This window comes from Hyalella azteca, unplaced genomic scaffold (genome assembly GCF_000764305.2).
Source record: "Hyalella azteca isolate HAZT.00-mixed unplaced genomic scaffold, Hazt_2.0.2 contig7125, whole genome shotgun sequence".
NCBI classification, from domain to species: domain Eukaryota; kingdom Metazoa; phylum Arthropoda; class Malacostraca; order Amphipoda; family Hyalellidae; genus Hyalella; species Hyalella azteca.
The window spans coordinates 1-58,942 of record NW_025937256.1 but is presented as its reverse complement, the minus strand read 5'-3'; the positions used below and the strand labels follow the sequence as shown (position 1 = coordinate 58,942).

General features: G+C 38.0%; 1 protein-coding gene and 1 long non-coding RNA gene across 2 annotated transcripts; both read left to right on the top strand.

Moving 5' to 3' along the window:
- The first annotated feature begins 19,803 nt into the window (after nt 1-19,803).
- On the top strand, nt 19,804-20,970 carry LOC125178104. Its single transcript, XR_007156792.1, has 2 exons — nt 19,804-20,116; nt 20,220-20,970. It is a non-coding gene; the product is annotated as an uncharacterized LOC125178104 (long non-coding RNA).
- Nucleotides 20,971-31,435: 10,465 nt separating this feature from the next.
- On the top strand, nt 31,436-58,939 carry LOC108674563 (bromodomain-containing protein DDB_G0280777; the record flags this gene model as incomplete). The annotated part of the gene is made up of 2 exons (XM_047881133.1): nt 31,436-32,135; nt 57,500-58,939. Coding segments are annotated over exons 1-2 (1,890 nt in total), but the record flags the coding sequence as incomplete, so codon positions are not given.
- Between the last annotated feature and the right edge of the window lie 3 nt (nt 58,940-58,942).

Sequence of the window (58,942 nt, the reverse complement as noted above, 5' to 3'; positions counted from 1 at the left end):
AAACATCATCCCTCACATGAGGTCACGCCTCACACAAACATCAACCCTCACATGAGGTCACGCCTCACAAACATCATCCCTCACATGAGGTCAGGCCTCACAACATCATCCCTCACATGAGGTCACGCCTCACAAAAACATCAACCCTCACATGAGGTCACGCCTCACAAACATCATCCCTCACATGAGGTCACGCCTCACACAAACATCAACCCTCACATGAGGTCACGCCTCACAAACATCATCCCTCACATGAGGTCAGGCCTCACAACATCATCCCTCACATGAGGTCACGCCTCACACAAACATCATCCCTCACATGAGGTCACGCCTCACACAACATCAACCCTCACATGAGGTCAGGCCTGAATGCGTGTATGAGGGCACAGAAGGCGAGACCGCTCCTCCAGGAGGTGGTCATGTTCGTGATCCTGACGCCCTTGTGGCCCGCCACGGCGCGCTGGCACCACGCCACCAGGTCCTGCCCTGGGGTCGCGGGGGGCATAGCGCCCCCTACACCACTTTCACCCTCACCGACCTGAAAAAAATTATACACTTAATACACTTTCACCGTCACCGCACTGAAAAAATAATAGTTAATAAAGATATAACTACACCATTTTCACCGTCACCACACTGAAAAAATAATACAATTAATAAAAAACGTACATTACAGTTAAAAATACACGAAAAATAGCTCGAGGTTAATGATGTTTGAGAAGTCAATAAAATCTTAAGTATTATTTTTGTGAGTTCTAAACAAGTCTAAGAGTTGGCAAAGTCAAATTAATTAAGAAAAATTATACAGTATTAATGAAGAAAATGATACAGTTAATAAAAATATAACTCAGTACGCACTATAGTGAGTGACAGAGAGCGCATTTTCTCGTCGACGAAAACATAAAGTCACAGACGGACAGACGGACGAACAGACGGATGGACATGACGAGCACAATAGTGCCTTTTTTTCTATAAATGAGAAAATGCGCCAAAAACGTACGGTACAGTTAAAAAGACACGAAAAATGGCTCGAGGTTAACGATGTTCGAAACGTAATAAAATCTTAAGTAGTATTTTTGTGAGTTCTAAACTAAGTCTAAGAGTTGGCAAAATCATCCGTAATTAACAGAAAAAAAGCCACTGCAAATTCGTGAGTTTGGAAGCGAGCATTAATGACTTCACTTTTAGAAGTAAATAATTATTTATTCAAGAGAAATTAAATGTTGGACTCTTTTTTGCATGCGGAGGACTCACAGCAGAGCTGAGCTGCAGAGGCTGCAGAGCTTGTCTGTCCTGCAGAGTGCGGCGGCGGTCTCTGTCTCCTGCTGCAGCATCTCTGCAATATTCAAAACACAGCAAATGTTTTAATTCATGACTCAAGAAATGAATTAGTTCATTGCATTTGTTGGTTTCAAATATGCTGTCATGCTGACCGTTACAACAGAGTTTCATTAGCATCTTTTAATGATTCTGTTCTTTCTAATGATTCTGTTCTCTTGATGTCTTATTTGGTAAAGATCTTAATCAAAATTATGTTAAATTTTAACGTTGCCTGGGATACAAAATTCCTGTATTTTCCCGTCATCCAGAATAACGTTATTAATGAATGAAATTAACGTGCGTTAATGAGATAAAGACCTGTTCAAATCTACCAGTTACATTGAAGAAAGAACTCCTATTACTTATCGTTTCAAAAATTCGAAAAAAACTAATGTGCGTCTTCTAAATTCAATTTCCATACTCCAATTTAGAAAGTAAATTTAAATTTTTGATCCAATACTTTCCTCCTTTTCCTCCAATCCTTTCCTATTTTCCACTAAGAATACATTTTCAGATCTTTATGATTTGTAAGTGGAAAACTACTTTTCATGTTTCCTAGCCACAATAACAATAAGATGATAGTTTTATAAAATACCATAGCTAAAAACGCAACATTCCAGACCTAACTAAAACTTCCATCACATAACAACTAAGCATTCCTTAAACCTATTATGCTTTTAAACTTGATATACTGTTGTAGCCAGAAGCTTTAATAAATTTTACATGTTAAATAATGTTGTATCCAGGGGCCTTACTTTCAAAACTCGCTAAGTGAACGTAAGTACTTACGCTCTATTTTCTTGTCTATGATTGGTGGATTTTGCTCGAAAGGCCGTCAATTGGCTGATGAACTTACGATCTCTTAACTTTTTTTTGAAAGTATAGGCCCAGGGCCTTTAACCAATTTTACGTATTAAAGGATCAATACTAACCCGTTTTCGTCATCATTTTCAACGTCGAATTTGTCGTCGGATTTCATTAGAGCAGCGATTGCGTCGTCCGACGTGGTCGAAGGAACCTTGTCGGCTGCCGGACTCACGACGAAGGCCGTCGGTTTGTCGGGCGATAAAATTCCTGATTCTCTAACAACGTCGCCTTCCAGCGTCGCGTTGTCGCCGTCATCGTCTTTACAAACCGCTACGTCTGTTGACAAAAAGACTTTACAGAAACAATTTCAAATTAAAATGTCACTGATCATTGTCAGTGACAAATCCTGACATATTAACATCATCAAGATTATTGATGTTGTTATATCAGACATCAAGATTATTGATGTTGACATATCAGACATCAAGATTATTGATGTTGACATGTCAACATCAGTAATCTTGACATCAATTTTAATCAGCATGAAAATGTCAGTGACAAAGCTTGGCATATCAATGACAGTGTGGGCATTCCATCACCAGTAAGCACTTCCAATATACAGGTTTTAAAACCATACTCATGGTTTTAAAAGCATAATATAACGGTTTTTCATTGTTTTAAAACCATATTATAAGGGGTTTTTACATACGATTTACAAAAGTGTGGCAGTGAGTTACCTAAGTGGTGCGTGGGGGTGGCAGTGAGTTACCTGAGGGGTGCGTGGGGGTGGCAGAGAGTTACCTGAGTGGTGCGTGGGGGTGGCAGTGAGTTACCTGAGGGGTGCGTGGGGGTGGCAGTGAGTTACCTGAGTGGTGCGTGGGAGTGGCAGTGAGTTACCTGAGTGGTGCGTGGGAGTGGCAGTGAGTTACCTGAGTGGTGCGAGGGGGGGGCAGTGAGTTACCTGAGGGGTGAGTGGGAGTGAGAGTGGGGGTGAGGGAAGGGGAGCGTGCGGTGCAGGCAGAAGGGGAGACAGCAGCTTCCACCTGAGGGCTGCCAGCAGCACCTGAGGGAACACTTCCTGTCAGTGACATGAACGCGCGGTGCCAGCACGTGATGCGGTGAACACAACAGCAACACAGACGTGAGAGGGAAGTGAGACAGGTACAGAAGAGAAATAAAACAGAAAAGCCATGAAAAAGAAGTGAGAAAGACATGAAAAAGAAGTGAAAAAGACGTGTGAAACAGGTACAGAAGGTAAACAAAACAGAAAAGCCATGAAAAAGAAGTGAAAAAGACGTGAAAAAGACGTGAGAGAGAAGTGAAACGGACGTATACAGAAGTGGAACAGACATGAAACAGCCGTGAGATGTAAATCTAGCAATATTATTTAGGAGAACAATAGATGGATGTGAGGGATGCAGGTAGTGTGGGGAGGACGTGGAGGGAGGGACGTGAGAGGGACGTGAGAGGGACGTGAGAGGGACGTGAGAGGGGCGTGAGAGGGACGTGAGAGGGGCGTGAGAGGGACGTGAGAGGGACGTTAGAGGGGCGTGAGAGGGACGTGAGAGGGGCGTGAGACGGACGTGAGGGACGTGAGAGGGGCGTGAGAGGGACATGAGGGGCCATATATCCTCTTACCTGACGAGGGCAGTGCAGGGGACGTGTCCTGCAGGGAGGTCGTCAGCGACGAGATCTGCGCTGCCAGATCGCTGATCTCAGCGCACCGGCCTGACCACATCACGGTTATCAATTTAATTTAATTTATTATTCATTTAATATTCATTTAATATTTATTTAATATTTATTTAATATTTAATATTAATATAATATTTGTTATTAATTAAATATCAATTTATAATATTCATTAAAAATTAAATCATTACTTTTACCTTCAATATCGTAGTAACAATGAATAGATCGATCTGAGTATAATATTCAATTGAATTGTTTAACAGAGATACTATACAATTTATTTTTACAATCTTCCAATAAAATTGAAATCGATAGTTTAAATGAGTTAAGTCATCAGTTGAGATATGCAATATAAAAATCAACATTCACATAAGATCACAGTATATATGACAGTGTAAACAAATCCATTAAAAAAAAACACACATTACCTCATTATGTAATAAAAGGTCAAAACTCAAGCATTTACATTGAGTCATCTATTTTAATTGTTTAAATTACAGAAAATAAAGATCATTTTATGGAAAAATTTAAAATTGCAAGCCTATCGTGAATGGCACAAAGTTGTTACACTAATAATAGCAAATGAAAATATATCACAATTAACCGTGCAACTTGAGAAGCACACATAAAAATAAAGCCAGCAAAACGAGATACAATAGAACAAGCACGAATACAAAATAACAAACGCAGCTTCGAAATCGATCAGAACAGAATGCCGTTACAATTTTCATGTATCGCTAACAAATATTATTTAAATACAGATAAAAAGGCTAGCTACGAGTGATAAAAAATAAACCAAATAACAACACTGCTAAGATATGCAAGTAAGTATAAAATTAAAGTTCTAATTTGCAGTAACAACTCGTGAAGACTCCTGCATAATTTTGCAACAAAAAGATAGTGCAACACAGTGTAAAAGAATACATAAGGTGCAGCAGCAAGCGGGACACAATTGAAGTAGAGGCGGTTGTGTGGTAAAGCAACACAAATGTATAAAACGCAACACAATTAGCATAAACGCAACACAATTAGCATGATAACGCAACACAATTAGCATGATAACGCAACACAATTAGCATGATAACGCTATACAATTATCATGATACCGCAACACAATTAGCATGATAACACGAAACAGATAATCAAGACGTGTATCGCAAGCTCGCCGGGCGACAGGCATGATAACGCAACACAATTAGCATGATAACGCAACACAATTAGCATTATAACGCGACACAATTAGCATGATAACGCAACACAATTAGCATTATAACGCGACACAATTGCGACACAATTAGCATGATAACGCAACACAATTAGCATTATAACGCAACACAATTAGCATTATAACGCGACACAATTAGCATGATAACGCAACACGTACAATTAACACGATAACGCAACACAATGAGCATGATAAAACGAAACATTTAAACCATTTAAACAAGACGTGTATCGCAAGCTAGCCAGGCGACAGGCGGTCACCTCGCGGCAGCTGAGGCGTGGTACTGAGCAGGCGAGTCTTGCGTCGTAAAGTGCTCACTCGACTGCCGGTCTCGCTTTCGTATCCTGCAGTGTCAGCCAAGCATATCGTTCACGTTTGTTAGGGCGAGTCTATGTCATCTTACCGAAACTCGATAACCATGGTTATGTTTTTTAACACAATTCATTTAGATTGGCTCCCTTGCATCTTTATGAATGCTTCTAAAGGCAAGACATTGAATAGTAGTGGTTATCCTTCATTGCCTCAAGCCCGGCTTTGATCTTCCTTGAAGTGGAAATTGAATTTTTCTTCTTTTCCGATCAATTAATCATTCAGATTTATTCTATCACTTTTATTATTATTAATCTAAATCTATTCAGATTTAATCTATCAATATTATTATTATTATTATTAATCTAAATCTATTCAGATTTAATCTATCTTTAAGACCCACCGATGGGCCGTACCATCGTTATAAAATACGCCCTCTAAGTATACGACATAGCCGCACTCAACGTGTTAATCCACTTAGATTTCAGACAAATTTTTCTAGAATAATGCAATACGCAAATAAATAATCATTTCTTTGAGCATCATTGGGCCTCAAACCAAATTTCTCTAGACCATTAAACGTTAAATAACCAACATTGAAGCTCTTACAAGCAAATAAACTAAACACGACGCAGAGTATCGCAAAATAGGTATACAATTAAAATGTCGACCATATCATCACATGGCAGCGTCTTTTGAATTAAGACGCTGTCAATAATATAATCAGGCAAAAACATGTACAAATTGAACTGATTGCAGTAGAAATTATTCAATAATACTGCATCTGAATCTGCTTCATTATCGCAACTATCTTGATGGAAAAGCAGAGTTGTCTTAAGAAATGGAAGACAACTTTAAACGGATTTTGAGTTATTATTATCGTTATAAATCTACCATTTATCATTTACTATATTACATTATTATTTATTGCTTTACAAGCAGACAAAGACTACAGGTACTTTCATCAGGATTCCAAATCTATTAACTCACGCTGAGACTTTCTTCTCGTAATACTAATTCAAATATCATTGTTTATTATAACACGCAGCGAACATATAAGGGTATAACGAATAAAAATATTCATTAAATTAATATTAAATTAATTGGAATATTCATCGGTCTCAGAAATACTTTTAGGACGCGCATAATCATTCTTCATGGCGCGTAGTGAATACATAAGTTATTAATGAATGGCAGTATATAATATATAATGATTAAGAATGTTTATTAAACTAATATTAATTGAGTAATAATATTAAATGTTTGAGATATACCTTCTTCGTCATCCTCGTCGAGGTCGTCGAGAGGGGCGATGTCGTTAGGGGCGTTCATGGACATGAGCGACGCCAGGGACTGCATGTCCTCGTCTCTGTATACATACAATAACTTTATTATTATGAGTAATAGAAAAATATTTATTTTATATATATAATTTTCAGCACATACAGCATAGTCATCCTTGCGGCAGGAAGAAAAGGGAAAATATTTGCAACCAAATATTACATGAATATTAATGCTGTCCTTCATTGAGAATATTATTAAATAAATTATCAATCAATAGTATCGATTATATCGATTTATATATATAGAGGTATGAATATTTATCAACATATTAACTAGAGTGGGCTGCAGCACATACGTCATACATGGCTGTTCCCTCATTGACCAGCGAGTTTTTCCAACCAAACGTTATTAGAATATTAAATAATATATCGTTAATTAAAAACATTAATTAACACTTTAAACAGCATTCGTTGCAGCACATACGTACGCGGCTTTTCCCTCTCTAACCAGCCGGTTTTTCCAACTAAACGTTATTAGAATCTTAAATAATATATTAATCAAAAACATTAATTAACACAGTAAACAGCGTCGTTGCAGCGCCTACGTCGCTTTTCCCTCAGTGACCAGCGAGTTTTTCCAACCAAACGTTATTAGAATATTAAACAATATATTAATTGAAAACATTAATTAACATAGTATATTAATTGAAAACATTAATTAACACAGTATATTAATTGAAAACATTAATTAACACATTAAACAGCGTTCGTTGCACATACGTGGCTTTCCCCTCCCTGAGGAAGAGGCAAGACAGCGTGAGCTCGAGGGTAGCAGAGACCAGCTTCCTGCTCAGGGGTCTGAGGCTGATGCGTAGGTCGTGTTGACACATGCCTGCGTACTGCGTCATGTTGACGTGCGCTGTCGCCACCTGGCGACGCTTGCCGCTAGGCGACACCTGCAATATAACTCTTACTTATTCATAACGTAATTTCCTCAACATTTTTTTATTGTTCAACGCTAGGCGAAACCTGCAATACCTCTCTTAATTATTCATCCCATAATTTCATCAAAATCTTTTTTATTATTATCAAGTTCAACGCCAGGCGACACCTGCAATAAAACTCTTACTTATTCATACCGTAATTTCCTCAAAATCATTTTTTTATTATTATCAAAATCGAATACAGTTAAGTGTGTACCAGAGATAAAAGTAAGCACACATGAAATTGGTAATTTTTTTAAGCAATTCTCTCGCATTATGGATATATACTCGTAAATGTACAAATTTTTGATTACCACGTGACGACATTATCACCCGCATGACGGGATGATAATAATAAGAAAAAAAGTAGCTCTGAATCACTGTTACTCAACAGTACCAGAAGTAAATACAAAGTTGTAGCTAAACTGGTACCATAAACCGAAACATCAATGCATAAACAATAATTGTACCCAACCTGGTAACTACTAACACATTCATCAGCAGTTACATCATTACTGCAATTATTATTATTAATGCAATCCATTATTAATCCAATTATACATTATTAACCCACTTCCAACCAAAACCTTCCTGAACCTCATAAAATAACATACGTACATCCTCGAGGACGAAGGCCCAGTCCTTGTCCTCGTAGGCATGCGTGCGGTTGTCCCTGAAGAGCGTGACGGTGATGACGATGTTGCAGGGCACCGTCCACACACACACCCCCTCCAGGGGCTCCCTCATGCCAGGCTCCCACGCTCTGACCATTTGGGCGTGAGGTGCAGGGCGAGCTCATGGAAGGAAGCTGTGAACTGAAACTTGGCGGCCTTCTTGTTGATGCGCTGGAACCTCTTCCATACCGAGCTCATTCTGATCACTGAAAACAGTTCAATAGATATTATTACAGTACTGAACAATAGAAACGTGACAATGACTAAACCTCTTCCATACCGAGCTCATTCTGCTCACTGAAAACAGTTCAATAGATTTTATTACAATACTGAACAACACAAACGTGGCAATGACTAAACCTCTTCCATACCGAGCTCATTCTGATCACTGAAAACAGTTCAATAGATTTTATTACAATACTGAACAACACAAACGTGGCAATGACTAAACCTCTTCCATACCGAGCTCATTCTGTTCACTGAAAACAGTTCAATAGATATTATTACAATCCTGATTTACCGAAACGTTACCAGGGTAAAACCCTTCATAAAAAACGTCCATATACCTACGTAATCTACGATTGTTGAGAATAGAATCGCAAAATCGAGATCCTGCCTCATCGATGTAATTGTAAGGTTCATGAATTGCACCTCTTTCCTACGGAATCACATTGTCAGAGCAAAATGGGACAAGATTACTCAAAACTTCCGAACACGGAGGGAAAATTCTATCGAAGATGATCAATACTTTTCGAGTATATTGAAATTAAACTCCTTCCACGAAGGCGAAATTCTCAAAAAATGTATTGTAAAAGATATTGATAGGCCGCAAAGAGCAGTAGTATAAATAGAAATATGGTAATAATGGCATTGAACAAGAAAACAACAAACTAATTCAATATACCAATGAAACATATAAACGCTAAATATTTTTGAATTGTAACAACAGATTGTAGAATTCTAAGCTTTGAAAACAGTTTTTAAAAGCCATTATAGGACGTAGATCATTTTATGTAATTTATCTGCACATTATCAACTTCAAATTCTGCAATGAACACCCAGAAAAATAATTGAAACTTTGTACAAATAGCTATTTACTTTTTGCCCTCGCGTGGTTCATCATGACCCAGTTTCTCCCGGCAGAAGGGCGCATCATTATTTTATTTTCGTCATTATTAAAGAAACTTAGTCATTATTTAGACAATATAACTCATAGTATGGAAGTATTGAAAGTGAAAATAAGCGAGAAAAATATATAAAATAAATATAAATAAATAAATATTCAAAAATTCAAAGTGAAAATAAGCGAGATCAGCTGGCAGCGCACGCTGGTTCAACGTGACTAAACTCTCGTTAAAATCATCGAGGTGGAGGCTCTTGCCAAGACCTCAAGTCATGAGTAAGCACCTCGCTTGACATGCATCAATAGCGACCACTCACGAGATTGTGACAGGTGAAATTCAGTATGTGACAGTCAAATCGAGTCTAACAAATATTGTAGAAAAAAAATATTTCTTGTTCTTGCAAACATTAGAGGTAAATTTCTTTAAATATGGCGAATGGTTTGCTGTACATCTTTAAATGTAGGTAGATACCTTAAACTTGAATAAGCTTTATTTATCCTATGAGGAAGTCTCCTTCAAGCACTTCATACTTAAATTCCAAATTATAAGCCGTAGCCCAACAGCAGCATAAGGCGAAAATGAAAACTCTCATATTGAAAATGGAAGAAGCTTACAAACAACAGCTGAGTAGCGGAAACTATCGTAGCACGAGTATTTCAACTCAGTTATTTTTTCTTACAGCCATCTGCCCTGTGCTTTAAACACTTTGTGTATAAAAAGGGTAAGGCCAGGTGTGATAACGATAAACCTCTAAAATTACTGCAACATCGTCTACATAAACAAGACTATTTCAGACCCCAACTAGCGGCGCTAGTTATTTATAAACGCCGCCCAAAAGCGATCCAGCCCTTAACTCTATATGCAATGTAGTACCTCATTCTACACATTTAAGGCAATTAACCTACACATTTAAGGCAAGCAACTCCTAAAATAAAGAAATCGGAAATTCTGCGAAACTAAATTATGATGCCAACTGGTATAAATCAGGAAGACATTAGGCAACCTGAAATAAGAAGTTAATATTTTCTCGAACGATACTCAGTCGCGCTTCTTGACCCCAAACAGCACGCATCAGATACGACTCATCCATCGGCATCAAAGCAATTACCTTAAATATCTTATATAGTTGATAAGCCTTTACTCTCATACTTGGAAGCCTATGCAAAATTATGAAGAATATGGGCCACACTTTCTCGAATAGTGAGTCCGTGCATTAATTCATACTCAAACCGCAGTAAATGGTTGCACATCTGCCTCAATAAATGAATGATTCATGTGCCAACTAATTCGCACACACTACAACAGCTGTACACCCAGAGATGCGAATGGGTTATGCTGCCCAAATAGTGATTGTTTCTTAACTTAGCGCCGATAAGCCCTTATGCTGAGCAAAAGTCGATCAATACGACCCACAGTACAGAAAAAGTGCATCGCCATTAGGACAAAGTCTCTCTCATTCCTCCGAGTGTAGGAGTTGCCCGCATCACCCGCTTCTACCAATGGCCCCCAAATGGTGCAGAACTGGAGCTCAATGCAGCGTATTATAGCAACAATAAAGACGTTCATGCGTGCATGTAGTTACATACCAAACACTAGTCGGCTTATTTCAACTACTTCTGTAGCTTGCGTCTAGACGTTCGATAATTAATCGGGATTACGATATACTAATACCTGAGATTCGGATATACATACAAGATCAATCGAACGTTTTTTTTCAAAACGCTGTTTTTACAGACGATATTGATATGTATTTCGTAATGGTATTCCTTACGTAGTCTTTAGAGATGTCTTCAATTGATTTAATAGAGCATGCATCGTCCACTTGCAGGCTTTCAAGATAATATGCAGAGCATACGTAAGGAAGAATTCTAAGTGAATAAAATGCTTCTAAATTTTTAAATAATATTATATCTCACCCAATCACTGGAGCCGAACGTGGAGACGAAAGATTTGTTATCATTCACAATTCTTCGGGGTCGCGATGTCGTGGTCTCATACTTGCTTCATGTCCATGCCGGAGTCAACAAAGTTAAACAAATTTTCGGCTTTTTTTACGCACTGAAAGAGTTTCAATATTTTAAACTATTTTTAACTTAGTGTATTTTTGGTTTCAACTCGCTACGGATTTTTGGTTTAATGAACGAATACGGGCAGTCTTTAATCTAATCATACGACTCAATTCGTAAAATTTTTAGTACATCGACAAACAATTCAAGATTTTTAGGTTTCATTTACCATCACTCCACGTTTCCAGTCTGATTAATTACACTCAATCCTGTTCAAGCTTTCACAAGCAGGGACGAATATATGAACCCTCAGTCATGGAATTTGTTTAGGTAAGAAATTCACGATACCAACAAATATGAAGGCGATAAAATCAGTATTTATCTGAACAGTTACGTCATGAAGCGAGTAGTGTGTCTAAAGATAAAGAAATCCCTGTAAAAAAAGACATAAGTAATATATAAATACATTCACTCGGCACCACTGAAAATATACAAAATGAATTTATAATTTCAGTATTATTTAATACGAACCAGAATGTTCTATTCTCATATCGGGATCTGATATACAATAAGTGAGGCTGAAGTCAAAGTGCTATAACCTGCTTCTAGCACTCAAGTGAGGAGCGTATTAAATTACCAGAAAGTCTGATCAAGCAAGCAGAAGCTCGATGAGTGTCAAGTTACATTTGAGTAGGGCGAGTTTGTTACAAAATACAAATGTGTAAAATAGCCAGAAATTTTAGCAGCGGCATGCAAAAAAAAACTGTAGCTTGTAAGGCTCATTAAGAACTGTAATTTTGTTTTGATACCTTGTAGGTCATTTAATTCATACATTAGAAAATAATCGTGTACATTGAATGAGTTAGAGGGAAAATAGCGGGAGATTCGACGAAATAAATAAAAACTAATGCAGAACTTGATAGAAAAGAAGTGTACTGCGCTATGACAGGATTTAATAAAAAAAAACAGGTTAAGCCCACTCGCCGGCATATTAATAAACATAAATAGAGACACTTCTCTTTCATAAAATATATGCAGAGAACTAAATAAGATCCAAGGTGAAATAATCTCGATAACGTGACAGCAGCAGCTCGCAGAGGGCAGACGCTGCTGGGCACTGTGCGCTGATGCGCCACATCCGGGACTCTGTCAGCTGCCCTGCCAACTGCCGGCGCACTTTAATGTGGATAACAGAGAGTGCCATATGCCGTGTGCCACAATGCCATATGCCGTGTGCCACAATGCGGCATGCCAGGTGCCATAACGCCACGCAACCGGCCCTAAAGTAACGTCTCACGTAAAATGCTGCGTGGCACATCCCGTATGCCACAATGCGGCATGCCAGGTGCCATAACGCCACGCAACCGGCCCTAAAGTAACGCCTCACGTAAAATGCTGCGTGGCGCATCCCGTATGGCTTTACCGTGGGCTGAAATGCCGTGTAGCTGAGAGTTGTGTGGTGTAACTACGAACTAGAGAGCCACAATAGTATAAACCATGCTTGTTTTCCATATCAAAATACCGTATGACATAGACGCCATCAATCGCGTACGCCACAATACCACGAGTGCCACAACGTCCGAGGTGCAACAATGACGTGCGGAGTGTGGCGTCGCCGTGCAACCTTATCGTGTGCCAATATCCTGTGCGCCACAATGCCGTCTGTGTGCCAATACGCTGTGCGCCACAATGCCGTCCGTGTGCCAATATGCTGTGCGCCACAATGCCGTCTGTGTGCCAATATGCTGTGCGCCACAATGCCGTCAGCCAATATGCTGTGCGCCACAATGCCGTCAGCCAATATGCTGTGCGCCACAATGTCCCGTGACAGAACCGTGTGGCGCAGAGGCATGATGAGCTCGCCAAGAAAAGGTGCTTCGATCAAACTCTTCAATTTTTTTATACTTCTTCCGATCCATGTCAAAATCTTACAAAGGCATACATAACAAAAGTTAACAACAGGCAGGTATCATCATCAGCACTTGGCTTGGATTATAATATTGTGTACGAATATTACATCATTCAATTAAATGTTTTGCACACAAGATAAGAACAAATTAGGTCATGATACATGAACATTATTATATGACACAGAACATTCGTTACAGTCCTTCAGAATTTAAGTGATCACCCATTTCAATCCAATTAATCATTCTTTGAAGAAATATTATACAACTATAGCGAAACATTTAATTGAAATTAAGAACTTGACAGAAACTATAACCTGACGATAACATTCAACTATTGCGTATTCCCTCTTTGCAAAGACACCTCTAGGAACACAACTTGATCAAGGAAGTTTTAAGTCTACAACATTCTACATCATTCTATAACAGTCTTCACAGTCTACAACATTCTCCCCATTCTATAACAGTCTCCACAGTCTTCAGAGTCTTACAAGCAAGACAGGGAAGCCTTGTGACCACCACACGCGCACATCGATCGCTCCCTCGCACCACCACCCTAACACTGACTCAACTCTGAGTGCTCGCAGCACGTATCACAGCACCGAGACGAACGTGCGAGCTGCGCACCTTCCTATATGAACAGCATCGCACTTACATCCAATAACACTAAGACCTGGTATCAAATTTGTTAGAATTACGAACGCATTGTCAATTATCCAATATTATAACTAGGCTATAGTTACCTGCACGTGAGTGTAATTATTAACGCCTAACGTTAAATATCAACTATAGACTACATCAGTCTTCTGGCGAGCAGTGTTACGATGATTGATAGAGTCGGTTTCAAATTTTTATCTCATTTCTACGAAGCTTTCTTTGGACTACAAAGATAAACTAAATATAATATTGACGGATTGAGAATAAAAACAGATAGTCGCTTGTATTTATAAATAGAATGATGGCAGAGATTAATTGGTCACGTAGCGTTGTGGTGGTTAAAAGGGTCTGCAGTGAAGGGCATGCAAGGAATATGGCGACGTCAGCTGGTGCCAAGCAGTTCAGTTGGCGCGCTGCTCTCAGCTGGCTACAGAGCAAGACGCATGCAGAACTTGCAGCTTGCAGCAGCAGCAGCAGCTTGCAGCAACAACAACGCAGCTTACTTATGTGTTACGAAAGCACATTAGGGAAAAATAAAAATGCAAAGAATGGGCTAAGAAGGAGGAAGACGCAAGATAATTATAAACAATGGCAAACTGACGAAATTAACAGGAAGCAACAGATAAATTAAAAATTAATAAATATCTTTCCTGTACCTCCATTTAAAACGATTTACTGATAGATCAATGTATCCATGATGAGTGTGCCTCCCCCTAGTCACTTACATTGCTGTGAAGAACTGTGATTGATGTACAGTATAGATATTGATACCAATTTCACATACCTGCAACATTACATAAATTTTGCGTCGCATTGAATAATATTAAACAAATACATATTATTAAAATGAATAGTGGCACACAAGAGATTTTTTAGAATCAGTTAATTTCTAACTGACTGATCTAGTTAAAAATTTTTCTTTGGTATTCTATGGGAGTAAACGCTGAGGTGGAAACAAGGTACAGTGGAAGATCAACAAAAAAAGTCTCATTTGCCACTATGTTGAAATGTTACTAGAAGTATACCTACCTATTATTGAAAAATTAGCTCATAGCTCAAATTTCTTGGCAGCAGCACAATTTTTCAAACTCACAGCTCCAAAGATTGAGTTACATCTCAATGAATAGAAATTTTTGACACCAAGTCTAATATTGAGGTTATTGACATCTGAATATTTGGCACAGGACAAAGTTTGGACATATTAATTCTTATTTACAATTCAAGCTTATGGTTGGTCCAAACAAACATCTTTCACATAAAGGCTTTATTTCATAATGTTGTTTCTTATACTGTACTAATTATTTTGTGTTCATGGGGGCTGGCATAGATAGTGAAAGAAGTAGAGCCACCAGAACAAGCTTATAATATAGGAAATGGCATGAGGGGGCAAATAATAATTAAGCTTTCCTTCAAGCCATTGTAACATTATTAGGCTCTCACTTTTGGCTGCAGGTCCAATCACAAACAATTGATCAATCAACACATTACAAAGTGTGAATTGTTCCTCACTTCCTGTTTTGATTGTTAACATTGCCTTTATTGATTGTAAGTTGATATGAACCACTCTCCATTCTCCATACTGTTGTGAATTATCCTCTATGGAGAAAAGAATGATAACCATAATCAGTTAAAATCCTGTTGTGATCTAGGCCAAAAGCTTCCAAATTTGTTGAAAATATGTTACTTTGGAGCCACAATATTTTAGCCCCTATCATATATTTCAGCAGTATATATACTACAATGCTCCCAGTCCCGCCTCCTGCCAAAATAACATGCAAAATGTAATAACCTCAATGAGTCAACCTAAAAAGTTTCCTTGAATATTGCGTATTTGCAGTCACATCAGAGCACTCAGAGTGCATTATCACTTGTTTAGTTGCCGCTTAAGTGAAGGTAAATGTTAGTGACTATTTTTAGGGTAAAATTAGAGATGTGGGGTAACATGTGCATGGGACTTTGTAAATAATATATTTGCGGCTCATAAATGGCTTTTCACAGCTGAGATATGGAATTCATGGCTCAAAGAAATGGAATCATGGCTGGCAAACCCATAAAACCAAGGCTCAAAAAATCCAGTCTCTGCTCGGCATGCCAAGTAGATATATTCCATGCCTGGTAGGGTAAACGCGCCATATTCCGACATCGTGGGTAATTCCAACACTTCTCAACTTTTTCCTTTATATTAAGCTTTGTCTTAGTTCCATGCATGCGTAGATGGTTGAAATAGTGATGTCATACTATTGTGCGCCAGAAATGGCCAGATTCCCGCTAACCACTAGGTCTGGCGGGAAAATGTTAAGATCCTCAGAGCAAAAGTCCATGTCAACTAGTGAGAACATCGAAACGCGTGTCAAAGTTGATAGTTGACCTTGCTCTACCAAATAGTGATAAACTGTTTGTGTATAAAGAATATTATGGTTTGAGACTTTTAAACAAGTCTGTGAATATATTAGGAATCCTTCAAGTATACTTGCATTTGCTGATTTCAAGTGGTAAATAAATTAATAGATGATCAAGTTAAGAGATGGTTTTAGTTGAACATAAAAACTAATTCCGACACAGCTTGGAATTGGACACACACAGCTCGTTACGAGCTGTGTTCAAAAATTAAAATTTTATTAATTAGAAGCTTAATAGCTCTTAATTAAAAGCTTAATTGAAAAATTAAAATTTTTTACTAAGATTGTTCCCAGCTGTATCGTATTCCAACAGCTCACACAGGGCGTCAGAATTCCAACACAGGGCATCGGAATTACTAATTAGTAAGAGTTTGCAGCGCTGTTGGAATTAGTCTTACAATATGCCTAATTTAGTCACACACAGCATTGGAATTCAGGGATTTTGTAGATTTGAATTCTAAAGGCTTTCAAATAAATATGGCAACAGTTTGTGACGTTTCATCGACCATCGTTGCTGGCGCGTAGTGTGGTGTTTTGGGAGTGACGTAAACCATAGTGGCAAAGCAGAGAGTTTTTTAGACTCTCCCACAAGTTCAATAGGTATTGATTAATATAAGTAGACCAGTAAACTTGCGTAAAGTATCATGGATACCAGCATTATCATACATAAGAAATTGGTTTAAATATTGAGTAATTGAGGAAATTATAAATGCACTGATTCTAAAAAATCTCTGGTTTGCCACTATGACGTAAACATTGTAAAGAATTTGAAAGGTTCTGTAGTTATACAATGGACTATACTAGAAACAATTGATCTCAGTGTTCAGTAAAGCAATCAGAACTTGAGTTGTGCATACAGTAATCTTTTTATAGCCATTCATTTCTTGGTACGTCCTTAGTTAGTTAGTTAATGACAATAATGAGTAGGAATATGGTGTGTTTACCCTATAACCTTATTAAGTAGGCCCATAGTGGCAAAGCAGAGAGTTTTTTAGAATCTCCCTCAAGTTCATTTTTGAGTCCTATAACTTATAAGTAGAACAGTAAAGTATCCTGGATACTAGCATCATCATACTTAAGAAATTGGTTTAAATCTTGGGTAAATGAGGAAATTAAAAATGAACTGATTCTAAAAAAGCTGTGGTTTGCCACTATGAGTAGGCCTACTGTGAAAGTTGAAGTTTTTATGAAATAACATACCTATTTGTGGTTGTGAACCCCAATTTCTTTATTGGGGTAAGGGGTTCAATTTGTAGAGTCACTAGTAGAGTAGAGAGTAAAGTACTAGGAGTAGGAGTGTAGGACTAGGAGTAGTCTGAGTAGACTGAATAAGAAATGTTATTCTTGGTAAAATTTTTAATGTTAATCATAGACAAATAAATATATGCATGGTAATAAACTGTGGAGTTAAAAATAGAGGTTGTAATAATAATATACTAGTAAAAACGTGTTAATTAAAACGAATTATTAGGATTAACTGATTTAGGAATAATTTTAACTGGTGTGAATATTCAGATTCTTTCTCAAATTTCTCATTTCTTTTTATAGGAGCACTGGAAACTGATCCATGCAGCCCCTTGCCAAAACAGGGTTTAAGTCAGTGCCTCACAGTAACAGATCTGAATATCTTATAATCAGTAAATCGTGGTGCAGAGAAATCAGAAAAGTGAATATTCCGGATAACGAATATTCAGATCGATAGCGGACTTTGGCTCATTGTCAAATACGGGTTTGTTTACAATTTGGAGGCATGTAAACTTGAGATACCCGCTATTTTCTGCCAGGCCCTTTAAGTAGAAGGTTTTTCGCTAATTCTTTTAGAACGATTATACTTTTTTTCAAGGCTTTATAAAAATGAATTTGTCGTTTTATAATAAATCTGCAGCCCTACTTACTGCTTGCTTTCTTTAATACATAAATTAAAACAGTTTTTGAGAGGTTTTGGGTTATTTAGGCTATTATCAATCAAGTCAATTAAAAACGTTTGTGGCTTTATATATTTTTTAGATAGAAAACACAACAAAATTGAGCAGAATTGCTTGTCTGAGTTGAATTAATTTTTCTCAATCATAAATAAGTTGTGATGACGAAAATCTTTATTTCTTTCCGTTCTCCTGCGCTTTTAAACAAACATATTACAAGAGACCCGTGGGTAGGTTCTAACCCAAGAACAAGATCCTTATTTTCTTGGGGAGAAATAAGAGGACACCAATTAAGTATAACAAGAAATAAGAGAACACTCATTGAGCGCATCAATTTTCTTTCAGAATTCTACACGAATAGCCCTGTTGCTAGGTTCAAGCCCAGCGAAACGCTATTTTAAACTGGGAACGTCTGATCTCTGATGGAATATAGACATAAAGAACTAAAACTGTAGCTATGCTCTAGCCCAAATAAAAGTCCATTTTTAATGAGTGCATCCACTCGCGAGTGAAGGCATGTGGTCGTGGATTTGACCCTAGGAACGAACACATTTTTTCAGACGTGAGCGCTCGTTCTCATGTGAAGGTATCGTGCTGTATAAAAATAGATTTGTGAGACACTAATATTGAATAAAATAATAATAATATAGAAAAACATTGAAATATATTCTAAACACAGCCAACCAATCGAAATATTATGTCATACGCAGCGAGAAAATTTGAGTAAATGAATACTAGTGAAACAACTCCTGATACATTCCTCATGGTTCAACCATGACATTCCTATAACTGCACGAATAAATTGCGCTCTCGCCCTAAAATTTCTCGTGGTTTTAAAACAGACCAGGAAAGAATTTTGGTGGCGCTCGCATCGCCTTATAACGAATACCAACTCATGTTCATCACATCAGGTATTTTTTCGAAAACTACCTGATCTTAACGCACACTTACAACAAAAATAAATTATCCTTAAAAATGTTATTCTATATTAATTAGGAAGCAAATTAGTCATAAAATTATCTGATCTGTCTGAGTATTTTTTCTATCGATTAAAAAGTGAATTCGAGTACTTTAATTGTGATCCCTGAGATTTAGAACCATTTAAATAAATAATTGTTTCATTATCTGATCAGGTAAGGTTATTAAAATGTTGTAATGAAATTCACACTAAAGAGCTGTCAGAATTCGAAAGAAGATCCATGTATGCAAGGCCCATTTCCCCTTTAATGTGAAAATAATTGCAGGAATTATGCCGGTTTCAGCAATTGTTTTCACAAATATTCTTTTTCTAACAATTAATACCAGAAATATGAAATTTACTGAATGGATCAGTAAAACCATTTCATTTTTGCTCGTTGTTTATACTTATAAAGCAATATAAGTTAACAGATAGTGCCTCAATGATTTTTTAGTCGTAAGTTAAATCATGGGAGGAAGTATCGACGAAACTTCTCCGCAATCCGACTTTCATATCGCGCGAAGTCTGAAACAGAAATTTGCTCTTAGACATTCGGTCCTGTACTATATAGGAGCAATGCCCGTCGAAGACCCTTGCATCGTTTTTTTTCTTTGGTTTTTGTTAGTATCAAGTCTAAGTGTCATTAGGTTATGATTTTAAAATACATGCTATGGAAAGCAACTATTCTTGACAACTTGACTCTTAATCTCTGACAATTTGAGTGTGTAATTCTTTTAATCAAAGCTACCAAGATATTCGAGAAAGTTCCCGTTTGTCTAAAGGAAGAAACCTGATTGGCTGAGAAACAGGATCGTTTTTACCTCCGGACCAAGTAACTTGAAGACCGCAGGTAAGAGTCACTTTTTAAATTCTGTATTGCCTACCTTCCTGAATATTTATTTGGCTTCTAGTCTTATTGGATTTTTTTTTAATAATTACTTATGTATTTACAGGATACATATCCGCATGAAGACATTCATGACGATTGGGAAATCAATTAAAGTTTCGGATCTGAGAAGAACCCTCATTAAAAAGTAAGCAAGTTGTGCTGGCTGTTTTCTCAAATCCTTCCAAGAACTAAAATCTGAAAATGGAACCTGCCGCTGAACAAAATGGCTTCCAGCAAATGCGCCTACATGACAAGATGATAGATCTAATCTCCAATACACAGGAAAATTGCATTCATCAAACCGTTCACAATCACACAACGATTAGGCCTGAAACTTTAGATGAAATTCGACTCGATTGCGTTACGGAAAATCGAACGTCAGACCCTAAGCAGGCCACGTGTCTTGTCCAGACCCCATTTCAGTCTCAAGATGAACGGCCACCGCACGTTTGTGTCGAAATCGAGCCTACGCAACCCCATCGAACCCAGGATAAAAATGAACAAAGCAAGTCATTCTTCTCCGTTTACTGCAACTATTCACGGTTTTGGAAACGATGCTCCGATATTTTTAGCTTCAAGAAAGACGAAGTTTCGCCCATTGACCTGAACGAATCTTTTAATGAAGACGAAGATGACGAGTCGCTGGACTTGGACGAGTCCAGCGAATCGGACTATGACAAGTGGGAGCGTATCTTTGATACTTCCAATTCCAGACTAGAACTCTTGACTAGTGAAACTGACGGAAGCTGGTCGAGTGGACCATGGTATCCGTAAGTATTTACTTATGCCTCTTCAAATACAATGATTAATTTAAACCTTTTTCGTCAATCCCTTCATATATTTAGCTTTACCTAAGTAATATTTGATTTCAACTAATTTTGTATCTTCGATATGCTCTTGCAATTTTGGTGTCCAAAAGCATTGCGGTCAAGTTATATATTAAATTTTACTCGTTATTACTGAGTGTAAATAGATTAAATGCAAGGCCGGATTAGAATTCCCGATCGGTCGTAATGTTATTTAAGTGGCTTAAATTATTTTTCTGAAGTCGCAGCAGTAAATGTTGTGAAAACCGTCCGTGACAGAAAATTTTGCCTCAATATGGCGTTGTGCCATGCCCAACGTCAGGAATACATAAGGAAGACAGGCAGGCCGAGCTCCCAATATTTAGTTGAAGACTGGGAGGCCGAGCTCCCAATATTTAGTTGAAGACTGGGAGGCCGAGCTCCCAATATTAGTTGAAGACTGGGAGGCCGAGCTCCCAACATTAGTTGCATTTGTTTCTGCAGACTATGCAACGTTCAACATCTATGGAGATGTGGAGGCCGAGCTTCAGATAAGTTGTTTCTGTTGTTGCAGACGACGTAACTTACGCCATTTCGCTCTCCTGTTTTTGAACCAAACCTGTCGGAATAATAATGTTGGAGTATACCATTACGAGCCTTTATAGATTTTGTGTCCAGAAAACTTTAATTTAAAAAGACACGGATGATTAATTAATTTTGAAATTTTGATATCAGTTCGTTAATAGTACGTTATTACACTCAAGTGGTGAACGATCGAATAACATTTTGAGACGCGCTCCTATAATTTTACAGGTTAGGATTATGAAAATCATTTAACAGTCTCTCTCACTTAAGTTGGTTGTGTCTGGCACAGCCCTAATTTTTTGAGATCGTAAGAAAACTTTTTATGTTCTTACTTATTTGTGCGATCAACAAGTAAAAAGCATATAGGTTGCAATTGGCATATAACGATTTATTTTGCGTTTATAAAAATAAATTAAGTGTATTTTTGCTATTCTGCTGTTGAGAATTTATTCAAACACGTCACGATACTTTGTTACTTTATTTACGACGGAAGAAACGCGTTTGCAAACAACATTTAAAAGGAGTTTCATCACACCGAATTTCACTAAAAATTAAACATATAAAAGTAGCTTATTTCATTCCATAAATTTGTAAACGATTTAGTTTTCCTCCGTCTATTTCATGTGGGAAAAGGTCTCCACGTTACTCACATACACTTGCAGTTTGATTAGGAAATAAGATTAGAACAATTTCAACCGACCTGGGCCCATACTTTCAAAAAAAGTTAAGAGATCGTAAGTTCATGAGCCAATCATTGACGGCCTTTGAAACAAAATCCACCAATCATAGACAAGAAAATAGAGCGTAAGTGCTTACGTTCACTTAGCCAGTTTTGAAAGTATGGCCCTTGGTGTTACGAGCTAAGTTGTAATTGATGTTAGCGAAATTTCAGATTCACTTTCGCTTAAGCAAGAGCGGGATGGAATGTCGCATACGTCCTCTAATGCATGCTAATTACATGACAACTCCGCCTAGGCCATCCTCAGCTCTGTTTGCTTACTAAATATGCGCTCGACGAATGTGCAAATTCTTTAGCCCAAAAGAAACAAAGGAAAAGAAGCACGCTTTCCTGATCAGCAGCTTAAGACTCTAGTATTCTTTCACGGTGGGATTTTCCTAAATCTTTTCAACGTAAAAATTCTGGAGCTTAGAGATCCTCTAAAAGGCCGTTGTGGGATATAATTTCATTGAACTAAAACCCGGAAGTTGACTGGTTTGGAACTCGACAGTTTCATTTGACGTAAAATTTTGGGAAATTCGTGACTCAGAAGTCGACTTAACCCAAATGATTTTTTAGGACAAGTGCTCTGCTTCTCTCATCCATATCATATGGAAAAAATTGGCTTTTCTAAAACAGCTAAGATCGAAAACGGTCGTGGTGAGAGATTTTTGTGAGAAAAAGTGAGAGTGGTGAGTCGTGGTGAGAGATTTTTTTGTCTCACCACGGTCGTGGTGAGAGCTTATGGTGCTGTGAAATTTATAAAGAAATTTTAATTTTTTCCTCATGATATATTTAAATCACATTTTGTAATAAGAAATATATGATTCAAAATTATTTGATTACATCTTATCCGGCTAGAAAAGTGCTGTCGGTATGTTCACCTTTGATTCTACAAAGCACCATATTTTTTTTAATATGAGCACACAATCGTTTTATTAAAAAAAGCGTTAAGGGTATGAAATTTTTAAGAAAGTAGAATCTTTCTAGGTTGAAAATAGTATCACTTTTATTTTAATTTATCATGATGAATTCAGCTGACCTTTAATGAAGATATAAATCACATAACTTTGAAACTGGATTCTGAGAAAAATAACCATACATTTACATTCACTAATTTGAAATACTAATGAATAAATGCTCATGTTATTGAACTCCTGGAATTACTGCAATCAAATTAAAAGGGCCTAAATAAAAGGTTGCCATTTAGTCTATGTTATTGGTTTCATTGGTCACTCTCTCATCAAGCAACAATATATTATATATCTCATTCTGAGAAATTGAAACCAAATCTGCACACTATAAAACTCAATCGACATCACCATATGAAGTTCATATAATCTGCGCTGAACCTCGTATGTAATCCTGACAAGCCGAAAAATTCGTCGTTCTATAGACAAGTAAGGATTGGAAGCTGCTTCATTACGGCTAAGTTTGCTGTAATAAGAAGCCACAGTTATGAATTTAAAACAGCTTGTCTATAATCAGAAGCTCGGATCAAGACCCTGGGAAGCCAACACGCATCATGGATCTGGAAACAAAAGATCATAAAATAAACCTTGAAGAACAAACGTGATCCCATGTAGACTTACTCGAGCCATCACGGCTAACTGATTAATTGGGACCATTAATGAATACATTAGCTCTCCCTGCGTCGCGAGCGGACAGGCTACAAGACAAAGAACAGTAATTTTTTGAACTCCAAAGCCATTTTATTTTATTCGATTATTATTGTATGGATTTGGTCCAGCATGATGATACATTGTTCGTTAACTGTTTTGATGTTGTTTACAAGTTACTGGAGTCACAATAAATTGAAAATTTGTTAGTTACTCGTTACAGGCAAACTGTCAGTTATTGAAGTCATTGAGCTCGAGATAATCGTTATTTAGAACATTACATCGTGAATTGTTCGCCGTATTGTGGTTATTGCAATTATGCTTAAACAAATCGCAAAAGCACCTATCGCTTGCGCTTCCATGGTAATAAATAGTTCCTTCATTTCTTCCATACGGAACAATCATACCTGCTAATTTACAGAATTCATTTTAAAAATTAGTTCCAGATCAAGATTTTGATGCTGCTGTTTAAGATGATTCCAAGTTCTGTGACAGATATTTTTTTAATATGTTAATTTATGGTGAAGCCCTTTAACTATTAGACTAGTTTTATTGAAAAGAGTGCAATTTTTGCTTAAACTTTTTTAGTGTTTAGTTTCTCCAGCTGTTTGATGATTTGTACAATAGTTGGGTCGACGAGACTTAAATTTATCCAAATGAGAAGTTGATAAAATCAGGCGACGCGCTTAACTCTAAATAATTTTTAAATTAAAGTCACACTCATTCCGAGCAAACTTCTATAAATAAAAGTGCCTATATTTTCTTTATTCAAATCATATACCTAACAAAATACCTCGATGCGTTCTCCCATGAGGAGCGTATGTCTGGCGAGAGCCTCCCTAGTGCCGGCGTCGGGGTAGTGGGTAACCGCGAAGGCTCGCTCCAGGCAGGCCAGCTGCCTCTCCGTGAAGATGGTTCGGTGCCGCCGCTGCCGCCCAGTACTGCTGCTGCTGCCAGGGCTGCTAGCAGCGTCTGCAGGGTGGCAACCAGTCTATAGATGGTATGTATACGTTATACCAATTGTTAATAAAGCATAACTATAAAAAATATAACTCAGTACTCACTGCTGTGTGAGTGACAGAGCGCGCATTTTCTCGTCGACGAAAACGCGAAGTCATGGACACACGGACGGACATGACGAGCATTTGTCCATAAATGAGAAAATGCGCTAAAAAGTGGTAAAACAGTGAATAAGTACGCCGAATATTCAAAAAAATTATAAGTAGGTTTAGATAAAATGTCTGAGGAGAAATCAGCTTCAAATTGACATTATTTAATTTTTTTTCAGAAACATTAACTACCAAAAAGTTTTACAAATTGTTCTATGATGTTCATTATAATCATGTTAAATTGATCGATTTCCGAATATCCTCATTAGTTGTTTAATTGCAATTGAAACTGTGCGTTAACAATCATGTCATTCTCCTCGTCTCTTGCTTAAAATTTACGTTTTATTCTGATAAGAGTCGTAGTTTATTTTTACCATCAAACTGGAGGTAGTCACTTGGTTTCATATAAATTTTTTGAGTGGACTTTACAATATCATTATCAAATTGGAATAAAGCCGGGTTCCTGCTCCCATGGTTAGCGGGACCTATAACACGATGACGGACCATTTATATATAAGGGGCGCGTCTCTTCTAAAAATTATCTCCTAAACTACATGACCGATCTTTTTAAAACTTGGTATGTATAAGAAAATCGCTGAAAGAAAAACTTTTCGCTCATGTGAATTTTGTGAAAAGAAAACATGAAATTCATAGAAAACGGCAAAAGGGGGTCCTTTAAAAATCTATCTCCTCCTTTAATTTACGTGCTACACCATCAAGAGACATACAGTATCATTCGCTTTGTAAAGAGAATGTCTAGCGATTCTAGAAGTCCATTTTTCGATTTATAATTTACTTATTTTTCATTAAATACGAAGATATGGTCTTTACACATCGAATATGTCTTTTAATGCTGTAGTGTGAAAAATCGTAAGAAAGATACATTTGTGAAATGGCGTATTTTGGAACTTATAATTGTTCAGGGGAGCCAAATAAGTAAAGTTTTGAGTGGAAAAGAAGAAAATACTAAAAATGGCTTAGTACTGTAGCACTGCTTTCCCATTGCTAATTAATTGTATTGAGGGTACCATCACGCGTCTTTAGGCTGATTTTTGTTCACTTTATCGCAAATAATAAGCTATAAATGTGATTTTTTGATATATTTATTTATATAGATAATTATTTTATAAAAGGTCAAAACGGCCTTACGCGAAAAGTAATGCACGTACATCCATGGTATTGGTGCAAACATATTGCAATTGACGCGAATAATGATCTATAAATACAGATTTAGTTTAAAGAAATCATTATTAACAATGGTTATAAAATGTTCATTTCATAGAAGTTCGAAGCGGCCTCACGAAAAAATTATGACAGCCATTTCATTGCAGTTTCTTGATGTCGGTTTGTTCTCTCTACAAAATGAGATGAAAAACTCAGAAAATGTAATTTCTTCGATTTTTAACATGGAGACACTTTCCTTAAAAGTAATTGGAGTAAGTATTCTAACATGCCAACATTAATCAGTTATTACGTGAAGATATAGAGTAAGCTTTCCTCATCATGAGCAGTATATTCACGAACTCGAACCTTAGTGACATAAAACTCATGTTTACAATATAAATTACACACACTGTACGTGGATCAAATCATATTTTAAGGTAATGCCTCAATCTACTGCTGGTCTCTCTGCTACTTCTGATGGGGAGCGCAGCCGTGCATCACCATTTTTTGACCACCTATATCGTTCTGAATTCGAAGCCAGTCGATTTTGAAGTAGTGAGGTGACAAAACCAAAATTGAAAATGACTCAAGAAGTTCAGAATCACAGCAAACATACTCACTGCACACAGCAATCATATTCAATCTCAGCCGACAAAATCAAATGTTGACCACAAAAACTACGCACTTTTTTTCATTGGTGATTCTGAGTCCAAAACACTTCTTGTCTCTGTATAACGCGTGCCTGGAACTTGAGAGAAATGAAGTGGGGTTTTGGAAGGGAAATCCGGTAACAAGTTCTGCAGGTAACTCGTCTTCGTTCGTGACACTGAAGGTTGCAATTTAGGGTCGGCGATGAAGGACTCAAGAAACCCCCGGTTTAAACTAAAAGTCGAAGCGATGTAAGGTGAACTGAAACCAGCTGCATATTGCGAGAAACTTACGAAGGGATCAAAAGGTGTAATCTCTGATGAACATTTTGCAAAATTTACGAAAGAAGATCGTGAAATTTGATTGGAATAAGTTTGAGTGTTCAGCGTTGTGGTGGGCGAAAGATGTTGCATCGCGTCCTTCGTGGCACCTGCTTCGTAGCAGGTGATGAGTTCTCCCACGTCTGTTGAAAGGAAAAAACAACCGAACAATGTGAGTTCTGCTCTGGAATAAATGCATAGCAGATATCAAGTTTTTCATTTCCAATTATTTTGTACTTTATTTTACGCTGTAATTCAAGTAGCCTTCATGAAGTTTGGTCTATATATACCTAGATTTGCATTATTTGTTCATGGCATGAAATTTAAGCTCCCAAAGATTGAAATATTTTTTTCTATGAAATATATCAATATATTATACATATAAATTTTTTTCTGTATGATATAAATAAATTTTTTGAATCAATTTTAACAACTCATCGTCGTCTTCCTGAATATAATCGCAAAATAGCAAATGTAAATGTATCTAACAAGAACTGCTTGCTATGCAAATTTTAATTTAGTGCTTTGATGTATGAGCTCATGCGCTTTATACTTTATTTTCAATCTCATGGCATAAAAAAATTCCCTATATTGATGATAATAAACAAACTGTTAATTCGAAAACGATGTTATCGAAACGACGTTTTGTTTGTCAGTCGGGAGTGTTCATCAATGTTTATCAGAATAAATTGGTAGATTCTTACTGTGGTCCGGACGAGGAGTCAATGCAGTTGACAACAAACTGTCGATGCTGAAATTAATGGTTTTGTTTTTCGTTCCCTCTGATTTACAAATGGAGCTTTCTCCCAATCGTTCCATATTAAAATTTGTTTTAATATCAGAGCACTCTCGAAAGTTTTGCTTAAAATCTAATTTTCGTGTCACTGAAGTTTTTAAGTCGAAGGAACCAAATTGTCATTCACTTTTTTCGATTCACTCATAGTTTCATCATAAAATAGAAGCATGGAAAATCGGACTCTTGATAGCACCGTTTTTGTTCTTATTGCGCTTTAAAATTTTCACAATGGCTGAAAATGAGCCCTCTGCATGGTCATCGTTTTCATTGAAGTTGAAATTTGAAATATTCCTCGTTAGACGTTTTATGTGTGCGTCTACGAAACTTTTAACCACTGTAAATATCCAGAAATAAAAAAATGTGTGTGAAAATAAAAATTACTATATAATAAAACTAATTAACACACAGTATTTCGCAGGGATCAGGATTATCATATTTTCAAATTATGATGAGATATTGTTTATCGTGGCTGTAATTTGAGTGTTTCACAGAATAACAAAAATGAATTCCGAAAGATTGAAGCGGATTGAATATTAAAAATGATGTAAGCCAGTTTAAAACTGTCCTCTTTACGTGTGATGAAAATCCAACTGAGAATTTAGGCAACATGTATAATTTTGAGCATGTTCATTGCTCTTTGATTTTCAAATTGAATTGCAGTTTGGTTGCAATAAAAAGAATTAATAACAAATTATTTTCCAAATGTATTTTATAAAATAATAATAATTCTAAAGTTTCGTCAAGGGCCTTCAATTTCATATCTCCAAGAAGCTGCAACAAAGTTTAAGCATTGATCTGGAGTGAGTTTGGCAGTTTATTAATTCATCTAGACCAATGGTCGTATTATTCACTATAGTGAACACGGCGCCCGTGTTCATCAAAAAAGATAAGTGCGGATTCTATGGAAGCTCCGCGCTCTTTCGGATCCCAGGAGCAAATGTGGAGACCTACGATTGACAGCCGAGCTCCCGCCCTTTAATTGTTATTCGAACGCAATGTTGTCATAGCCGCTGAGGCTGTGAGGATAACCTGGAGGCATTTAACGTAATGAGTGAGATCACCGAGAAAAAGTATGAGTAAGGAGCATTGGGACGAAATACAAGAATTTAAATTTAAAATACGTAGAAATTTTGGGTTTATAAGTTTTTTCTATGCACTGATTGTAAAAATTCTTGCAAAAATATGTTCACCCGTCCGTTTTGTAGTTAAAAAGACTGAACGGACTAAACTAAGACTAAAACTAAAATACATGATGTTTGGTTTTTTTTTATCGAATTGCATTGTAACTTTGAAATCAAATTTTTTTGAATGGTCAAATTAGTGTACATTTAGAGCACGTGATTGATTAATAAAGGTTTTTTCTGTGCATTTTGCCGATTCGAATTAATGTGAACAATTTTTCATAATTATCGTCGCCTGAACAACTTCAGGTGATTAAAAAGCCGTGAGTTAAACTGAGGAAGAAGCGGCTGTCATATGTTCAACTTGTTGAAATTTTCCGGATGAAGCTGGCATATTAAACTGGAAGTGCACACGAGTTGGAAGGAAGATTTGAAATTGTCACGCTTGCTCCTCACGTTTCAAGTTATGTAATGTCATTCATAGTCAGGTCTCTCACTTTCAAATTGTTGCCTCAACATTTGGTTCTTTGCTCTTTATATTATACACATTGTCAGTTGTTATTAGTCGGGCGTCCGTGCTGGACAAAGCCAAGTATTGAGATCGTTTTTGACCCAATTTGGATAGTTTTTTTTTTTAATTCAACTTATCGTTGAAGTAAACGTTAAGTGTTTTGGTGAACATCTTTGGTGATAATTCAGGAGTTTTGCAAGTGTATGTACCACATAGAAGCTTGAATTGATCTCAACATCAAGTACTCTGAATGTCACGCTTCGTTGATTGCCATGATCGTTGATTGACAAGATCGTTGACTTCGTTGATTGATTGTCACGCTTCGTCACGCCTCTCCTGAATAGTTTTAAATTTTCCTTCACATTCCAAGACGTTATTTATCTTCAGTGAAATGTTCTCTAATCTGCTGCACAAGATTTCACCGGGGTTGAAAGTCCCAAAGAAAAACGAAGACCTTGAGATGGATAAAGTCATACTTTCCACAACTCGGAGCCCGAAAATTTTAAAAATGCAAGTTAAAGCTGAAGCAGCCGACAAGTCATTATTAAGTAAAAAAGTTGAGCCTCGCAGATCAAAATTGACTTTGGTCGGAAAGATGGAAAATTTAAAGATAATACAAATTCCGAACAGTAATACGGATGGTAATACGTGCCAAGGTAAAGGTATTTGCACGACAGTAAGCTCTTCTCACCTTACGTCCTGCACAAGCAATGTCGGTCACGAAGGTAATGACGTCGGTCACGAAGGTAATACCTCCACTCACGAAGGTAATGCTGTCACCCACGAAAGTAATACCTTCATTCACGAAAGTAATACCGTCACTGAAGATGGTAATACCGTCACTCACGAAGGTGATACTGTCACTCACGACGATGATGATGTAAGTCTCAACAACACTTACGAAGCATTGGACGAAACTCATTTGACGAAGTTTAAGCTTTGTGCTTCCAAGTGTGTTTTTGAAAAATGTACGAAATATAAGAAACGACAGAAACGTCGAGGTAAAATATAAACATATATGAAGTAGGGGATCTTCATCGAATACTCTTCTTATTTAGCTTTTTATCGATCATCAGTGAAGTATCAATCTTAGGTTCTTGTTCTAAGCATTGATTTACTGATATATAAAGAATATTGTATTGGAGAAATAACGTAGTATACCCTGCAAAATGGAATCGTTTTTTACAAATGAGAACGAAGAGAACTGTCTATTACGAGCAAAAACAAAGGCAATTAGATTAAAAGCTGTATTATTGATATTACGTACTTCGAAGATAACGATATATCCTCATGTAATTAGAGTGGAATCAACGATTTATGGAAATTTCTCTGTATTAAAGATCGTATTTAGGATTCTTTAGTCAATGATAACCTAAGATGCCAATAAATAAACCCCATAGTAGCAAAAAGCACAATTTTGCAGCTTTTCTCATATAAATATAAATGGATCACATATAAATATTGCGACAACTTTTTTAAATAGAAATGAAATGTTTGTAAAAAAAATCCGAGGCCTAATAAGCGCTCACTGCGTAAAATATTTATTTTTATGGTAAAACCATTGGTAAGGTTTCCAGATGTCGCCGGAATCTATATCTTGGAGAGCGAGATAATTTGGAATTCTTTTCTAGTAAAATTCACGTGATTACCGTGTAATATAAGATATTGAATCGACTAATTTTCCATTTCTAAATTTGAATTGAACAATTTATCCATACTTTTGTTAATAAAAGCATACATGTTGAAAAAATATCTAAGATAAGATCATGGATTACTTCCATTCCATGAAGTTCCTCAAGTGAGAGGAAGTGTGCTGGGTACGGCTGAGGGCAGTCAGTGTGGCACGTTTCTGGCAAGCTTTGCAGGCGACACGCGTTCATTCTGCCAAAGCGCTTTAGCTTTAGTGTGCGTCCTAAAGCCGTGGAAATGCGTGGGTAGCTGACAGCTGTGTGCGCCTCGCTTCGCATGTGCGTGTCTACATGGATACCTACTTCTAGAAATAATATACAGACTGCACTTTTATTTCGCTTTCTTTATATACGGTTTACGGGATTTTTTGTTATTAAGGATTAACTCAGGTACGAAAAACTCTTCAGAAAGCCGGTATGGCGAGTAAGGCGGCACTTACAGCGTGAGCACCTCTGGAACGTCACGATGTCGTTCTTCAATAACCTTTCTGGAAGCTCACGCAATTCGACGCCCGATCGTTGTTCAGCAAACTCTTCAAGTTCTAGTGATTTCTACCGCGCCGAGTCGCCTGCATCTTCAGTTAGTAACGGCAGTACGTGCAGTGATTCGAGTATGAGAAGTGATAACAGTTCTAGGCCAGGGCTGACCGGCCAGGACCGATTGAGAAATAATCAAAGTTCAATATTTGGATCCGACTTTTCGCAATCTCGGTTTTCTGATCGCATTCCAAGAGCTCGATCTAAATTAAATGAATTGCCGTCTTTTCGCGAAAGTTTAAGAAATTACTCACCCAACGCAAGACAATCTGGTGAAGTAATTCTCAACGAGTTGAAGGAAAAGATGAGAAGAGAGAGCGACACTTTTTTCAACTCCAACCCAAACCCTGCATTTGCAGCTTTCAGGCCTGGAGGCAAGGTGAGATTTCACATAGATTCTTAGATGTAATTTAGAATTGTTTTCAATTAATGTATCGCGAATGCGAAATGTTTTGAAAAATATTATAGTAATATAGCATTATTATAAATAATATAATTATCCTTTAACCCAAGTGTATAAAAATCTTTGTTGCGTATCATGCACTTATTCTAACAAGAAATTTAGTCATTATTTGCACCATTGTTTGTGCTGTATATAGTCGATTTTTTAATATTTAATCGAGAGATTTCCCTTACCGCATCAAACACGATTATTTCCAAACAAAATCTATTTGTACTAGATATGCTTTCATTTGCATTTGTTAGGGTGCCGAGCATTAAAAAGTTTGTCTCTCTTGTTCAGCACAGCAAATTATATCGATGTTCGATAAGTTTTTTTTCGCTTGCTCTCATTACTTGGAGTCTGGCCAAGTCAGAGTCTGCTCTCTATACTCCGCTGAGCAGCCCTACAAATACAAGCTCGCTTTGTTTCTGCAGCGCAAACGCTCCTGAAAACTAAATGTACTGCATGCGTCGTAGTCTACCACGAGGGGACAGGAACATATTGCACCAAGAGGAGACAGGAACATATTACATTATCATGGGACGTTTTATATGAGGAGATGTGATTTAATTGTGAAATTGCGCAACAATGATTCCTGGCTGATTGAATTGGTTCTAATTAATTCGTGAAAATTTTTTTTCCGTGATTTATAGATCAGCGATTGAGTTCTGGAATCATTTTTCCTACCTGTTAAGTGAACATATCACCGAAAAAAATTAAGCTGTTTAACTCCTGAAGTCGACCGTATCGTAAATCCATAATAAAAATCGACGCAAATTTTTGGCAAATCGTGGTTCAATTAAGTCAACGCAACTCAAGCGACTTTCATTAAGAAATACCGTTCTTTTTGCTCATCCGTGTTTTAATTAAGAAAAGCAATTTGATTCTGATGTCGCCGTTTTAGTAATCGACTCTAGTTTTAAAAGGGATTATCCTTGATACCTGTATAGCTCTGATTTAATTTAGTGGAATTTAATAAACACGCTAACAATTAAAGTTTAACTGTCGGTTTCTTTTTACAATCGCTTGCAATCATTTGTTTCGAAATTAGTTGTACCGATGAGTTTGGATCGCCAATTCAAGTAGAAAGCAGGTTTAAGCGTTCTAAATGTCGTCGCTTCATTAGTAGTTAGTGAGTCAAATTGGTTGGTTATTACAACACTTTCATCGTCGCTCAAATATTGATGGCTAATGACTCAGTTAGTGAGTGATCGTGTGAGGTTTACTTTTAAAAATGTAAAGAACCTGCCGTTCTCCAGAATATGAAAAATTAGGTGTAACTATACAATACACTCACAATTTACTAACTTGAGAGTTTGTTGACCCCCTACTCTCCCTGTGTACTTGCACGACCGCAGTACAAGCTCCAGCTCTTCCGCATTCCGAGAACTTCAGATACCGTCCGATGTTGCGGAATGAATTAATTGTTCTGGAGAAGAAATATCTCGGTATGTGAAAGTAAGAGGAGTCTTCTGTATGAAAATGTATATGTTGTGACGTAGTGAAATAGAACCGTGCTGTGATTTAAGCAAGGAAAGCTCACTAAGCGTTTTTTTACGCAAACTTTAGCACATTTTTTATCAATTCTATCCAAGCTCAACAAGCCTATGCTTAAAACTTTACCGTGTGTAAACTTATACTAAGATAAATACTTTTATTTTAAGACCAGTGAATGCGATCTTGAAGGAGTAAAATGTTCATCTCCTACAAATCGCAAAATTGCGGCATATGAAAACTTCATATCACTTTTATCAAAATGATCACGATTTGTTAAATTTTCATGTAAAACGAATTTTCCACATATATATTGTTTTTGCTTAAATTCTGCCAAAAATATAAAATTTCTTTTCGGATGAAATACAGTGCCCCCGAACCTGGAAGCGCGTTTCACGTAATATACGGCAACACGGTCATGTTCCGTAATTTATTCCGAGCCCCGTGCGTTGCGGCCATTAGCTTAATGAGTTCGAGGATTTTCTTGCCGTGGAATTTGTAGAAGATGCGGCTTGATATTTTATACGGTGCTTTGCAATTGTAATATAATTAATCTGACCTATGGAATCTCAGATATTATGTTGTAGCTGAAGTTGATGTTGCAAATAACGTCACGTCACGTCAAGCGAATTGATGCATTGCTCACATGTAACGTGTTTGCGATCCCAAATAAAATATGATGCAGTCGGTAAGTAGAAGAGCATTTGATGTTAGGTTTCGGATTGGTACAAATTTTATTGTTTGCTGCATGTTCCAATTTGTTTAAGTTAAAATTTGTGCGACAGGTGAGCACTGACCCTAACAAAATTTAGAGTCGCCCCAGCTTCTGGTAACCCAAATCAGAAGATGCCGCGTCTATAAATTTTCACTGGGGAGCAGCTATACCAATAATAATATTCCAAAATTGTTAAACTGTTTGATGCATGTTGTTGGTAGTTGATCGACAAGCAAGGTTGCGAGGAGCATATCTGTCTTTGATTGCCATATTTCAAATAACAAGAGAAGTTAGCTGGAACATACTGAGACTGTTACTGTTATACTGAGACTGTAACTGACAACATATACTGTTATATTGATATCAATCTACAACTACCATCAAGATTATTGCAGTTAGGTTACAGACGAGCAAGGGTTGTCTAGATTTATATTTAAGCGCTGGATATTCTCTGTTGAATGCTAGGCTAGGATGGGAACTACTGACTTGCGCTACGAGCACGGGGTTATCCTTCTCTTTCTGTGCAACTCTGACCTTCTCCGCCGCCCTGCGCTGACCTTCCCTAGGGCAGTCTGCTGACAGGCTGGCCTCTTCCACTCTAGGTCACTGATGCTGAGCCCCCAAATCAACATAGTTTATAACTCCGACTAAATTTAGCAAATTCCTTCCTATAGTATTTCATAAAAAATTCGGCTATTTATTATACGACTCTGATACTTTACAGTGTTTTTTTTTGTGTATGGATGTCGAAATGAAACTATAACTTATTGACGGTAAAGTATCACAAAGCATTTGATTGAATTCAAATTATTAGTCAATCCCACACGAAGCAAAGTACTATAGTAGATGGTACCAAAGCAAAGAAGGTTAAAACAACGACTAATTAACGTAACATCAACATTACAGCGTTGAATACTTGATTTGACATCAGATGCCTGGAAGGTATAGGAACTTATCAAGCCCGTCGGCAGTTCCGTGGCACAGATGACGCGATGTGGGGCGACGCCAGGGGCGGCGACGCCATTATTTCCGTGCCCCGAGGCAGCGTAATGCCATGCAAGCGTACGCGGAAGTTCTGCGCGTGGCACTCTTGCGTGAAGCATCACCTGCTCAACACCTGCGGCCATTAATAATCATCAACATTATAATGTTTTAGTTCAACTTAATTCTGGCGCATGGATTACGTTTGTAATCAACGCGAACAAGGTTATTATAAGTTTTTGTTAATTATATTTCTGGAGAAAAAACTTTATTGATAAGATTCTTACTCAAATAAACAATCATTAAACAATATTTTTATCTATACTTGTAAATGGCATACATCTGTGTGCCATGCAACCACTACAGGGTCATTATTAAATAGCAATTTTACTGTTAGGAAGGCGTCTAATTCCGGGCTCGATTTTGTTCCTATTCAACTTTTCGTTAATGGTGTAGATAACAATGCAATGAACCATAAATTTTATCCAAGGCTAATTATAGATTCTACCTTCCCAATACCCCGTGGTACATTATTCCTGATTTTTTTTTATCATTGCAAAACAGGTACACACTATTTTATTTTATAATTTACACCCGATTTAGACCCCATGCATTCAGAATTTCCTTCCTATCGCCCGCTATTGTTATTTGGATATTTGTAGAGGTAGCATGTTTATTAGCTCTTCAGGAAGTCGTGATCTATTCCGCTCCGTAACCTGAATATTGAAGCTGCCCGTCTCTGTATTGGTGGCTGCACGTCTCTGTATTGGTGGCTGCACGTCTCTGTATTGGGGGCNCTCATTGCAATCCCATGCAAGAGCCTCAATGACTGTCTCTTATACACATCTAGATGTGTATAAGAGACAGATTGGTGACTGCCCGTCTCTGTATTGGTGCTGCTGTCCTCAGGTCCCAGCTGACAACCATCAAAAGTTCTCGGTGGCAGGCAGGCCTTCTATTGTTCATGGCTCGGCTGACCGTAAGGACAAAATTAATCACAGTTTCATTTATTGCCGTTACAGTCGTAGTGTCACATGTTTACATTCTCATGTAAATTCAATGTTTTCATTATTATCCTTACGATATTAATTTACAGTTTTCTATTTTTCGTTTGGTGTGTTGTGATGACTCGTCGAAAATTATTTTGGTCCGTTCATAAATCGACCTGCATGTTAATGTGTACAAAAACATTTTAATTACTTGAACTCTCAAACTGGGACTTCCTGTAATAATATATTTATCACCAATCGCTTTTTGCGTGTAAATGATCGATTATACTTTGTATTACATTTTACTGCACACCGGTAAGCAACCCTTACTACTGATATAACAACATTCTCCAACTATTGATCATTTATTGACTGTTATAACACATGGACCATCCAACATTTGTTGCTACAATAAATGTCATCAATAAAGGAGCCTCCACAACTCAGGACGCTTCAGCCGTTGTTTATCGGATTCGCCATCTTTGTGTTGTTGAAGAAAATCAGATCTACAGGGTGGGCTTTTGTGGTCATAGTTCCTCCGAATTCAGGGCCATAAAACATATTCTATCTGGTTTCTTCAAAACATTACGTATATGCTATACTATTAAAAATACTATTAAATACTATCCGAATGGATTCATAAGTACTATTAAAAATTTATTAATCCATTCTACATCGGCTTTTGTTTCTTAAATGAAACTAATTTGGAGTAGTGACAAATATTGTCATTATTAAATTAACAATGTATCATAAACATAACATCTACAGTCTTCTAGAATGTTTGCAAATCAAGCAACTGCTGAATACGCCAACAAAAATGTTGACCCAAGCGATCACATTTAACTTTTTCATTCTAATTTCGAGAGGATTTACCGCCGCATTAGATAGAATCGAGCCATTACTGAGCAAACTCAAAAGAGGGTAATCTCAAAATGACACAACGTAGCCAAGAAACATTAGTTCGGTGCATGAAAAAACAAATTAACAAGGCGAAGTTTGATTGTCATCTTCGTGAAATTTCTGACCATCTTGGCCGTGTTTCTGTATCCAGCCCGAAACTGTGATAGGACTTATTTCTCTCAGAGTATTTATAGTGAAGTTGTTGTGCTCTATCGCCTCCTGATCGACCGGTAGCTCGTATATAATTCTGCCGAAGTTAACGCGCTTCTTGGCACCTGCGCCCAAACTTCCAGTTCTATTGCCTGAGGTCACCGATAATTTTGGTGTGATTTTTGGTTTAAATTTCATTTACTTACATCTTAATTGCTTAAATTTTCGGGTGATGCAGTCAGACATATTAAACTGTTTAGCTTTTCAGTCCTGAAGAGACCTTGCCATGCTGCAATCAATTGGGTGTTTACCTCTTTAAAATTTAGATGACCATGCATTGTTCGATATTCATGTTCTATTACTCATTGACAAAGCGTTGTCCGATTACTAAATTGTACTCTCATCTATAAGTTCTACACGTGACCACAATTATAAGTCTAATCGCTAGTATTGCGGCAGTATTTCCAGGTATGGCGGCATGACATCACTATGTGACTGGACCTCCACGTTCACACAAGAAACACGTACAATTCCCTCATGCATTAGTCATGAACGCAGCCTGCGCTTGTGTTGATCTCTAGAGGCCCACCAATTTCTTTTGATTGTAGAGGATGGGCGTAAATCCTTTAGTACATTCAAAGTAAGAGCCTCTGCTAACAGCCTCGAGATTCTAGCGAGACTTGTCTCGCATCGAAATTCCTGGGTATCTGTCAACATAAAATATACGATCAACATGAAATATATTTGAACGTATACGCAAAAAGCAAGCTGTAACTGTCGCATATCTTTCAACTTCAGTTTTCAACACTAATATAAGTTTATCTTTACTCACGTGGAAAAAAATATTAACAACAGCAATTAAACTTGAATTAATAGCGTCAATTATCGTGCTTAATTATGATGAATTTATAAATAAAAACTACGCATCAGAACTAATTAATGCATTTATCACAGTGCAATTTCCACCTGCCATGTAAATTATATTTGTGGTGGAGCGCTGACCTTTGCGTAATTCAGTGACTAGTTTCTTGAGTCACACCTTGTCTTGTTTTGTAAATAAATGCACAAAATTATTGTTGTAATTCAGAGTACTCACTTTGAGCACAGTTTATTGGCTTTGAGTGCAAAATATTGTTTTTGAATAAAGTTTATTGTCTTTATGTATAGTTTATTGTATTTGACTGCAGTTTACTGTATTTCATCGAGTATACCCACTTTGAAAAACTTTAATATCATAGAATGCAGAATACTGTTTTGAAATAAAGTATAATATCTTATAATGCATACTACTCTCTATTAATGCAGTATAGTGTCCTTGTATGCAGTGCGCTGCATCGCAATGCTGCATGAGTAACACCGCTATTTTTTGCGCACGCGTGAGGCCGCGCGAAAGTTGCGCGTGGGCGGTGATGACGTCACCGCGACGTCTGAGTCATGCCTCTCACCGCCTCGATTGTTTGCCCCCGTATACATGTTGTGCGTGTAGCTCTTGTCGCACTTATTATTTCCATGTTGGGACTTCTATTATTATTATTCTTGTTTTTGATATTGCCCTCTAGTCTTACTTATTATTTCCATGTTGGGATTTCTATTATTATTATTCTTGTTTTTGATATTGCCCTCTAGGCTTACTTATTATTTCCATGTTGGGACTTCTATTATTATTAGTCTTATTTTTGTTATTGCCCTCTAGGCTTACTTATTATTCCCATGTTAGGACTTCTATTATTATTTTTATTGTTTTTGTTATTGCCCTCTAGGCTTACTTATTATTCCCATGTTAGGACTTCTATTATTATTATTATTGTTTTTGTTATTGCCCTCTAGGCTTACTTATTATTCCCATGTTAGGACTTCTATTATTATTATTATTGTTTTTGTTATTGCTCTCTAGTCTTACTTATTATTCTCATGTTAGGACTTCTATTATTATTATTATTCTTTTTTTGTTAGCACCCTCTAGTCGAACTTATTATTTATTTTCGATTCCCCTTTTGGGATTTTTCATTATATCTGATCTGTGTGATCAAACAATAAAATTGCCTAACCCTCAAAATCTATATTTTGTTGAATATTCATATTTATTTGTCACTAATGTACGGGCCACTCCTTGATTCTCGAGTTGGTGCTTGTTTAGTATATTGATAATGAAATAGTTCTTGTAAATTCAATTCTATGTTAGCTTTTGTTGTTTTCTTACACGTTTCTCTTCTTATGTAGCGTGTTTCGTCTAAAATTGTTTGACAGACATTTTTGTTTGCTATTAGAGAGTTGATTTGCGCATTTCCGTTCTGTATGTATAACTTACATCTCATATAATTAAATAGCTGTTGCCCTCACGCTTTTTTTACTTATCATTAGACGACATAGCGAGAATTTAATTAAGACTTCACGGCGAATTTTCAATTTTTTTACGCTAAAAATGAAAAACTTTTAGTGTAAGAATTACGTTTGTATTTCAAAAGCTGATAAATTTTCTTATATATTTCATTTATAAAAATCCCTTATTTTTCAATCTTCCTCGTGCGCGTCCTTTAATACCCGACAATTTTCTTATAAAGCACCTCTCGAGTCTCTTTGAAGGAACAGTCCTATGATTATATGATTCGATAACCGTTACTACACAAACAACCGCATCGATAATCGCTTAACTTCTACAACGACGCTCGCTTGACCTCGTTATAGTCTTTACGATCGATGGCCTGCGAGGTCACGCGTCACAAGTGCGATGGATTTCTGAGTGTAGAGCATCTGCCATGTCAAGAGTAGAGCACTGCAGAGGCTGGGATAAAGAATCTAACAATGTATAAGTAGAGCCATGTCATAAGTAGAGCACTGCCAATGCTAGGATAAAGAATCTAACACGGTATAAGTAGAGCCATGTCAAAAGTAGAGCACTGCCAATGCTAGGTTAAAGAACCTAACAAGGTATATGTAGAGCCATGTCAAAAGTAGAGCTCTGCAAATGCTAGGATAAAGAACCTAACAAGGTATAAGTAGAGCCATGTCAAGAATAGAGCACTGCCCGGGCTTGAATAAAGAATCTGATATGGTATGGGTAGAATATCTGCCATGTCTCGCATGTGTAGAACAGCTGTCGTAGGTTGCATGCTCTGATTTGTTCATCTGCTTTAACCATTGCATTTTAAAGAGCTTAACTGCCAAAGATCACTTCATAAAGCTGCACAAAAATTCGTAAAGCTGCACAAAAATTCTGCAATATTTTATTGATTCGTGAGCTGCTCGACACCACTGTGCACAAAACGCTATATTGTGCACCAAAATCCTAATATAAAATACGTAAAAAGACTGTCAATATGTATATCGAAGCCAGCAGCAACTAATGCACAGCTGCCTCTCCCCCGAAAGAAATAATTGACTTGTAATGCAGTGACACCCAATAGGCAGGATGCGGCATGTCCTGGTAATTGTTAGTCAATTCTTGTCTCTGTTGCAGTGGTTACTAAACTGTGGTAGGCGTACCACTAGTCATAACGGAAGGCCTTTCAGGTAATACTGGAAGACTTTCAGGGTCATGATTTTTTGTTAGTTATTATTTACTTTACAATTATATTTACTGACGAACACAATGTTACCTGGCAAATATTTACCACTGTTGTCACCGTCAATCGTTTGATCCCTTTTATATTTTTAATCTTTAGATTAAAAAGTAAACATACTGAATGCGCTAACGCATCAAGCATAATAAATTGCTGCTAATGCTGCAAATAAGCGGCTAATACCGGTATGTATTATTAGTTGGACGCGGCGATTATACGAATCCTCCGAGTGGTACTCTGTATGGCAGGAAGTTTCATCCCAGGCACAAACTATCATAGTTAGGTTATTAGTTAGGTTATTATTAGCTTCATGTTTTAAATTGATCATGTAACAGGTATCAATGCTATTTTATACACTTATTTTGAATAAGAGATTTTATTTTAGATTTTATTTTTATGGGAGCAAAGAGTTTCCCAATTTACTTGATGGTCCTTGACTTAGAAAACCTGTCGATGAGGCGGGACTGGAGGACACTCTAGCTCAGCTGTGCCAGTCTTGCTGAACACGCCGCCTTCTGACTTGCATGTTCTATTTCGTAGGCAGCCAGGGACGCACTAAATAACTGGCTCAAGCATATGTAGCGGCTCAAGTACACGTAGCGGCTCAGGTACACGTAGCGGCCCAGGTACACGTAGCGGCCCAGGTACACGTAGCGGGCCAGGTACACGTAGCGGCCCAGGTACACTTAGCGGCTCAGGTACACGTAGCGGGCCAGCGGCCCAAGTACACGTTGCGGCTCAAGTACGCGTAGCGGCCCAAGTCTACGTCTGTGATTGGTAAATTTCACTTGAAAAGCCTCAGTGGTTGCCTGGTGACGTTTGGAACTCGTAACTATTTTCTATAGTCTCACTGACCATGGTCTTAGAACTTCCTATCGGTATTGCAAATGCTTTTTGACTAAAATGAACATGCAATATTTCAGTGATGGGAGTACCGTATAATTTATAGGTATGAACCTTACGGTCCATCTCTGGCTAGGTTTATCCCAGTGGTTCCCAAAGTGGGCGATATCGCCCCCCTAGGGGGCGATGGAAAGATTTTGGGGGCGATAAAGAAGAAGAGGCCGTTATGGGGGCGATAGGGGGGCGGCATTCGGAAGTCGAAGCCAGAAGTTCGAACGTTTGTTTGACGATTTGTGCACGACACGTGCAGCGCATCATGACTCCCAGCGATGGTTTTTTCACCCAGATCTGTTTTTAGCGCATTTACTCATTTATGAAAAAAATGCTCTATTGTGCTCGCCATGTCCGTCCGTCTGTCCGCCTGTCTGTCAGTCTGTGACTTTACGTTTTCGTCGACGAGAAAATGCGCTCTCTGTCACTCACTACAGTGAGTACTGAGTTATATTTTTTTAACCTCTCCTGGGTTTACATCTCCGACAAATTAACGGCCGGACTCGCGGCCGGTCTCACGGCCAATTTCCAAATTCAATGATCAAGGAACACCTCTCAAACTAATAAATTTAACTGGATGAAACTTGGTACACGTATTCATTAGGACCTAACGGTGATGTAAAGCTCGTCAAAAATTTTTGAATTTTGCCTTCAATTGTTTTTGCCATATTTATATGGCAATACGTACGGGCCGAATTCACAGTGATCAAGGAATTTCTTCCAAATTACTGAACAGATTCGGACGAAATTTTGAATTTACAGTCCTAACTACCGAACGGTGATGTTTAGCTCGTGAAAATTTTTTCGATTGTGCCTTCGTTCGCGAGTTTCATTCGTGATTTTAACAGCAATACGTGCTTAAATTCGCAGTAATCAAGAAATTTCTTGCAAACTACTGAACAGATTTGAACGAAATTTAGTATTTTAATACCTAACTTCAGCATCGGCGATGTTTAGCTCGTTACAATTTTTTCGTTTGCCTTCGTTTGTGAGTTATACGGCTATACGTAAACGACTCTTGGTTAAACCAGCCGGTAGAAAAGCCGATCGTTTCTCCTATATCTGTATAACTTGCGAACGAAAGCGAATAAGGAAGTGTGAAATCAAGAATGACGGTAAAATGAAAAAAAATCTCGCAAACGACGGTAAAATAAATTTTTTTTCAATCTAAAAAACACTATTTGGTAGTTAGGAATGTATATTCAAAATTTCGTTCAAATCTGTTCGGTAGTTTGGAAGAAAATCCTTGATCACTGCGAATTTCGGCCTGTATCGCAATATAACTCACGAATGAAGGTGATATTAAAAAAAAATTTCGCAAGCTAAACGTCACCGTTAAGTTCTGATGAATACATGTTCCAAGTTTTATTGAGATGCGTTCATTAGTTTGGGTGATATTCCTTGATAACTGAATTTGAAGATTGGTCGTGAGACCGGCCACGAGTCCGGCCGAAAATTTGCCCGAGACGTCCTAGGTTTCTAGTGCTGGAACGGTTAAAACAGCTGAAAAACACATTGGTTCATTAAAAGGGTCCTATTTGTGAAATACACATTTGTGTTTAACCTTTATCTGTTAGAATTGCAGCGTACTAAATTTCAAGAAAAAGACGCATGATTTTATATGTGTCTGTGGGGGGCGCTAGAAATTCACTAGGGAGCCAAAGGGGGCGCCAGCCTGAAAAAGTTTGGGAACCACTGGTTTATCCGATAATTGAGTCATTTGGGTCGCATTCCGTCGCCGTGCAGGACGTTTAGGCGTCGCTTTATGGGTACTCGCGACGGCAAATATTAAGTCAGAGCACGTTTCGCAACGGTCCTCAGTAATATCAGTGATGATGTCAGCGCTCTTTTTCCTTTATCATGATTTTGCATCAGTTAATTAGTTTTTTGTCGCATGGTATTACAGTTTACTAAGTTACTTTATTACTCAAGTTGTATATTCGTTTGGTTTCTATGTGTATGTTACTGAATTATGCATCTAAGTTGCTTACGTTGATGATCCAAATTTATATCGCGATCTCCAATATAATTTTTAAAAATTATGTTTCCATGCTCTTCTTATTTAGAGAATTCATGGGAGTCTTCTTTAATTCTGTGAATTTTGTGTTGCTAGGTTACATAGCGTCGTAGAAGATATCACAGCTTCCGTCTGTCTCAGTTCCTAGCCCATCAACTAACCCCCTGCAACCGCAGAGACGCAAATGACTCGCGTGAGCTGAAGTTAGGCTGTAGCTGAGCAAAGGCTTTCTGTTTTACGGTCTAGAGAGGCTTTGAGATCTGGCGACCCAAACTGAGGATCAACTGGAAGGTTTTTGCCAAAGCAATAGATTCATTTTGAGGGAATCAAGCATGGAATGTCAATAACACATATTTTAGGATATAACTTTGTTAATCCAATGGCACCTGCTCTTGAAAATCGCAAGGTGAAAAGTACACAAGTTTGTATTGAATTGCATGTACCAATTCGTGTCTTTACTGAAATTTACACTGGGTTCTCGCAAACGGGGAACAGTTGCATCGTCACATGCCTGCTCGCTGTGCTGTTGCTTGTGTGCAGCCTACTGGCGGCAAATGTTATCACCTTCTTTCTTACACTTAAAAAGCCGTAATGTTTGTCTCGTGCTCGTATATTTCTGCAGGATTTAAGTTAACTGTATTTTTTCATTTTAGTAGAGTTTCTTCCGTGTCATTGATTATTTAGTCTCTGGCATGAATACGGGCTTTTGAACACTTCATAGGATTGTTGGAATAACTTCGAAACTTCACAGCCTACAATACCTTTCACCGTTTCTTTTTTTTTACCTGCCAATTGAAATCACATTCTCGTAGCCCGAATTATAATCTTTTTGCCTTGTGCCTGTCATAGTCTTAGTTTTAATGCTATTTTACTGTTTGTAATATTTAACTGTTAAGTTGCGGGACTGTTTCAAATCTTTTCCATTGACACATGAGATGTATAGATTCCCGGAGAGGACAATGTTTTATATAGTAAGACAATATTTCTCTCAACTGTACACATTGTTTAAATACGGCACAGGTGTTGTTTTGACACTTATTTACTTATATATTATACATTCATTGTCAGAGTATGTTTATTGGCACTTGTCGCTGTCGCTCTTATCATTACTCTCATTCGTGCTTGAGATAGTTCGTTTGGACTGCTATAGCTCATTCCGCTTATCACATCTGGGGTCTGTTGCCAGCCGAAGTGAAAGTGAACGCCACAAGTCAGCATATTTCTTGATCTATGGAGGTTTGTGTATGTTCAACCTAGACTTGCTTCATCAAAGACTGAGTCTGCTAGTCTTCACTTATATGCGTTGCAGCATATAGCGGGAACGACCTCGAGGACATTTGAGTCGGTGTCTAGAAAAATAGGCTGTCACGCTGTCCTTTTTATCTGTATTGCCGTGCGCTGCCATTCTGTCGTTTACATCTACAGTGTCGTGAACTAAACGATGACGTTGATGTCTCTAGTACCGTGAATTGCCACGGTACCCTATGTGTCGTCTGTATCTTGTTTGTGCCTGCTCACTGCTGTTGTCGTCTGCGGGCTGCATCTTGTACGAAATCGGGTGCTGTGCTCGATAGGAGTTTAAATTCCGTTTATGTCTTCATTTATTTTCTATCTCTTGCTGTACCAATACCTTGTGCGTAAATAACACGCGGTCTTTTGGCTTCATGGTATAGTGATCACATGGAGCCTGTACACATGATGTAGGTATGATTGCTAAACAAGCGATCTCAAGTGTGATGCCCTCAGTGATGTCGCATTGCATCCTCAGTGTGATATCCGCTGAGCCTAACTGGATGTCGTCCCGTAGCGAGCTTTTTGAGATTTTACGGCGCGTTGCTTCTCTTACTGTAATTCTCCTGGGTTAATTACGACGACTTGTTACAAATCATATCAATAGGATAGATAATAGCGTACCTCAAAGTGAAATTTGTCTATTAAATAACACCTATTAGCAGGAATGAAAAAATATACCGCGAGACCAAGCAAGAATGTTCTAGACTTGACATCCACGTGCTCGATGCTTCGGGAACTTCGGGTGGCCCAGTACGTGCTGAGACCAAAATATCAGCATTCTGTAGGAGCAAGTCAGTGTGACTTCAACTTCGTAGTGGTGTGCATGTGCGTGTTTCTTCTCGCCGCTGTGTAGGATGCGCAGTTTTAATCTTACTTTAAGAAATATGAATCGACTCATTGAGATGATATGTCCCGGAACGCTGCAATTAAAGCTTAGCTCCTTATATACAATTCTGTTGGTGTGCAACAGTGTACCTAAGTATGAACTAGGTAAACAGTTTCGTCACAGTTCTCTGCTGTTGACAAAGATGCGACATTCTCAGTTATGCTTCGTAGTTAAATCTGCTGTTCTTTAATATAATATCATTTTTTAGAATTCAAGTCAATTGTGCTTCCAATGTTAGGAGACAATGATTAGTTTCGGAAAACCCGCCCAACTGGCCCAACTCCGCCCAAGTGTAATAATGTTAAATGTATATATCATTTAGAAACACAGCAGTGGTAGCTGAGTAGCTCTATAATTTGCATAACTAAATTTACTATTACCGTTCGTATTTCCCGACGTTTTTATATTCATTGTCACGGCGACGGCATGAAACTTGTACGTGCCTACAGTCAATAATAAATGAAACCTCATCAGAAATGGCATGCATATTACCTCGCAGGATAGCAATTATTGAAATTGTTGACACTAAATAAGTAATAATTATTAATTTTCGTGTTGATGAATTGTCTGATGTCTGTGGCTGCCAATTTTTTATCCAGATTATTACTTGAAATGCATTGCCAAAAGTTTATTTGTTCCCCACGTTTGACCATGAATTTTGCAAAATATTTTGTGTTTATAGTCACAATGTTGAACAACGATTGCGTTGCATGATTGCAACCCCTACTCTATTAGTCTATTTACACCCAATTGCGCTGAAAGTAGAAATGTTTACAGTCTGATTTTGTGATGGCCTCGTAGGCATTGATTATAATTATCATTGTTCGGACATTTTTATTTTATTCCTGCTGATGGAAGACAATCATAATATCCCTGACGAATTTTACGCCAGTGACAAAAAAAATTCGTTTACGAATTCGTGACCTTGAAACGTGTTGCATTGGTTCAAATTACTTTTTCTAATATTCTTGTTTGAATTGTCTTATCTGGATGAATTTCCAAAGACTTCAATTTTTCACTATTACACTTAAAATTATCATATTCATGAAATTATCGCGAGATTTCGAGAAATTTCTCTTGTGTGTCTATTTAATGCACCTCTAGTGGCGATAACTGTAAACGATGGTGATGGTGAGGCGGCTGATGCCCCAGCGCTCAGTTACGTCTAGACGTTTGTAGGGTGAAGTTGTGATCGAATTGCAGTGATGCCGGCTGTCCCGTCTGATTCACTGGCCTAAATAAAGGATGATTGGTCAGGTGTTGGCGTGCTTGCATAAAACGCCCTCTTGTCGTTAAGTCGTGCCATGTCAGCATGCGAACGAAGTTTAAAACTTTCTCCGCTTCAATAGAATATAAAATACTTGGCCACTATACTCGTGATTTCTATAGAATGATGAAAAAAAGTTTCAGTGCTGTACTTTAAATTCAGAATTTATGTCCTGATCTTTCAAAAATTTTAATTATTTACACAATTTGCAGTTGCAGAGCGAAACGGTTATTGGTGCCATTTGCTTTTATTGTGAAACAAGTTCACGAAACTTTTACCTATCCTTTTCTATCGTGGGAGCAAGCTTCTACTGATAACCCGACTCCAGCTTAATTTGTGTTTTTTAAATAAAAAGCCGTAAAATTAGTAAAAGTGACTCAAGCTACCGAGGGAACAAACAAAGGAATACTACAGTGACCCCTGACGTACATTTTACTGAAGTCTGTTCTTATTATCTTGGTGAGTATTTAATAATGCAAGTTTTCTATGTTTACTTGCAAATTTTATTTTGAGCATTTGTTGGTTTATGCATATATATCCTAATTAATTCATGGCTTGTCAGTCCTGTACTCCGTAATCCTGTACATTTGTTGAATCGATAGACGGATAGAAAATGTTTGCTTACACGCATCTAACTATGGAAATTGAAAACCCTAGTTTCGCATACCGACAATTTTCTTATTCCGATTGTACATGTATACTTTATAGCGTCTATCCATATATACTTTATATCCCTACCTCCTCTGTATAGTATACAGAGGCACTAGAAACTGTACTCCATCTTAGAAAGTTCACTGTTAAAAGTGATTACGTCTTTAGACCGATTTTCAATCATAAGGCCTATTATAACTCAATAAAACTGATCTATAAATTGGTATATCTCTCACCGTTGCGATGACCAGCCTTCACTCTGAAAATTGCTGGGACATATTTTATGAATGTTGATACACTTTTTGTACGTAGTACTGGCTCGCCTTATTATTGGGCCAAAGTACATTTGGATGACCCATACAGGGTAAAAAATTAGATCAGTCCTCACTGCAGTGAGTGACAGAAAGCTCATTTTCTCGTGAACGACGTGAAACGTGAAGTCACGGACGGACGGACATGACGAGCACAATAGCGCCTTTTTTCATAAATGAGAAAATCCGCTAAAAATGCATCACTATGCGTACAGAGTCCCAATCATTTCTCCTAGTGTTCCCTGTTCTCTCGATAGTTATCACTGGAGCTACAGCCATGCCACATGCCTCTCCGAGCATGCACCCGTAAGTGATAGTAGCCACGTGCTGTCGTGATGGTAAGATGTCTTGTGATGGATGCAAGAATCGACGTGTGGTCACTCAAGGCTGCCCGGGCTGATGGATGTGTAGTACGAGTTCATCAATCAAGACTGACGTTCACTTACGTTACGAATACACCTTCGACCAGACCGGACGCTCTGTACTGCAGAAAAAGCGACATTCCAAGTTTTGGATTCAAAAACATACAAGTTGTTAGTTATATTGTTGAAGTCTTTGGAAATTTGACTAGGCAATGCTGTATTAATTTGCTATGAGATTTGCTGTTGGTGCGAGCTAATTTCTTTGCTCGCTCAATATTCTTAATTCCTGAGTTTTTCGAACGTGGCATTGAAGCCCTGTAATCTACTAGGTACGGTATGCATGGACGGCCGATGCTACTTCAGCAAAAGACGCGTCTGGCACGTCTCGATAACTTTCTTTTTTCAGCGTGAAGATTACGGTATTATCGTCAATTCTTGGTCGGGTTTTGAAGATTACGGTATTATCGTCAATTCTTGGTCGGGTTTTATATTATTTGGATAAAAACGAACATAGCTCATCACCATATTCATGTCCGGCGCTCATTTTTCTCGCTGATAATGTATCGTTGGAGTTTCAATTCAGTATTCTTTGGTTCACAATGGGATGAAAAATAATGAATTGTGGTTCGCAGAAATCCTTAGTTTCGTAACAGCCGTGAGAGGAGAGAGCTTCGGCCGACGATCCTGGAAAAGCAGATGAATCTTATGGGCTTCACGAATTTTGAAGTTTTGCCATTTGCATTTTTAATATTCACGTAAATATCATTGATAATACAGGAAAATCGTTATTCCCGTGCCTAAATTCAAATATTTTGATCGTATAGAATTTTCCTAGTGGTCTATAATCTATATTTTACTGTTGATAAATGTGATTCTCTTTTTGTATGTTTTGATAACGAATATATGCTGGTCATCGGCTCGTAGTTTGATGAACCGGGGCTTAAAAATACAAGACGAGGAATATCCCGTAAAAATGACCAGCCGAAAAAATTTGTCCGGTTCAATTTGAATCTGGACAATAATTTATCCCGTAATTTGAAAATGGCTTTCCGATTTAATAAAACGCTACGTAACCTGCCATATCGATTCGTAACTTGGAATAACGATTCGAGACAAAACTAAACATTACGAAAGTGCAGATCAACAAGTTGAATCCTTCACTATTTATTAGTGACCAGTCAGGCAGATTTGACGAAATTTGGCTGCACACAAATTGGCAGTTAGTAGGTGGACAGACAGTGGTATATAGACAGACTCTGCGATGTACTGTAAGAGTGCCATAATAGCTTTTCTAGCCAGCTTTTTTCTAAACGTATCCTATTCGATGCACTTCGGATATTCACGGCATTCCGACTACGGTACAGATCCAGTACGACTTTCAAATGTCGCCATGACATCAGTGAGGGTCGGTGGCGCACTGACTTCCAAGTTGAGCAGCGCTCATTGCAAAAATTGCAGTAAATCTGCAATTTAATAGAGTGCGAACAAGCCTTCGCTTGCCCATTTAATTTTATGCAATTTACAAAATGGCACTGGCAATAAAATTTTACTTAATTTAAATCCTTATTTGATTCTGAGGACAAGGAAAAGATATTCTTGAGGCCAAACTGAAACAAAATTGCTCAAAATGTTTGAGACTAACCACGTTAAAATAAGTGTCGGAAATTTTTTTTTTTCATTTTAAATAGTGACTGGTAGACCTTTATAATCAATTTAAAAGAAGAGAATTCAGCAAATTTCAAAGATCCAATTGAACCCAAGACGTCTCATTTCGGTATCGCCCTCGACCTCCACTGAAAGTTGAATTTTATCGCTAATTGAGGACAATTTTTTTCAGGGTCATCTCGTCGTTAATAAAAAATATAACTCAGTACTCACTGCAGTGAGTGACAGAGAGCGCATTTTCTCGTCGACGAAAACTTGAGGTCACGGACAGACAGACAGACGGACATGGCGAGCGCAATAGTGCATTTTTTCCAAAAATGAGAAAGTGCGCTAAAAATAACGCGAAACCGAAACACAGATGTCAATTCAAATACCTACTTATATCGCCATTATTGAATCACAGCCATATTTTTGGTTCAAATAATGTATTTCGGCCACAGATAATTCGTGAAAATTTCATTATTTTAAATAGACAATCCAAACACATATAGCTTGCTGGCTCTGAATGAATGAAGTAATTTAATCAAAATTTACTACCTGAAAGCGAATCCAGTTTGCCTGAGGCAGAACTAAATGGGTTCTATAAGATTATATAACTGGGCCACGCTATAGGGCCAGGTGGCTGACGCTCTTAAGCTTCATTTGGGCTCATTTGCAACGTTCCGAGGAGCTTGTAGCTGCCGCGTTCCCCGTCTGTTTATTTACATCGTGCCTCGTTTTCCTGCTAAATGTAACCTTATGGTTTCCTTTCTCATTAAACCCCTTTCCAATTTTACGTTAAATTCATAGGGAACGTCGAATTGGTTACAGCGATGCCTTTCAATTTTACGTTAAATTCTTAGGGAGTATTTAATTAGTCGCTGGGAGGACAATTTTCAATTTTGTTTTAAATTTATGAGAAAGATCTAACTGGTTGCATGGCAGTGCAGTTGCAAGTATTGGCTCATCCTGAAAGTGCTCGGTTTCACGAACGAACGAACGACCGAACGTGGTTTTTGCGTCGGTTGTCATTGAATCTGATAGCATTCGAAATACCTTTTAAAACCTTCTGAATCGCAGTGTTCTTGATAATACGCATTTTTCTGGCTTGTTAGGCGTTTTTTATACAAAATGATGTGCTACATGGATAATACTCAGATTTTTCTAGTTCAAAATGTTACCAAGAATTGTATTCAAATTCTTGTAATAGTTCGTCCCCAGAAGAATACACGTGCTCAAGATTCAACTCCATTCTTATTGGTATTCTGCGGTCTGCCTACTTTGTTTCACTCATTTGCTCATGTGGGCTCTTCGAGCATAAAAAAAATCTTCCTTCTCTGCGTGTATAGGTTTTATTTAGCCTGCCTAACACGATTCCTATATTTTGGTCTCTTTCACTTAATTGCTCCTGTGATCCACACTTAGCCACTTTTACTTACCAAAGTCAAGCAGACGTTAATACAATTCGTGAAAAAATCCTTTGCTCTTCTTCTAGATAGTCGTCAGTAACTTAAACATTGAGCTTGTGATGGTTTCGCTGCAAAAGTATTGCGTTTTCTGTCTCCGCGTAGAGCATTACAATTCTAGATGGAACCTAAAGTTTCCGGTAAGATCGATGAAATGCACGCGGGAGCTGGACTCGAGCTAGTATGTTCTTTATTCTATAGGAATGCAAAGCTGTATGCAGACCTATGTAGTTGCTGTTGCTCGCATAAAAATAAAGAGTTTTAGATGCATGTGCGGCCCGCAGCATATTTACAAGGCTGATTCAGAGTGCCTTTGGTTGCTTGAAAATATAACAGTTGCAGAACAACTTGAACACCACGGGAGGAGTCGAATGTGATGTATGTGCTAGCTAGCTTAATGCAGAAGTCATGAGTAATTCACCTAAAGCTAGCTCCAAAATGGTACCTGTCGGGTTCTGAACTATTCTTCGTCAAGAAGAAGCGAGCTGCTCAAGGCATTCTGGATAATTTCATGGAAGAGTAAGAATCATGCTACTGACTGAAATATACTTTCCTGTTATAACATGGGCTTCTAAGTCTAGAAGTATTTATTTATTCAGACATTTTTTAAATGACATGAACTCAGCTTACTAAATTTCACTTCTCAAATAAATTCACCATACTTTCAATCTGATTAATGCTCTCGCTAGTGAAGTAATTCTTCGCTTCGTTACGTCGAATCTCTTTGTTTTGCTATCATCTTTGTGTTCATCGTGCAAGCTCATTACATACCTTAATTCAATTGAATGTTTATTTTCTTACACTCGAGTTTTTCGGATTAACGCATTTAAAATCTCCCCACGATTCCAAAGACAAAACATTTTGTCAACCTTCCATACAAAATTGTTCTCCGACTGCAGTTCATGTGTGAATCGTTGGCAACCTTCTTTTATCATTATATCTACAATAAATTATCCACTATTGTGAGATCAATTATATATATATTTATATCCCTTAAATCGTCCACCAGTTATTTATACACAACTTTTAATAAGTTAATTTATACGTCGGTCGAAAGCTTCAAACAGTTTTGTTTATTCTCTTCATGCTGAGACCAGGATGTATCTATATTCATAACAACGCCTACTGGATTTGCTCAAAGTCCCAGCAAATCTCATCTTCATAAAAACGTGTCCGTGAGATTGTGTTAAAGTGAAAGTTGCCTGTGATGCTTACGAGAACATTTTTCATCTCGTCTCGTGGGAATGACAATGCTAACTACCTTGTTAGTCATCTAGTATGGTTAGAAGTACATTATTTCACCATCTTGTTGATCCTATACTCTGGTGGGAATAACGTTATGATAACTAATATGGGAAAAATATATTACTAACTGGCTTGTTGGTCATCTAGTCTGGTGAGAATAGCGTATTACTAACTGGCTTGTTGGTCACCGCGTCGCAGTGAGATAACTTAAGGCTAATAATCGCATTCTACATCTCGTGCGGTATTCGGGATATAAGAATTGGAATTTTAGAAATTAATTGATTACAAAGCTGAATTAATTTAACGAAACTTACTAATCGCAACCTAGCGTTGCAAGAAAAGAAGGTATTCCACCACCGTTAAATAACGGGCAAAATTAAGCATATATAATATTACGAACATCTCATTGTTTACACGATTATTTAACGGTCACACCTGGTGAGTGAAATGTTTAGCCTGCCGTTGGAGGAAGTTTCTGAAGAGGACTGCAAGATTGCCGTTGAAACTTCAGAAATTCTTTGTCTTCCGAGGCTGTTGCATTCTTATTTAACTTGAGTTTTTCTGTGGCTCGGAATAGTTCGTCGACAGAAGAATTTTTCTCGTCGCATCTCTCAGAGGCCGCGACAAGACCTCTCTGCTGAAACTCCTAACATTTCAAAGTACGCGTCTTGTCTCAGCTGCTGCAGGTCGTTTTACAAATTGTAAGGAAGCTGCGAACACTTTTTTAACTGCTCTTTTTATATCGAGGGAATATAATTTTCATCCAAAGCCATCAGGGACGTTCGGCGATTCCTTTCGGTAGAATGTAGCGCATGTGTCAAATTTTTTGTTTAATTGAAAATCGGTTCAAATTGCATTTCCACGTTTCAGGTTGATAAATGTGTAGTCTGTTAACTTTGCATTTCAAGTTGTTCGTTCATTTTCAAGCCTTCCGCTCTCCTTTTTTGCTGCATTTTTAATTATTCCAATCGCAGACAGACTTTGAATAATATGAAAAAGTGCATTTAACGCGGCGGACATGAGAGTAACTTCTATCCCTGATAAAAAATGATCACCAACTGCATAAGAGAACCTCATTCTGGCCGGCGTCCATCGCGCGCTGCCGTCCAGGCTGCATAATTCCGTATATTTTCTTCGTCATGACACGGAATTTGCTCGTCGTATGTCTTAGCGGACGATTTTTGCCAGTCTGCTTTCCCGCGATACTCGCGCGTTACTTTAGGACTTGGAAGCAGCTTAACATCGTGTAGGTATACGTATTATATTTAAATGGCCCGATGAAATGATAATAGTTGATCAAATCTGATGAACTTATCACTGTTGGAAAAAACGGTAAAAAACGGTCTCCCCGACGTTCTAGTGGCCGGCCGACGTGAGAATAAAAAGTTCATCCGTTTTTTTACACATGCTGTACGGGTTTCTAGTGTTAAACGGTCATACGTTGTTTCTTTTCACGTGTCGGCCGGCCACTATGACGAACGCCGGTAAGGCTGTTCAACGGTGATTCTTCTTACGACGTAGAGAGTTGAAAAAATCGGAATCTCACTTTCGCTGCCATAATTCTATCGTCACGTTTATGTAGGAAAGCCTCTTAGTATTATCAAATTAAACAAGTCGTGAATTGTGCTCCTCTAAATTGAAGCCTTTCTTCTTCGGCTTGCTTCTATTACTTACTTTATCCCATCGTTATCTGGGACTTCCATCTTCTTGAATGCCTGCTTTAAGCCTAAACCTTTTCTGATATAATCGCGGACTTTCGAAAGACTCCCTTCAAATTCTTGAGATCTTCTCTCGAGCGAGCGAACGGCTTAGTGTGACCAACCATCACCTTGAAATTTTTGCGCTTGGGCATTCCATTTAGGAAAAGTGCCGATCCCGGTCAAAAATTTCACTTTTACCTTTGGCCAATAAATATAATATTCGTGATCATTTTAAACAGTCGGAACTCGCATAACGTCGATAAATTTTTCGACCAAATTATTCTGTACAAATTTATTTACAAATTTATAAAATTTGTACATTGAATTAGTGATCTGCGTTGTTGTTAAATTGGATTATTAAAAAATTACTGAATCAGTTCACACTCAGTGTGCGTTCATACGTTAGCCAATGCAAATATATATAAACTACTTGCCGCTGACAGGAAATGGCGACACATGAACTGTTTTTTTTTCTATTAATTGATCTGCTAGTTACCATGCATGGAAGCAAACAGCCGCACATGTTTCAGCAATGTAGGAGGATTAACATCGATTATGATCGAATCGGCCGGATTAACCTTCACCTCGTTTTTGTCACTATATCGTGCGTGTAAATTCTTTATCGGTGGCCTTTGCACAATCTTATTTGAAAAGATGAACAAATTGTTGCTGGACAAAGTCTGAATTTAGATTTTATTCATTTGATGGTTTCATCCGAATCCTTTTCTCTTATCTGAAAATTTTTCTGTATCTTAATCACGCATTCTCTCTCTTCTTTCTTTCTCGTCATTTCATATCACCCAGTTTAGTGGATACGCACCTGGCATGTTACGTTGTTTCTACGAAATCAACTAGCAATCAACTTTTTCAAAGTAATTTGCTTGGAGGGAAGTTGCTTAATTTTATAATAAATGCTCCATATCTACTCGATTGGTTTAAATTGTATCTTAATCTGATCCGGTTTCTGTACTTGCTCCTATGCGATGCCAATCAGCTGCATGACGTCCAATTACATTTGTATATGCTTCACCTTCTTGATACCACGTATTGCCTCGCTTGTACGTCGATTGTTGTTCTATTGAATCGCATCAGACAGCAAAGTATACATTCCTTGTGCCGTGAATTTTTTCCTGCATATCGGTAGATTTTTCATTCGAGTTGAATCGGCCAGTAATGAAATAACTATAGGGAAATGAGATGATTATGTTTAGCAGTTTATGCGGGTTTATATACGTAGATTTGTCTAGCTGTAATGCAATGCACCTGTTAATACAACTTTTTACCGTCTTACCGTCGTCTTATATATCGTGTTGTTATCATCAATGATGAATGCATGATAGCGATCTATCATCAAATTCCTTAGATACACTGCTGATGGCTCCTTTACCACAATTGCCCGGAACTCATGGTGTGGCCCGCATTTACTAATCAAGTTATTCGCCCTGCCAGTAATATGTGTAATGTAACTTTGTCGTAATGTATTACTTCTTAACACGCTAGCTCATTCAATATGTAGTCTTCGTCCTAAATTAATCCCGCAACGCAAAGGAAATTCCTAACATTAAGTTTACTAATAGCGTCTTATTATAACGTGAACCGGAAGAGAGCTGAGTGTACGTGGTTGACTGTATTAAAATAGTATAATGTTCCGTATCAAACTTTATTTAAATTTATTATCATTAAAAAACAAATACCATGATATTAAACTACAAACCTGGTTACGCTAAATGTTTATATTAACGCCCTTCATTTCTGAAGAGTCGGTACAAATATTCGTACGTACGCTTTGCGAGTGGAAAACTTAACTATTGCTTATTTAACTGAATCTTGCCTTATTAGTTTCTTATCAGTCAATGGCTTTACGTCAACGCATTGTCAGTCAATTCTCCTTAGTGAAAAATATTATATACAGAATATCTTGCATGTAATATCGTTACATTTTTTACCACCAAAAGAACTTAATTAGATTTCCTGGTTTTCGTTTATGCTTGTTTCTAAAACAATCTTTTACTAGATGAAGTGATAATTTGAAACTCTTTAATTGTGATTACCAAGTTAAATAAGCGAAGGCTTGTGTTGCCTTATTCATTGTAATTTACCAGCCGTCTAACGTACCAAATATCTCCCAAGTCCCCTACATGCTGTGTGGTCGCAACTCTCATCGACAGTTTCCATTTTTTCCTTCATTTGTGCGCAGGTACGGTCACGCCGTGCGGCCTGATGGATTCCTTAACTTTTGATGATGTGTCGCCCAATGTCAGTCCTCGATCCACCCTAAGGATTTACGTGGTTGGAGTCTCACCATGCGTGTAAAAAAAAGCTTTTAACTGAGCGGAATCTTTTCAAATAGATAAATTTAAAAAATTGCATGAATTCTGAGAAGAAACTTCAGTTATTTTTTGCCACAGCGAACTTTATCCTGCGTTGTCAGAATAATATCCTCATCAGGTCAACCTGGTACATGATTCGTCTCTTTTCGGCCTCATGTTATTGTTATCTATTTAGATCAACTTTTGAACTCGGCAGCAACTTGACAACACTTATCAGATGGCCTTATGCGAAGTGTATCATTTTCGTCGTAATGATAAAATAATTTATGCTACTTATATTTCATTCTCATCTTCTTAATTTTTCAGTCGCTGAAAGAAGTCGTCACCAAGATGCTATTTATTTTTATTTATAAATATATCATGTATTCGTTATCTTAGTTAATGAAGTCTCCCAATTCAGCATTATAATGTACTTGATGAACTTATTTTGTTTTGTCTTCCCTCAGACTGAGCAACTGAAGGAACGACTTCGAGGGCCAGAACCTGGAATGGACGACATGAGGAACAGAGGCTACTCTGCCTTCCCTCGGATGCCTCATTGGCTTGCTGAAGACGACCCACAGATGCTTGACTTGGCGTCAAGAATGAGCCATGCCCCTAATTGGCCATTGTCTATGGGCCGTCGTGGAGGCCCCTGGAGAGATCGTCGCAACTCAGGCGGGTCCGCAATGAGCGCCACATCGGAAGACGATTCCTCGTACGACCATCCTCACAACGACAAGTCATCGCAAGGCTCCGGAGGTTCAGGTGGCCTAGATGCGGCCATAGGGCACGAAATCCCCATCATGATTGAGGCTGAAGCCCCTCCTTCCATGATGCCTCCTCCCCAGCAACCACAACAACAGCAGAACGCTCCGCAACAACCTCACCCCCAAACGAGCGGGATGAGTGGACCAGAACCTCCGTGTGTTGGTCAGGTCCGTAAGAGTCCTCAGTACGCAACCCGTACGTCTTCAGCCACCGACGACGTAAGCGGTGCTCACAGGGAACAGCAGCGAGCTACTCGGTGTTCCTCTGCGCCACCGTCAATGATCGACCAAAGAGGCAACGGCACCGGCCGTCAAGCCCCACACGCTAACAAAGGCAGTGGCGCTCCACAGACTCGGTCTGCGACTGTGCCCATCAACCCTCACAACAACGTGGCCAAGCCCTTCGTGTCTGCCTTCAAGAACAACTCCCCTCGTTCACAGGATCCTATCATGGAAGAAAGCATGCAGCAGCAGCAACAGCGACCTAACAGCCGTCACTCCTCGCCCGCCCCGCAGCAGCAGCAGCAGCAACAATACTCAGGCCAAAATTTCCAGCAGCTGCCTGCTGGAAACCACCACCAGCAACACGCATCCCAAAATTATCCCCAACAACAGGATCAGAACTACCAGCAACATCCTCAGCAGCAGTATTATGAACAGGACCCTCTATATTACGGTCAACAACAGTGGCCAAATCAAGGTTTCTTTCAACAATATCCAGATTATGGGGGGCCGTGGCAACAATTTTATTCAAATGATCCACGCATGTACGAACAAGAGCGGCATTACGCCCCCCAGCAACAGCAACAACAACAACCGCCTCTGCAGCATCAGCGCCCCAGCGTGGTTCGTACCATTCCAATTTACATCGAAGGCCAGGAAAGACCAATTGTCAACGAAAATGAAGCTTCATCGTTGTCTTCATCGCCTAGAGCTGCTCCTCAACTGACTAGAAATCAACAGCAGCAACCACAGCGTCAGCAGCAGCAACCACAGCGTCAGCAGCCTCAACATCAGCCGCAACCTCCACCCTGGCAGTCTCAGCAGCCTAAACCTAGGCCAACTTTTCAGCCTCAATTCAGGCAGCATTTTCCGCAAGATCGTCCCGCTGAAAATGCTTTTCAACAATTCTTCAATAAC